The sequence below is a fragment of the Mercenaria mercenaria genome, chromosome 6, assembly GCF_021730395.1.
Source record: "Mercenaria mercenaria strain notata chromosome 6, MADL_Memer_1, whole genome shotgun sequence".
NCBI lineage: Eukaryota > Metazoa > Mollusca > Bivalvia > Venerida > Veneridae > Mercenaria > Mercenaria mercenaria.
In genome coordinates, this window is record NC_069366.1 from 55,241,505 (window position 1) to 55,313,593 (window position 72,089).

The following is a 72,089-nucleotide window of genomic DNA, read 5'->3' on the forward strand; positions in this document are numbered from 1 at the left end:
TTCGGTCTCAGCTGAGATTGAGTTTGAAAGTTTAGTACCAATTTTACGAAAACTTCAAGGTTAAATTCCAACTGAGACTGACCATCAATACTGAATAGCAACTTGAAAATAGTTATTTATTTGAAATTTAGTTTTAAACATGCTATTTAGATACAAATGACAAATAAAGTTTCGATATTAGACTCAGTTGCATTCTCGCATACCAGAGGTCTACAATGGTTCATGGTTCCTCGGATGTTCGTCTCGGGATTTTGACATACTTTTGAGGGATGAGAATGACTCAGCTGAGCCAGAAAATGTTTTGTGAAAATGGGGCCAGAATATTGACAACGCTGGCTACATATTTATAATTGCAAGACTTATAACAGCTGTATCCAGCCTTTCCTTCCTGGTGACCATTTTGAGATGTATCTTGTTGATTGATTTTTGAAATGCTAAATCTGATGTAACTTTTAAAAATAACGATAACAACAACAACAACAATAGCAACAACTGCAAACAATAAACAACAACTTTTGATCAGTTTGGATAGTGTAATAACGTTCACGATATGGAGCTTGGTTGGTGAAGGTGCTCTGTTGTATATGATTATAACGCTTTATTGTTTGTAGTACGTAGTTTTCCATAGAAGGAATATTTGATATTTTATACTTGCGGCAAGGGAAAGTTTCAAGATACAATGCATTTCATCCATTGGTGTAAAAAGTATGTCCGTTGTCGACAGTGAAGAAATATAATATTTCAGATATTTAAATTAATACGTGAGATTTAAATCTTCCTTGTTCCAGTTTTACAGCTGAGTCACTGTATATATAATTAAATGCTGATGCCAAGGTCGCTCTTAATGAAGCATCCGCATCACTGCGTACCTTCTCATCAACACCTATCTCGCTGTGGCTTGCATCACCGCATGCTTCCTTAATGACCCTCTTACTCTTACAAGCTGTCTCGCTATCATCATCAATGAATACCGTCTCAGCTGTCCCTTCACTCCTTGTGTTGGTGAACGTACAAATGCATGTTTTTGTGCAGCGTTAGCCATTTTTGTTTTGCCTTTATATTTAGTGTTCTGCACTATTGAAGTTATCCTTTGCCTGCTATACTACGGGTTACCAGTTTGTTTTTTCGTGGTTGTTATTGTAATAGGGGCATCAAAGGCTCTTGGATACTTAAAATATCAAAGCAGGTTTCTTTCTTGGATGTTCAGTTTTAAGATATTTATTGTAGCCGGAGTAACCGTCGTATTTACAATGTTTTCTTTGTTGGCTTACATCATAGGCTTGTTGTTCATCAAAAGATTTGGATTAGTCGCTCAGGTTATAACACTGTGCTTCATTGCGGTTATAATCTATCCTTCTGTATCATTCGGATACCTGTTCTTTTTCGTAATCGTCCTTTACTACTTTATCAAACAAATCAGAAATTTTAGCGACGTTTATACAGAGCTGTTAACTACAGCAGTTGATAAATCAAAAGCCATGGCACAGGAACCTTACCATGTCACTTTGCTTGAATGCTACTTAACTATTTCAAATGTAAATTGTGAAAGTCTTAAAGGAATTCGGATTATCGGAAACATTATCAATAACACGGAACAATGTTTTACGGTTCAAGAACCTTTGACGATCAGGAAGAAAGATGACGTCTATGGTATTCCTAGAGGGTTGTTTGATTTTCTAGTGAAAAAACACTGCCCTATACATCAGCAGTTCTTGACATTAGTATTCAAGGTGTCTATTATGGTTGCGTTTATTTTTCTAACTTTGGGCATTTCTTCAAATTACGTGACTGGTCCAACAACTGAAATATCAGAAGTAATGCACGTGATCTTTATTGTTGTAGTCGGTGTTATCCCACAACTTATTGGAGTTGCATTTGCTAATTCAAATTCAGTTTTGGTGAGAGAAGTAGTATAGTAATTGTTTGTGCGGAAACAATCTGACCTCACTTAACCTTTTGACCACTTCTAAAAAAACCCAAAGTCAAGCAATTAAAAACCAAAAAATAAACAAGTTTTCATAGTACTATATGAGAACCTGTAGTAAAATATGATTAAACACTTCCACCAAATATTTGTCAAAATCCTACCACGAAAACATGGTCAGTTTAACCTCACTTAACCTCTTATCCCTATTATTGGAAAACAAAAGATTAAATTTTAACGACACCGGTGTCGTTTTCTTTAACAAGTTTATCAATCAATATCGTTTGTGAAGCGACGAGTTTAAACAAATATTGGCTCAATGTAAAGCGACACCGGTGTCATTTTATTGGTATTTACTTTCATTCATAAAGTTAACCGATATGTTTACTTTGTTGTACAATCCCGTTTAAACTTCCCTGTTTTGTTTGATTTTAAATTTGATACGTTTGCACTTTACGTTTTACAGCTGATTTAATATAAGTGTTCTATTAAATTTAAATATATATATAATATAAATGAGTTTACAGAATAAAATATATTGTTTGAAAGAAAGAAGATTTACTGATAATATAAATCCCCATTATGTTACAACAAAAAACGGGAGAAAAATGATAATGGCTACCTGTTCGTCTTGTGGAAGAATGAAATCAAAGTTTGTTAAAAGTACAGGGGGTAATTTAGATATTCACAAAGCAATGTTACCTTTATTACCTAAAAAGGGGTTAACACTCCCAGGATATAATTATTGTGGGCCGGGAAACCCTATAGATAATGGGCCCCCCGTCAATGAACTAGATGCGACATGTAAGACCCATGACCTTTGCTATGACAACGACATTGATAAAGCCAAATGTGACAAACAGATGCTTTCCGACTTAAATAAAACTAAATCAAAAACATTTGGGGAAAAGATTGCAAAACATTTAGTTGTGAAACCTATAATTAAAACGAAATACAAACTTGGGCTGGGACAAAAGTCAAAAAACGGGAAAAGGGGGTAGAGTATACCCCCGGAATCACATGGAGCGATGAATTAGCAGAAGAATTACACAAATCAATTAAAAGAACATTTAGGAAACGAAGAGTGATAGTTAATGATATTGATGATACTTGGTCAGCTGATTTAGTTGACATGCAAGCTTTTTCAAAATATGTGTCGCGCCATGAGATTTTTGGCCCAAATGCGGCGTTACGTCATTCGAGAAAAACCCGATTAAAGTTACGTCACAAAAATGTGTGGAGTTCAACACGCCTTCGCTTCAATTAATGCATTTTATCGATTAACACTATATTATTGGGACAATAAACGAATGAAGAGACAAACGTCATTTATCAAGCATGTATTGTAACATTTCCGTGTTTTGCCATTTCGTTTCATTATCAAATAACTGACAATTTATCGCCCTTTTGTATCAACACGCCATTTGTAAACATGAAAGGTCGTGAGAAAGGAAACTTTTAAATTGTAATTTGACGATTAATCTAAAAGGGATAATGAATGGTATTGCGCGATTTACAGGTAAGTAGTAATATTAACACAATATGTAGAGTTTTATAATATTAATTAAATCCATATCGACCGTTTTGTCCGTGATTTTTTTTTCTTCAGAAATATCCCAGAATTGTCAATTAATTGGGCTTTAATTTTACTTTTAGCTAAAAATATTCCGCTCAGAGATTTTATATGCTGTTACGGACCTCTGATGGTAATGTGAAATAATCAGAAAATAAAAAAAAGCGTCGGCCAGAACACCCGCAGTTTTACAAAAAAGAAAATTATCCCCCCCTCCCGGAAACATTTTACCCCCCTTCTCCAACTTCCACCAAATACTTTTCGTCTCTTTCCCTCTCATTGTCATATGAAATACACCCGTCCCCAACTTGGGAACTGCTTCCACACTACATGAAGTAAATAACCCCCCTTCCCCCTTCCCCCTCCCCTCCCACTTTTTTATCAGTAAATTACCCCCCCCCCCCGCCTCTGATATGCTCCAAATAAGGGGGTGGGGGCAATGGGGAGCGTGGCTTTTTCCACAACTGTTTTCACTCTTATTTCTGATCATTGTATCAGTATGAAAGACCAGTATGCAAGAAGTCAGAGCCTTATCCATATTTATGTAGTGACTTACAAGAAGAATTGTATCATATCTTTTGTCAGTTTAAATAAATTATTTCTTATTCATGTCAAACTCACTTTAATTATCAAAGTACAAAGAATGGTGGTATGTTTTTATTTGTATAAAACAGATGCTCAATAGCTTTTCATGTAAAGTTGCATTAAGTTCCTTTGACCATGATTGTTGGATTCCTCACCAGCTACATAATGTTCTTTACAAGTTACAAACAACTTGTACAAATTAAATAAATATATTATAAACTTTAAAGACATTTTGTTAAGAAAGTCATGCTTCTGGTTGAAACATATACACTCTTAATGTTAATCTTTGTGTTCTGTGTATGTGACATCCTAGACCATCTTTATCTCACATTTCAGCTTTTTTTTTAAAATATTTTTAATTTTACAGATCAACTATTGATCAACTACAGAGGAGCATCTGGCATATTGGCATGATGTTGCTAGGACCTTAAACAAAAAAAAAAGGAATTCTCAAGGCATGTCTACATACCACATGTTGGAAGAGTTTGTAGGTTTGTAATTTTCTTCATTGTTGAAGTTTTTCTATTGTGTAAAAGATAAATATATCTTAAAAATATAATTATACAAAATATAAATTCCTCTTAAAATAAGTACAAGTAAGTTAAGTACATCTAAAATATCATACACATAAATGACCTGATTGTATTAATAACATTTTGAAAGAAATCATTACTAATAGATTTATTCAACAAACATATAGCATATTAAGAGAGTGGAGAACTATGCATAATGATTGAATATTATCATACATGTATTTTCCCAAGAAACTGTTGTAGTATTTGAGTATTCATTTAGTTATACTAAATGAATTAATTCTTGTATGTTTAGTATGTCAGAAGCTTAAGCTAGCTTTTGTATTCTTGAAAATAATAAGATTGATTGGTGGATGGATACTTATTAATGATTTTATGTAGACTACACAAAAATACACTTTTATCTTTAAAAATGCTTCACAGTATTCTATTCTGTAACTTTCTACTTAAAGTTACTAATACTAATGTATTTTTGTTTTTCAGAATGGCTGAAGGATAAAAGAATTTCCAGAAAAATAAAATTGAAATGAAACCCAAGGACCTAACATATTTGCTGAGCATCCAGTTGAAAGTATGTCAATGGAATAAAGTGCAACTGTCACAGAAGTGCACAAAATAAGGCCATGTTTTCTGCAATAGTTCATCAAGCTGATTCAAACTACAAATGGGAGTCAAGAAAAAAGTAAAACTAACTGAACTGTCGCAGTTCAACTGTGAGAAATGTTTGGTAAAAGTATGGGGTGTTGCCAGAACAGCAGTGAAGTGGTTAGAGTAAAACTATCTTAATTGTTTAAGCAAGACAGAATATTTTTTTTTAACTTCTCCATGCATAGAATATCTTGAGTGCTCTTTTTTATTTAAATGATCATACATTTTCAAGAAATTTGACAATAAATGTTATTGTTATTTTTATAAGAAAATAGTGCACTATTGCCATGGTATTAAACATTAATCTGACAATAGATTACTGTATAACATCTTTCATGTTTATATGTTTTATTTGTCAAAAAGCAAATGAAAGGTCATATTCTTTTCTAAGTAATAACTGCATCAACAACTCATTATGTTATCATATCAATCTGCCTTGAACTAGCAAGAGATGTAACTGTGTTGTGTGTATCAGAAAATTATGTATATCCCAAACAGTGTCACATCAGTTTACATGAAATGAGGTTTTCTTACTTTTGAATATATAATTGACAGGTTTCGATGTAAATAGTATTTTGAAAAACACTTAAACATATTCAATTATTTCAAGAACTTGATAGAAATGGTATTTTTGCTAAGAAAATACATCATTGTTGCCATGGTAACGAGTAACTGGTCAGTATTTGAGCAAAATCAGTATATAATATTTCTAATCATTATAACTTTTTGCATGATTTTCTGTCTAACAATAACAAAAATATGCCAATGAGTTAAGTGTTCTAACAACAAAGTTAATGTCCTAGTTTTGTCCTGTTATCTAACTCATATACAGTAAATCTATTTTTCTACAGAAGAAAGCCATAAGATTTTTGAAAAAAAAAACTGTTATCTTTAAACACTGTACACTAGAAAATGTTGACGGTATATTAACTACACTTTCTAGATGTTAATTTTGGCTGGATTTATCAAGGAACTGTCAAAATTGGATTTAACAACTCTGTTGCCATGGAAACATTTTTAGGGGAAAATAATTTGTGCTGATATGAAAGAAAGAAACAGAAAAAAAATCTAATAAACTGCATGTTGTGTTTGATATTTTGTTATGTATTTTCTTTTCATATTATTTTAAGAAGGAGTTTGCATTAAGATATTCTGCCTCTATTTTGATTCAGTTGGACGAAAATATGGTGTCCGAAAAGCGGTTATTTCTCCATAACAATGGTTGATTTTTATTGTGAAATTGCAAATTTTTACTTTGAACATAACAATCTGTCAGATTAACTGAAAACCCCATTTGCGACCAAAATCGCATTTGGGCCAAAAATCTCATGTCCTGACACATAATAAAGGAGTAAAGTACTTCTTAACCGTTATTGATATATTTAGTAAATATGCTTGGGTTATTCCATTAAAGAATAAAACTGGAGAATCTGTTACTGAAGCATTTGAAAAAATAGTTTCAGAAGGTAGAACACCAACAAATTTATGGGCAGATGAAGGAAAAGAATTTTATAATAAAAAGTTTGAATCATTTTTGAATAAAAATAAGATTAATATATACCATACATTTAATGAAGGAAAGGCTGTAGTAATAGAAAAATTTAATAGAAGTTTAAAAAGAATAATGTGGAAATATTTTACAGCAAATAATACTTATACTTATTTAGATAAGTTGCAGGGTATGGTTGATAAATATAACAAAACAAAACATTCTAGTATAAAAATGACACCAACCGAAGCTAGTAAAAACATAAATAAAGGTACTGTTTACTTTAATTTATATGGTAATTTAAAGATACCAAAAAGTAAAACAAAATTTAAAATTGGTGATCGAGTTCGCTTAAGCAAACTTAAAAAGACATTTTGAAAAAGGATATACACCAAACTGGACAGGGGAAAAATATTTATAATTTATAAAATTAATAATACAAATCCCAGAACATACACTATTAAAGATTTAAATGATGAAATAATTCAAGGTTCATTTTATGAACAAGAACTTTTACCTACTACACAAGAAGTTTTTAGAATAGAAAAAAGTTATTAGACGAGACTATAAGAAAAAACAAGCTTTAGTAAAATGGAAAGGTTATAGTGAAAAATTTAATAGTTGGGTCCCATTTAGTGAATTGGAAGAAATTTAATTTAAAAAATATATTATATAAATGAGTCATAAAAATCTAATTTCTAATAATGGAATAGAAACAATAGATCAGTTAATCATTCACTTAACTAAACTAGCTGCTGCTTACAGAAAAAGTTATAAATTTTGTGGGAGAGTAAGAACCGGATTATATATTACAGCAGGTATCTTTGGTTGTTCAGCTGCATTAGCACTTGTTCCAGCTATTCCTATATTTGTAGCAGTTGCTGGCGCTGTTCCATCAGTAATTACCATATTTACTAACAGACTAAAACTTGACGACAAGAAATTTATTTTAAAAGCAACATCATCACAAAATAAAACAACTAATAACAAAAGCACGGATTGGAAAAGTAAATAAAGAAGAAGAGAAACAAGTTATTCAGGATATTTTTACAATACTATTAGAAATGCAGAAAGAAAAAAAATATTCAATGCCTTTTGAAACGTATATGAAGGAATTTAAACTTAACGGATATAAAAGTAAAAAAGAAGAAGAGCTGTATTAAATTTTACGTGTGTTTTTAGAGATTTTTTTTCTATAAGTATATTATATATAGATGGTTAATAGAAAGGTAGATAGAATGATTATGCCAAAATTATCTAGCACTTTAGGAGAAATAATGAATTCAGACAAAAATTCATATAAGAAAGTTCTTAAAAGAAGAAATGTTATTAAATCAAAACTTGATCAAATAGTTAGCGATAAATATAAAAATCATGTCATTGATAAATTACAAAATGTTATAGATCCTTATCTTTTAAAAAATAATTTATTTGAATGGAACTGTGGTTGTCTATAACTGAAGAAGAAAATGCTGAAGATTATGTGATTGTCCCAGACCAAATAATATTCGAAACAATCCTAAAAAAGTTATTGCAACCAATTATGATACTAATGAAGAAAAAACATATAAAAGCACTTATGCAGCATCCAAAGACCTTAATATTAATTCAGGGTTAATAACAATGTGCTGCAAAGGAAAAACCAAGTTAAAGTGGAATATCAAAAACCAGCGGAAAAAGATATAAATTTAAATATTTTTAGTTCTTCTTAAACTTTATTTATTTTATTATTTTTAATCCTTTTTCCTTAGTGATTTTTTTTCTAAATATAATATATAGATGGAAATTGAGAGATCTACAAAACAATATTATAAGAAATTTGAAATTAAAATTACATATAGACAAGATCCAAAATCAATTATATTTAACTATAAACGACTCTTATGAAATACTTAAATATGAACTTAAAACTTTAAAAGGTATAAAAATAAACGTTGTTTTAAAAATAACTTTTGCAAAAATGGATAAAACTGATACAATTATAAATCAGCTTATTTTCAATCAAAGGCTTTAGAAATTATTAACACAAACGAAATAAAAAAAACTTTACATCAAGCTTTTGATGAAATAATAAATAGAATTGGTAATTGGATTTCTGAAGGAAGTGGCTGGAGAATAGAGTCAGTTGATGCTCATTATATAAATAGATATAAGTATAGTCCATTGGCTGCTTCAAGTTATTTAGAATTACCAAAACCATTACAAAATTCAATGAAAGGATTAATAAATATAAAGAATGATGATAACGAATGTTTTAGATGGTGTCATTTAGCTTACAAATTTCCTGTTAAAGAAAACCCTCATAGAGTTTCAAAATATAAAAAACATATAAACGATCTTGATTATACTGGAATTAAATTTCCTGTTACATTAAATCAAATACCTAAAATTGAATTTTTTAAATGAAATATCATTTAATATATTTGGTTATGAAGAAAATAGTATTTATCCATTGTACATATCAAAATATCAATACGAAGAACACTGTGACATGTTGCTAATTACTATAATAAAATAACTGATGATGACTGTAAGCCCTCAAGGACTGTAGTCCAACATTATGTTTGGATAAAAGACTTTAATAGATTAATGAATAACAAAACAAAAAATACAAACAAGAAACATTTTTGTAGATCTTGCCTGCAACACTTTACCCAAGAAAGAATATTAAATGAACACATACCAAACTGTTTAGCTATTAATGGTACCCAAGGTGTAAAAATGCCAAAAGAGGGAAGTAAAGTACAATTTAAAAATTATCATAAAGGTTTAGCAGTACCTTTTGTAATTTATGCTGATTTTGAATCAATAACTAAAAAAGTTTTAACTGCTTTACCATCACCTGAATCTTCATTTACTGAACCATATCAAAATCATATAGATTGTGGTTTCGGCTATAAAGTTATTTATTGTTATGACGATAAATATACTAAACCAACCCAGATTTATAGAGGCCCTAATGCAGTTTATAAATTTATTGAAAAAATGCTTGAGGAAGAGGAATATTGTAAAGAAATATTTAAAGAGCACTTTAACAAAGAACTAAGAATGTCTAAAAAAGATGAAAGTGAATTTAAAAAACAAAAGTTTTGTCATATCTGTGAAAAAGAATATATAGAAGATTCAATCAAAGTAAGAGACCATTGTCATATAACAGGAAAATTCAGAGGAAGTGCTCACTCAGAATGTAATATTAATTTTAAACTAACACACAAAATTCCTGTTATTTTTCATAATTTAAGAGGTTATGACGGTCATTTTATTATGCAACAAATAGGAAAATTTAAAAAAGAAATTAATGTTATTCCTAACAATATGGAAAGATATATGGCATTTATGATTTCCGACTTGGTCTTTATTGATTCATTTCAATTTATGTCTCAATCATTGGATAACCTAGTAAAAAGTATTCCAGAATTTAAATACTTATCTCAAGAATTTGATAAAAATATAGAATTATTAAAAACAAAAGGTGTTTATCCATATGATTACATGGATTTATTTAAAAAATTCAAAGAAACAGAATTACCTTCTAAAGAAGAGTTTTATTCAATTTTAAATGAAACACACATATCTGACAACGAATATGAACATGCTAAAAATGTTTGGAATAAATTTAAAATTAAAACAATGGGAGAATATCATGATCTATATTTAAAAACTGACGTATTACTTTTAGCTGATGTATTCGAAAATTTTAGAAAACTATGTTTAGAGTACTACAAATTAGATCCTTGTCATTATTTTAGTAGTCCTGGTTTAGCTTGGGATGCAATGTTAAAAATGACTGGAATTAAGTTAGATTTAATAACTGATATTGATATGTATCTTTTTATTGAAAAGGGACTGAGAGGAGGAATAAGTTATATTTCAAACAGATACAATAAAGCAAACAATAAATATATGAAGGATTATGATCCTAAACTTGACAGCATAATCATATGTACCTCGACGCCAATAACCTTTACGGTTGGGGCCCTGTGTCAACCTTTACCCTCTGGAAACTTTAAATTTATATCTGAAAAACAATTCAAGAAATTAATTGCAAAAAGGTAAAACTAACTTTATAGTTGAATGTGATCTTGAATATCCAAAAGAATTACATACTGTACATAATGATTATCCTTTAGCTCCTGAAAAAATTAAAATACCAGACGAATGGCTTTCCAGTTATAGTAAAAATATTAAAACAGAATTTGAAATAGGAAAAAGTAATGTAAAAAAATTAGTTCCAACTTTAATGAAAAAACAAAATTATGTAGTTCATTTTAAAAATCTTGAACTATATACACAATTTGGGTTAAAAGTAACAAAAATACATAAAATATTAACTTTTGATGAAAGTCCTTGGTTAAAAAAGTATATTGATTTTAATACTCAAAAAAGATCTAAAGCAAAAAATTCATTTGAAAATGACTTTTTTAAGTTAATGAACAATTCAGTATTCGGTAAGACGATGGAGAATTTACGCAAGAGGGTTAATATTAAATTAACACATGATGAAAATATTTTATTAAAATACATAGCCAAACCTTCATTTGTTAGTTCAACGATGTTTAACAAGAATTTGTTTGGTATTCATAGAATAAAAAAAAGTTTGTTATTAAACAGACCTTGTTATGTTGGAATGTGCATTCTAGATTTATCAAAATATTTAATGTATGATTTTCATTATAATTACATTAAGGAAAAGTACGAGGGTAATTGTAAATTACTATTCACTGACACTGATTCATTATGTTATGAAATAAAAACCAAAGATGCATATGAGGATTTTTATAAGGACAAAGATTTATTTGATAATAGTGATTACGATAGTAATTCAAAATTTTATTTTGATAATAATAAAAAAGTAATTGGAAAATTTAAAGATGAAGCTGCTGGCATTCCCATTGTTGAATTTGTTGGATTAAGAAGTAAAATGTATTCTTATTTATTAGAAAATGAAGTTAATGTTAAAAAATGTAAAGGAATTAAAAAACTTGTTGTTAAGAAAACAATAGTTCATAAAAATTACAAAGATACTTTGTTTAATTCAACCCAAAGTAATCACACCTTTAAAGTTATTCGTTCTGATAAACACAATCTTTCCAGTTATGTTATAAATAAAACATCTTTATCATGTTATGACGATAAAAGATATATTCTTGATAATGGTATTGATACATTAGCTTATTCTTAAATTATAGAACCATAAATTGTTAATTGAATATTCATAACGTTTAAAGAATTAATATAAATAACATCATTTATTTTAAATTCATTAGCATAATTAATAGAAATAGATTCATTTTTTCTGTTATTTTTTACATTATAACTTGAAGAATTACATTTTCTTTATTTTTTAGTTGTAATTTAGCTTCTCCTTTATCTAATTTAATTGCATCAACAAAAATAATTAAGATGCAATTAAAATTAATTCTTACATTATTACCATTTTGAACTAAACCAGGACTAGCATTTACAGTTTTCCATTGAAATAATCCACTATCGGTATCTTGGGTATAACATGTTAAAAACAATGGAGGTTTTCTTATTAATTGTCTTTCTATTTTATTTACTTTTTCATTTATATTATTGAATATTCCCATTATATTAATTATTCCAGTTAAATAAAAACACAGTAATTAATAAAAACTAAAGATTAACTCAAAAGTTTGTTTCTATCATGGAATGCATGTTCATCCGATACAGATCCATCCGGTATAGGTTCATCCGATATGTAGAATCTGATGTAACTATTCTTCATAAGCGAAAATGTTACTTCTGTAGATGTTGAATCGTCATAAGGATGAATGTCAAACATTGTTCCTTGTGTTAGATGAACTTTGATTTTTTTCTTATACATAGATATTAACTGATCAGTGTCAAAGTCCTCAGCTGCCTCAGCTGCTATATTTACAATATTGATAAATGTACCAAGAATTAGATCATCAACATCATTCCACCACCTAAATATAAAATGTGATATTGGGCTTTTAGTCGGTTTATACGCTTCACCTATAGGGCTCGAACCCGTTAATAAAATCTTAATATCTATTATATAAGTTCCGGTTTTTTCGACTATAAACACACCCCTCAAAAGCAAATTTAGTACAGCTATTTTATATTCTTGGTTTATGTGTATAAAATCTCTATAATCTACGATAATTCCAGGTCTTAATTGAAATGTATTTAAATAGTTCAGGCCGCCCATAACTTCATATGTTGAATATATCCAGACATCCTGACGGTTAAAATACTTTTTCATTTTTACGTAATCATAAAAAATGTTATTATAGTATTCAAAGAGAAACACTTCATGTTTTACTTTTTCTAGTTTTTCTTCTATTTTTCTGTCTTTCTTTTTAAGTTTAAGAATTATTTCAGCTAAATCATCAATTCGTTTTGTTGTAGCAACTTCAGAGGCAGACAAATTGTCAGCAACAACCTTTGTTTTAGCTAATTGTGTTTCTTGTTTTAAGAAAGCATCTTTTACTTCTATAATTTTTTTTCCAATTATTAGAAATTTTTTCATCATTAGTAGAAATTTCTTCGACATTATTGGTTATTGCTTTAGTATTAGCAGTAATTACTTGGGTATTAGCAGTGATTGATTCTCCTTGTTTAGCTGATATTTCAACTACAGAGTCCAAATCATTTATTATTTTTTTAATTTTATCATTAATTATGTTAATTGCTTCAGTATTAGTAGTGATTGATTCTCCTTGTTTAACTGATTTTTCAACTACAAAGTCCAGTTCATTTTTATGTTCTTCAACTTTAGCATTAAGCTGCGTCGTATCTTCTTGTAATTTTTTTGTAATATTACTTAAGTCTGCATACTTTAAATTATGACGGTTGTCAACAGTACTAATCCAAACTCGAAGTTGTTTTTTAAAGTCATCTATTTTAGAATTGAGCTCTTTTTTAAGGTTATCTAATGCTGTGTCATGGTCATCACCTCTTTGTGAAGCTGCCTTTTCCAATTCAGCTTTATATTCTGCAAGTTTATTTGAAATTAATTCTAATAAATCTTTATGTGTTTTTTTCAGTTTCAGTATTTAGTTTATTTATTTCTGTTCTGATTTCTAACTGATACATATTTTGTAACTTTTTCTCAGCTTCATTAATCTTGTCTTTTAGTTCTTCATGTTTAATCATAGTATCATTTATTTCCTGAACTTGAGTGTATAACTTTTCAAAATTGGCTTTAAATACTTTTTTTATGTTGTCATCTGTCAAATCAGATTTCTCTTCAAGTTCTTTAATAGAATCAACCATAGCTTTCATTTCTTCTCCAAGTTTACCTTGTAATTCAACTATTAATAATGAATTCTTTTTAAAATCTTTTGTTAATTCTTCAATATTCTTTACTTGTGCTTCTAGTGTTTGTTTTATACTTTTGACATCTTCAAGATTATAGTCATCTATTACACTTTGAATTTTTTTATACATAAACCGTCTTGGAACTGCATCAGCGGGTTTATCTGGATTTCCTAGGTTGATTATTTCATTACTTCCCATATCTAATGCTCTGTTCATTGTGTTATCAAGTTCCTTATTTCTGTGAAGATATGATTCCATGTCCTTTTTAAGCTTCTTGTATTGTTTTTAGTAGCATAATCACTTAAATCAATATCAAATTTAACTTTACTTATACTGTCAGGTTCACTTATTTGTTCTATATTATTAAAAACTCCCATTATATATTACCAGTAAAGTTTTTTCTAAAAAACTTCCTTGGTTTGTCAATATATAAGAAATCAAATTTTTGATTTGTTGCATTAGCAAATGAATCACGATCTATATTTTGTTCATTACAAATCATATTATTTTCTCGGTTACCTGGACTTTCAAATAAAATATAATGTGAACAGTTAATTCGAATATCTTTTGGTGTTTTATAGTAAGACTGACTTAAATAAATAACACAACAGTTTTTGTGACGTCCTTGAATAAAGTATTTTGTTATTTCATTTTGAACTTTTTTATCTTCACATACAAAATCATCAAATATTACTACTTTTTGTTTTTCTGATTCAAGATTCTCACAAGGTTCAATTTGGTTGGGATCAGCTGAATATTCAAGTATTTCATTTGGATCTACTTTAATTTTTTTTGCAATCTGGCTTAAGCAATTTATTAAATCTTAATATTTAGATTGTTCTAGGTTTTTAGCATACAAGTATAATTTATCATAATATATAAGAGGTTTTCGAAGTATATGCATTAATGTATTTGTTTTTCCAGATCCAGAAGATCCACATATTAACATTCTAAAACATGAATCCGGCATAAAAGGATAATGTTGTGTAAAGTTATTGGATTTATCACATTTTGTATCATAATTTGGAATTTCCATTTATATAATATTACATTATTTTACATTATCTTACATTATCTTACATTATCTTACATTATTATATAAATGCAATCAAAACTTAATGAAATGATAATAAGAAAAAAATTAGTCGGGCAAAAGATGAGAGCTCTTAGAGAAGAAATAATGAGAGAAACAATTAAGAAAGCTACAAATCGGGATATGTACACTGAAATTTATAAGCCAATTACTGAAGGAATAGAAAGTCAAAAAGAACAATTATCAAGTCAGTTAAAAGCATTACCTGGAATTAAGGAGCAATTAGCGTTACTTCCAAAAAGTATATCAGAAGATCTGACACAAGGTATTACTGAATTAACTAAAGGAATGCAAGAAGAATCTAAAAAACAACAAGCTTTAAAACCGGCTCCCTATACACCAATAGATTGGGGAGATGAACCTGTCGGATGGGTTCCTCAAGATGAACTTAAAAGATTAGAAGATTATGGAAGAGAAAAGATGGGAATAACTGAAACATCTGATGAATCAGAAAAAGAATTTGTGGTAAATTTAGATGCAAATATCGATAAAGATGTATTATCAGAATGGGAATTACCTGTATTATCAGAGTTAGTAATAAACAAAGATAAAGATGATTGGATAATAACAAGAAAAGAGGTTACCGAAAGTTTAAAGAAATGTACTCGTAAAATAAATAAACATAGTAAAACAAATCCAGATGAAATAATTGAATTTACAGATGCAGAACCTATGGCTGCAGGTGAGTATGTTTCGGAGTTAGAATTAGACAGAGAAAATCTTAAAAGATATGGTGAACGCTTATCAAAAATGATTAATGACTCAGAGGTATTTGGAAAAGGAATAAGATATCATAACCAATATAAAGTTTCACCAAATGGACAATATGGTAATTTAATTATTAACTTAAATAAACTTTATGGTCAAAACAAATTAATTGCTAAGGATAGAATAACTGGAAAAGAAGTAATTAACACTAAAGTAGATAATGATTTAATTGATTTGATTAATAAAAGATATAACAATAATAAAAAGCATTCAATTCATTCAAGAAAAATATTTAAAGAATTAACAGAAAAGTCAGGATTACCTATCAATAAAAGATCTATGAAATTTAAAAAAGTAATTAGGGGACAAGGTTATGACGTTTGTCCATGTAATCCAAAAGAATTGGTTAATGACTTGGAGTTAATTTGTGGTTCAATTGATGCTGGAAATAATAATGAAGAACTAAAAAATGAAGGTATTAACATAATTGATGAACTATTAAAAATGAATTCACTCTTACCAGAACAACATGAAATATTATATAAAAATTATTTTTCTTGAATATATAAATGGAACAAAAAATAGTATTAAGTTCTGAAACAGTTAAAGATAATAACAAAAATACTCCGAGTGATTTTACAATCAGATTTAGTCGTTCTTTAATTTTAGATCAAAATAAAACTTATGTTGTTGGTTTGGATAGTATTAACACTATGACCTATTCTTGGCATAATATTAGTGATGAATATGACAATAAAATAATTCGTTATCATAATGGTAAGGATTGGAAAAATATTATATTTACAAATGGTTCTTACAGTTACACAGATATTAATAATTATATTAGGGAAACATTAATAAGTAATGATGATTTTGAATTTAATAAATCAGAAATTGCTCCAATAAGTTTGGAATTTGATTTAAGTAGTTTTAAGATTTTGATTTCAATTACAGATAATTTTATGTTGGATTTAAGAATGTCAGATTTTCATACATTGCTTGGATTTGAGAAAAAAGCATTGAGAAATACTGAATGGGGAACTACAACACCAAATATAACTAACTCTGTGGATACAATTTACATTCATTGTGATCTTATTGATAATTCACTTGTTGGTGGTAATTTCAGTGATATTATCTATGCTTTAAGTACTGCAGATTTAACAAGAGCTTATCCATTTACAAAAGAACCACAGAGAGTTGGATATTCTGAAATTAATAAATATATTATAAATTCAATTAGAATATATATTACAGATGTATTTGGTAGAATAATTAATTTTAATGAGGTTGAAACAAGTTTTACACTAATTTTAAAAGAAATATAAAATTATAAATTTTAGTTTTATATAATGTACAAAAAAGTTTATGACAAAAATAAAGGAATATTTATTTATGTTGATGCTCACACGGGAAAAGAAATCATACACGGTACAGGTATCTTTGACACTTTAACAAAATTGCTTTCAAGTTCAGCCGCATCTTCAATTAGCACAGCTGGAAAAAAAGCTTTGGAAACAGCAGGAAAAGCAGCACTAGAAAGTGGAACAAAAAAGGTTGGAACGGAAGTTGGAAATTTAGCTGCTGATAAAATTGTTGAAAAATTTAAAAAGAAACCTGCTCCGGCAGTTGGTAATTTAATTGCTAAGGAATTACAAGAAAAGAATAACAGTAAAAATAATAATGATAATGAGGAGGATATTAATATAAGATTAAATAGATTATTGTCAGGATCTGGGACTTTAGCTCGACAAAAACGTATTAACAGATTAATTTATAAAAAATAAAATAATATATAATATATACATGTTTAGAACAAAACAATATTGCGAAAGATACGAACTAACTCCTATTCCATTAGATACAGCTTTAATATCTGTCTTGGGAAATAATGTTAAGCAACAAAAAAACGGATATCACTTTACAATTAATGATAGAAGCTCATATTTTGATTGGTTTAATGGTTATTTTGAAGTAAGTTTTAAAGTAAATAAGCTTGCTAATGGTAATAATTATGCTGATGGAGACCAAATTGCTCTAATTAATAATGCAGCTTTATTAATTGATCAGTTAGTGGTTAAACAAAATGGAAAAATTGTTTATGATTGTAACAATTTATATAAGGTAATAAATGTAAAGAATCTGGTTGAATTGTCTGAAGATTATGCAGAATCAACTGGAACAAATGAATTTATTTATTTAGATGAAACTAATGTTGCTGAAAGTAGGAAAGATCAAGATAAATATAATAAAGGTTTTGGTCTTAGAAAGGTATTAATCCAAGGTGGTAAAGAGGTAAATACTAAGATTCCGTTAATAATTATTCATTTTTTCAGGGTTTAGAAACTAATATTTTACCTCCAAGTCAAATTCAAATAACACTGCAGCTGACAGATGATGATGAATTAATTTTTAGAGCTAATGCTTCTGATGCTGGTAGAGTAATTGTAACAAAATTAATTCTATGGGTTCCACGTTTAATTTTCAATGAATTTGGGTTTGATCTAATTACTACTGAAAGATTTAAAAAAGCAAGATGGTCATACCTTCGGGAAATGATAACACAATCAACTGATACACAACAAAATAATATAACTTTTAGAATAACGGCTGGTGTAACAAAACCACAACATGTATTTGTTTATTTACAACGACCTGATAAAAGTAATTCACAAGAACATAATCCACATTTATTAGATACATTTAAAATTAATGCAGCAAATTATAATTGTACATTGGAATCTTGTCGTCTTGAAGTTGGTAATGGTGTTTTTTATCCAGAAACAGAATACACAAGTATATCAAGAATATATGACGATGTAATTAATTATTATTATAAACAAAATAATAAGACTACTGGAAGTCTCTTAAATAGATTTAATTTTCAAAGTTTGTTTGGATTTATTCATTTTAACTTGGAATATAAAAAGGAAGTAACTACAGAAGATCCTAAACACATTACATTAACAGCTAAATTAAATATTCCACCAGCAGCTAATATTCGTGTTTACGCAATTGTATTGTATGAGGAAACAGTTGAAATAAATACTATTGGAAATGAACTTGTTATTGTTTAAATAAAATAAATTTTAAATATATAATGTCATCAAATTATATTGAATATAAAGTTAACCTTACAGATGGACAAAAGAAAAATTTAGCACAAGCTTATAATAATAAAATTCCACATACTTTTAGATTAAAACATGAACAATTACGTGGAAACTTTCCTTTACTTTTAACAAAAACACAAATTAATCAAATTAAAAAAGCTGTTGCAAATAATAAGGGATTAGAAATTACAATTTCAAAAAAACAAATGTCCAGTCAAGGTCAAAATGGTGGATTTTTAGGAGCTTTGGCTGGTTTGTTAGGAAAAACAATTCTTCCAATGGCAGCAAAAATAGCTCCAAAAATATTAGCCCCTCTAGGCATCGGCGCTTTGTCTGGGCTGGCCAGTACTGGGGTTAGTAAAATACTTGGAAATGGTATGATTTCGGTAGCTAATGATAAGAGAAATATGATATCACCATATCTTACACCTAATCAAAGAAAGCAACTAGTAGGATCTGGAGTGATTAAATTACCACAAAAACAGAAACAAAATGGCGGCTTTTTAGGTATGTTGGCTGCTAGTCTAGGAATACCTTTAATTACATCTTTGTTAAGTGGTAAGGGACATGGTCAGGGTATACAGATTGATTCACAACGGAGACCTTACAGACGAATTCCTATAGTAAAAAAAAATAAAATTTATAAACAAACCAATATCTAACTTTGAAATTGAACAATGGGTAAAACAATTAAAAATTAAAAACATTAGGGGTGTGTTTAGTAGAAATCATTTACCAAAAACGAAAGAAAAGGTTGAATGTGGAATTATAAATTTAGACGACTCTGTTGGTCCTGGAACACATTGGGTTTGTTACTTTAATAATATGTATTTTGACCCATTTGGACTTCCTCCACCAAAAGAAGTAATTAAGTATATACCAAATGTAAAATACAACAATGTTCAATATCAAGACAAAACAAGTACACTCTGTGGATATTATTGTTTATTTTTCATTAAAATGTTACAAGATAAAGTACCGTTGTATGATTTATTGTATAAAATACTAAAAATTAATAATGTAAAACAAAATGAACAAACTGTTATAAATTATTTTAACCAATAAGGACATGTAAATTTTTCTTCCGGGTTTTAAACTTTGTGCACTTATAAAATAGAACCAAAAGGTTAAGTGAGGTTAAACTGACCATGTTTTCGTGGTAGGATTTTGACAAATATTTGGTGGAAGTGTTTAATCATATTTTACTACAGGTTTTCATATAGTACTATGAAAACTTGTTTATTTTTTGGTTTTTAATTGCTTGACTTTGGGTTTTTTTAGAAGTGGTCAAAAGGTTAAGTGAGGTCAGATTGTTTCCGCACAAACAATTACTATACTACTGAGAGAAATCGAAGAGAGAAAAATTGAACACTCTATAATAGAGTACTGGTCTACAAAATGAATTGTTTAACATGATGGAACACATTAGGAGACTGCTTCCTTGGAACGTTGCTATTCCTTTGCTTCGTTTATTTGTTTTGCATTTATTGTCTATTGTTTTTCTTTGTATGATTTTGAGCAAAACTTCGGAAACTTTTGTTATTTGCACCTTCCTACCTATCTACTTAGCTACCTACATACATACATTGTGGTAGGATTTGCTTTAAAGCGGACATGAACTTGGAACGTGTCTAGGTTCTGGATCTTTTGTGCTTGTTTATTTTCTTTCATTATAATTATTGCGTGTTACGGGTCCTAATTGGAGACTTTCTTGTATCAGTTTGAATTCTGAAATATACTGGCACTCGTTTTGTTCTGTAATTTGAAAAAAAATATAATGTAAAGTTCTTAATTATTTTTAAGAAGTCAATTTAATTGTAAACCGGTTTTATCAGTTATTTACTTCTTAGAATTATTGGATCTAGATACACAATATTTTATAAAGCATCTGTTAATGCGGAAGCAGAACCTATATCAAGTTGTGGAGATTCTCGGATTACTTTTTCGCTTTTCACTGTAATGCTTAATCTTTATGGCAAATATATCATAAGAAATAGTAATACAAAGTCTGTTTTTTTAACGTTTAAACGTGGAAGTGTTTCGAGTTAACAATAACCTTCCGGTTTAGAAAGAAAGTACCTTTATTCATGCAGATCTGAAAAAAATAGTAGGATTCACTGTGGTATTTTCATTTACAATAATTCTGATAATTTCTATTGTCTTGAAAACACAGGCAATACGTTTTACTGAAATGAAACTACTGACCATTTATTACTTGCTTTTCTGTGAATTACTGAAATATTAAAGTGAAATATATCTGGAATTTCCACTGGAAGAAAATATCAAATATACTTTTCATTGGTTAGAAACTATAAAATGGGAAATTTTAGTGTAAACATGAAATTTAAGATCCAAATATTATTCACTCATGGTCATCATATCTTACTTTTTCACTCGTAACTATGACACTTATGAAAATATAGCATTTGGTGTTCACTCGTGAAAGACTTTTTAATCTTACACTAAAACAAACACTTTTACTGCAGTGGAAAATAAATACAATAAATCTCAATATTTTATCACAAAGTGTTTGATAGATCTTAACATTCACGCTATATTATAATATTATGTAATACAATTGAACTACACAAACATGTACATTAGCAATTAGGTAACAATTTAAAACAAGAAGACCATGACGGCCCTTTGTTGTTGACCAGGGTTTCACAAATAAGAAACACTTTGGTAAAACATTCCTATCAAATTACTTTGAATGTTGGACTACAGACTTTAGGAAAAACTAGACCCACCTGACAGCATCATTATTTCTGGCTTTAACAATTTTAATAGAGGGTCACCAAAAAACATTTCTTTGAAATCATTTGTAAAATCTGAACAGATCTTTAGATGTCGTTTGAATATTTGCTATTTTTAGCACTATGTATATTTTCTTTTATACAAATTAGGGTGTCAGGAACAATATTGATAGATGGTGGTTTGAGGAATATTTCCGTGAAACTATTATAAAATCAAACCAACGATTTAGAACGAATTATTATTTGGAATTCTTTATTTTTGGTGGCAATGTTTCTGACGAATCAGAAAAAATGAACAATCTCTGTAAACAGTCAACCAAGAAACCTTTGCGAATCGTTATCTTAATATCGAGAAGACAGTGTCTTACAAGAGATTTTGAACGTTTTCACTTTTAAGTATACATATTGGGATAAGTGACCACGCCCGGCAATGTATATATTTGACATATAGTGATTTCTAAAGGGTCACTCACGGAACATTTCTTGTGAGAAAAAATCAGAATCTGACCAACAGTTTCTGGCAAGAGTTCCCATTAAATACACACCGTCAAAATAAGTTTAGTTGTGAAAAAAATACATACATATTTTTAATATCTTATATAATACAATGTGTGTGATAATTTTGAAGATAAAATCAATTCTATTAATAACCATGGCTTCAAATATAATAATGCTACTTTGTCAGTGGTTGGTAAAAATAATAAAAGAGGTAGCAATTACCAGGTATGATTCCCCAATTTGGCATTACCTGGATCGTGTTCACGACTTAAGCAACATCAAAACAATTAGACTAGCATTTCATTAATCAAGGCATACTAGGTCTATTTATCTATTTATGTACTTTCAGGAATCTTCGGTGAGTATTACCGCAAATAAGGTTATATTTGTATGTTAATATCTCACAAATATAACGAAACACTGTACTTTATAGATATCTTTTCCGCGCATGTAACGTAATAAAACGTATTAGCGTCTGCCGTTTCATGCCTCGTAGAATCAACATTTATTACACGAAATTTATTTTGAAATTATTTCTGAAATGTCTAGGTCTGCAGCTCACAAATACGGAAATAAACTTACATTCAAGAATCAAGGCATAAACTGACACTGACACTTTTAGACAACATCAAAAAATACCCTTTGAACGATTTGACGCAGTTCCAAAAATCTCCATATACCCTTGCTCCTTTACGGACTCCTGTGGGATTTGTGTTTATTCCGAGTTCAAATATCTTTTCGTAGATGAAAAGTTGACATGTTTTGCTAAATCCCATGTATTTTCAAATCATTAGAAAATAATAATTTAAGTTTAGCGTGTTTATTTTCAACTTCATTTTCTTAACTTCCGGAAGAAAACTGAAAGTCGTCTGACGTCACTTTCTGTGTTGTAAAAACACTTGTATTCTTGGCAAGATTGTATAAAATGCCCATAGTCCAAAGGATATACAAATACTAAATCTCGTACCCTTAAAAGTACATAAATAAGCTATAACAGAAAATTTCGCTACATACATCCAAGCCAACTTTCTACATTTATACTGTGTTTATCCATAACATTCAATTTGCATGCATACCGTACATCAATGTGTTTTCATTTTCTTGTGTCATATTTAAAAATTATTTCTATAAGAAAAGTGCAAATTTAATGCAGGTTGTTGTAAGGTTTACGGTGCTAAGTTTTGCGTATCAGTGGTTTTTCGTTGTCTTTGTTCTATGAAATCTGAGATATTACGTTAACCTCTTTTTGATAGTAATCTTTTTATTTTTTTATACCCGCACTATCAAACCTATAAAAAGATACTCGGCGGCATTAGTCGATGCACCCTTTGAGCTACGAAACGTGCATGCGCTCTGCATTTTTAAATACGATCGAGTATTTATAAAGCAAAACAAAATGTAGTTTTTAATTTCTTAAATCGTTAAGGGGTAAGAAATGACCAAAATGGGCACGACTTGACCGGGAGATTTTTGACTAGAAGACTCGTTTACATGAGATCACTCCGGAGTATACTGTCTAACAATACAGCTCCATGCACATGTACACCCCTTAAGAAAATATTATCTATTGCATTCGAAAACCTGTAAAATTGTCCATCCACCAAGCAAAATGTACAGTTTTAACCAACTGTTAAATGACCTTCATCCCAGATATTTACAGGAAGTAAAGGTGAAATCAATACCGGTCTGAAACCGGAAAAAGATACACGACCGCTATTGTCAATGCACACTCTAGGCTAAGAAACGTGCATGTACTCTGCACTTTTACATTTGATCGGATATTTATAAAGCAAAACAAAATGTAGTTTTCAAAGTAAAATTTTCATGTTTTTATGCGGAACAAATTTTACAGAACATATGTTTAACATCAAAATTATATTAATCATAATCCAGGAAACTTTAACAAAATTTAGACTAAAAAGAATTGGCCTTTATACGAAATGACCAAAACAGAGACGAGTTGACTGGGGGACGAGTTGACTAGGGGATGAGTTGACTGTAAATCGTTTACGGGAGATCACTCTATATCAGAGTGACAGAGTCGAACTCTGCCGCAGAGCATTCAGCTATATGACGCTTTTAAATGGAATTTGAACCAGCAACCCGTGATAAATGAGTCAGATTTTCAAACAACTGTTCACCAATGGGCCTACTTAATTGCGATCTATCTTCAAGGACACTGAAAAGAAGAAATTACACTTACAGTCATATTTGCATGTAAATGTAAAAACGAAATCTTGTTAAACATCTTAAAATCTAGCCGACAGGTTAAGTAGGTTTAATACGTTTTAAAGTTTTACCCATGCCTTTTTTACGAAAAATGTATGATGTTGACATATATAGTAAAGATATATTTGCACAGATATTTACAACCTGTTTTAAAGTATAAACCCGGAAGAATATATAAATATCCGTGTATTTAAAGATTTACCTTCAGAATGTGTCACACAAATTGGATTTTGATTTTTCTGTCTTGGAATGAATATTTTCATTTAGGTAAGTGTTTAAATTGCTATTCACAGCATTATCAGTGTCAACCGTTTATATTAACGCATGCAAAACCAAGGAAGTAATTAAACAAGTAATAGGACATTTTCCTTGAATATTGCAATAAATATCCCAATTTGTAAAGCTACTGTAACCCACTTTACTCAGAAGGTTTACTTCATTTTAGTAAGAATTCTGCTTTAGGGAATTATGCCAAAAAGTAAAAAAACGTATACATTGTATTTCATTTTAAAATTAGTTTGAAGATATATAAATTCTGTGGCGGCACGGTTTCTTTAAGTTGATTATACTGTACATAAATTGAAAATTTTAGCAAGCAAACTTTCATAAAGCATTATACTCTACCTGAAAGTTTTTGTACAGGATTTGCGTCAGTAGAAATTGTCGTACCTCCTGCTGGAAACTGTGGTGATGATACTGTTCTTACATGTGTCGTCGAAGATGCATCGAGCAAGTTTACGGGATGGTTTGGTCTAGGGAGAGATTTAATGAACAATGGGGCAGCAGTCCATCCGGAGGATTCTAAAAAATATACTCAAGCAGTTAATGGATCATCCTTTTCTTTGATCATAAAAGATACTGACATACATGACCAGGGAAAATACAAATGCAGAGTTGGATTTTCAGAGAGTCAACTTAAAATGTTAATTATAGAATGTAAGTTAATTCGTTTGAACAGTTTACAACAGTTTTTAATATATTTCATTTTATTTCGTTATTCGAAATTTATAACATTCCTTAAACCACACCACTCATCACGTTATCATGTTATCCTTTTATCAAAGCATTTTATGCATATTTCGTTAAATATGGGAATTATAATTTGTGTTCCTAAATGGATGTGAAATAGCAATTTGTAAAACATGTAAATACTATGCAAAATAAAAACACTTTTGAAACATATATATATATATATATATTAAACAAAGAGACAAGGAAAAACACAAGCCATGTGTTTTTTTGTATTTTTCCAGTCCGCCGCTATAACGTAAGCCATCGTGACATCATAATTGTGACGTACAGCAATGATTTGTTGCATAATAACACACTATTATTTTAGTTTTCTTTGTTAATAGAAAAATATGTCTGGTCGTTTTGTGTGCCTTCGCTGATATGATCTGTATAGCATCATATGTAATGTAGTGTCTACGAATGGAATTGTTAACGCACCGATTTTGCATGCTCATCCATCAGAAGTTCAACATGGTAGCAGGGACGAATAAGGAAATATGGTAAACATCCGCTTTGCGAAATTACATTTCCCTATTTCATCACTGAATTTAGCATTGTTTCCTTTAAAATTCAGGTAAAGCTAAATACGTGAATCTCATACTGACCAGGGACAGACACCTTATCGTGATCTTGAAAAGTGTATATCCCAGACCACAAATAAAGTTAAACATTTTCGAAGAAGTAAGTAATTGACAAACTTTTAAGAAACAGTTATGATATTTATCGGGACAAGATAAACTTTATAGACAACGTAGAGAAGAGACGTTTTAAGTGATTGAGTGATGAATCATTGCACAGTTATTTGGTTAACTCCTTGAATAGATAGACCATGCAGCTAATTTTTGTGCCTCTTACTTGAGCCACGCCTACGATCTTAAATTTGACTTTAACAATAATAATCTAAATGACATAAAGCAGAACTATGTTTAGATATGTTCATATACGACGAAGAGATTATACGACTGCGGAATAACTTTTATAAGGGCGTAGTCCGAGTGAATTATAGTTCCGATTCGGAGTGTTTAGATATATCTAAACATTGTTCTGCTATATATTATTCCGATTCTAATAAGTATTTTATGTTCAAAGATGGATTAGATATGGAAGCATTATTTCCTGCCATATATATGCTCTAAATATAGTTGGTCTAGGTGACCGTGTTTTAATAATATTAAACACCTTGAAAGCGGAATAGTTAAAAGAGTGTATTGACATCTTTTGATTGCGTTCATAATAATCGATTCAGAGTATGGGAATTAAGTGTAACAACCGTTTTATATCATTTCGATTTTTTGGACGGTTGTCGGAGTCCGATTTCAATGTGGATCAACTTCATACATACAGTAGTCTGAATAGAATCTTCATCAAACTATAAAAATAGGGGTTCCAAATTATAAGGCGTGAAATGTTTGAAAAACACTTGTTGCTACGCTGTCCATTCACATATACTGCATCCACAACTTATTAGAAATCACTGACCAGTGTTTTAGATCTACATTTAGGGAAAAAATGTTGCTGTACAAACGAGAACTTATATTCCACCCCTGCTCTAAAGAGAAGTATAAACCTTTAAAAAGCCCTAGACCTAGACTGTTAGCAGTTTGGAAAATTAAACATAGGGTTTCGAGAATTTCTATGTTCAGTGTTTGTCTCTGTGTAAATCTCTGATTAATATCTTTTTAAAAAGGTCTTATTTTGAATTTCTTTTCAGACAGAATTTTATTTTCTTCACAGGAGTATCTAGCTCTAGTTAGCAAAATTGGTCAGGCGTTATTTCTACTGTTTGGTGGTCGCATCTGATAACTTTAGCGAGATCCGTATCCGTACATAAACTCTCTAAAGCTGAAATCGTATTGTTCTTGCACTGTATTTCTAAAAAAGATCGATGATGGATCTATCATGTTCACCAGATTAATCAACGATAGCCTGCAACATATTTTCTAGTTTTATTATGTTCTTTTGGATTACTTTTAGATTTCAACAATATTTCGGCTATTTTCACAGAAAGGCGGTTTACTGAAACATCATACATGGGAAAGACCAGTGCTAATCTCCAATCCTCCGTCTATCAGAGATGTTAATGTATAGTTTAAAATCAGTGGCCTTAAAAATGCAAAATGTAGGTTTTACTCGTTGTCCGGCCCTTTTATGAAAAATATATGTTACGCTGTAGATATGCGCGGATCCAGTCTATTTTGTCAGAGGGGTCCTACTGCCCCCCCTTATTATGAGCAGGAAGGTCTAATACGTATCTGTCGTTACAGCTATAGTGAACTTAGAATAATGACCTAATTTCATATGTCAATCGAATTAAGTTCATCGAAGTTAACCTGGGTTCACGGGCATAAACTATGCTTTACGCCCTTTATCTTATGTTTTCGTTCGAAAATATACGTTAGTAATCGGAAAACCAGGTTTTATGTTCGAAAAACCTAGTTAACCGATTGTTAATCCTAGTTTTTCGACCGTGAACCTGGTTCACCTTATTATTGGACAATTGGCGTGTCATGTACGTATTTCTCACTGGCGTTTCGGTGATTTTACCCATGCTGGCAAAACCCATCTGGTACCCCCATGCCAGATGACTCTTGTGCTGTTAATGACAACTAGTGGTTCATGCACTGATAATATATCCCCGGGAGCCCATGAGCCGTCCCTTTAATGATTTCCAGCAAAAATGCATTTAAAATCTATAACGCTTTAGGAAAATTTTACTCTTACCTTAATAAATGTTCCTATTCCTTTCAATCCATGCAATATTTTCAGAATAGTTTTCCAAGTTATAAAAAGAAACTAACAGAAAAACAGCACATGTCAGTTAGATATCGGCCATTTTGGAATGCCCTTGTGCCGTCACACCAAGTTATTTGTCACATCACGTGACTTTCATTGAGGAAATGTAAACAAAGCAGACGTAAATTTTATCCTGAAAAATAAGCTTTTATTACAAAGAATCTTCGATGAATCTTTGGAGGATGGGAGTAAAAAGTAAGTTTTAGTTGATTCAAAATGAAATTATGCTCATAATTCATGTTTTCTCTGCATAATTCATCATCTTCTTCCAAGAAAAAACATTAAAATGGAAGTAAAAAGTTTTTCCACAGTTTGCACAAGTGCGGTGATAGATTTCGCGAGATATAAGTCAAAACTAAACATGGTAACGGGTCAAGGAAAGGGACGGCTCAAGGGCTTCCAACGATATTGTTTATGTAAAAATACGAAAAAAGCAGGTAGGTACCTTAATAGTTTTTGCATGGGCCGGTTGCCTTAGAGCAAAAATAAACTTCTGTTCTGTTCTGTTCTCTCCGTTCCTTATAGTATATTTCCCGATTCAAAATACGTTAGTTTACCATAAGAACATAACGTTACGCTACAAACGATAAAACTTAAGTGAAACTTTGTTATTGTGCGTAACGCAAAACATCATGACGTCACTTCTGCTTACGGACGTTAATTTCCCGCGCTCTACTATAAGAAAGACTGCTACAAAGAAAATATTTCTACCTGTTTTTTGTAAAATACGGTATGCAAGAAAAATAATCTGCCAGAATAAAATGCTAACATGTAGAAGAAAAAATAATCAGTCATGTGTTTACGAATTGGATAGAAATATCCGTCCCGAGGGCACCTGCGCATTGGGCGGTAATGAGGCTTAGCCTTGCGAGATTGCATAAAAATCTGCTCGGTGTCCTAAGGATATACAATTAAATGTATTAGCTTTCCGTTTTGAGAGAAAAAAAATCAAACAACACCAAAAAAATCATAAAAAGAAAGAGTTGTTTCAACTAAAAATTGAATTGCATGTAAAACATGTATATTACTCTACTAAACAGGTGTCAAGTGATTAAAGTTTCTCTCAATTGAAAGGAAACAAAGTTAGGAAAACAATTAATTAAAAAACAAAGATGCTTTAAGAATGTTAGCCCAGATATGTAGTGCATAAAACTATTTTTTGTAAATGATTTTATACTGAAAATCCTATTTTATTTTAGAACACTTTAAACTAGTCTAACATTGTTTTATTACTAAATTAAAGTTTATAGAATGTACAATGTCCTTTCTTTTCTCTTATAACCACGTTTGAAACGAGTTTGCTATAGAAGTGGTTAATTTAGCCTATATAAAGAATAACTATACAAGCCTCCTAGTGAAAGCTTTATTACAGAGAACAACTTTACAGTCTTTCCCTTAACCTTCTTTGTGGCAATGGTGTCTGTATATAGTGATGAAGTCTGTATCTGTCACTTTTGCTCCACTAGGAACAACAGAAACCTAGGCCACCTACTGTTATTTATCTAATTGTTAAAGTGAGTTCTAGTGTGATTTTTGAGCATTTACATGTATAACGCAAATGTTCATTTTTGCTCGGTTTGGTTTGCCACTTTCCAGGACAACCGTCCTTTAGTGCTTTCAGCGCTTTGATTACATAAAGTAGTGGATCAAATATGTTAGCATTCATTCTCGATGCCTGCATAACGCAAACTATTATGTCGACGTGATATTAATATTGCCGTGTTTTAAACAAAAAAATCAGCATTACAATCCTCAGCAGCAGAAAAAATAAAATAACGTTTTCATATTTTAAGGATGGTACAAAAACAGTGTTAAAGGGATCATTTAGAAAGCAATGTTCCTCTTTACAAGACTGGCTATTGACTTGCGAGTGGACGTCCAGTAATGCAGTGCAAGATGGAAACTATAGCTACAGTGCTACCGTGACAACTGTAACAACGTCAATATACAATGGATATTTCAAAATAAGTAATGGACTTAAAATTACATTTTGTATCTGACTTTCTCTGTGCATTTTCTTGAATAACCAGCGCTTTGGAGCATAAAAAATCAAATAATTTTAGAGTAATTTTAATTCTTGTCACGCTATTACAATGAACAAATAAGCATGCTAAAAATAAGGCGTTCTTGGTTAGAACCTGAATGGTTCAATTCCTGCACACCTGAACTGTGAACCATGATAATTTAAAAGATATATATTTTACATTAGATGGCGGATTAGTACATTGACCTCATTGGTAACTGTGCCATCAACAGAAGTAATGACAACAATTTTAAAGATACTTTTAAGAATTAAGAATTAAGCTTCCCTTCAGGAGACAATTATGTTATTACCATGTAATAAGTTATTAGTTTGGTAATTACATCTCCTTAAGAATGTACGAAATTAACAAAATGTGTAACAATTCAATTTAATACCTAGGTATTCCAAACACAATTAGATTAGACCCAAGTACAGAATCATACCACGTAGAAGAGTATAGCGAGATTAATAATGTAACATGTACAGTATATTGTAATCCTGAGTGTCAGTATGTTTGGAGAGATGGTCATGGCAACAACATAAGTACTTCCAGTGTGCTCGCTTTGGGAAAGGTTGACAGATCATTACAAGGAGAGTACGTATGCAATGCATGGAACTGGTTTGGAAAAGTCAACGACACAGTATTTGTGACAGTTCTGTGTAAGTCTTAACTACTTAACATACACGTACAAAGTTATGGAAAAGTTCAAAGAGATATAAATACATCCATATAAGCTTTTATATATCAGTATGTGTCATCTTTGATAAATTTATTTGTATTAAAGTGTTTTTTTTTCATAATCAGAAAGTGTGAACATCAGTAAAATTACTTCATTTAAAATCAGTCTAAAATATTTTACAGATGGCCCGGAGTCCATCGTGTTTACTCCAAGTAGTACAACGTACGTCAAAAATGAGGGTGAAATGATTGAAAACATTCAATGTTCTGTAGTATGTAATCCAAATTGTACAGTAGAATGGTTTCAAGCTGAAAGAATCGAAGAAACTGTTGTAAGCAACAGTGGCTATTTGGGATTTGGGAGCGTAAAAAGACAAGATGCTGGAGTGTACAAATGTGTTGCAACGAATACCGACATTCAAGGAGATCCTTCCATTCAAAAATCCCTGGAATTAGAAGTCAGATGTAAGATTTTTACTATAGTTTTACCATACCATTTTCAGGTCAACTTATGCGAGATTATGATGTGAAATTTAAGCAGTGCTTTCTGGGCGTCTACTTATACAATTTTTCTTCAAATTTGATTCCTGACAAAAATCCCTAAACATCATCCTTATTATCTTCTCACTACATTTTGACCATTTAAATGAACAACTCTGTTGTTATGCACGTTTAACTGGTTTCTTTCTCACTTATCCTGGTCGTATCATTAAAGCGCAATTACCTATCTAAAATCTATACTTCAATTCTGTTTCAGCGTCAATACGTAAATAGCTTGTTTATACGGTGGTATATAGTTTCTTTGATGTGTTAATGCCTCATACATAATATTTTTAATTTTGTCTTCAAAACGTTCAAAAGACTTTTAAAATTATTCGTTCCGATTGGAAAATTTCACCAGTGTGACAAACAGTTGAAATTTAAATATATAGAGATATACTCGGCAAAACAAGTTCTGCAACAAAACATGTTTTATGCTGTAACTTATGTATTACTTAACGTACAAGTATAATTCATATATCAAATAAAAGTACAAGTCAATCTTAACAAAATACTGAAAACAGAATGAAAATTGAATTACCGGTTTCGGCATATTTCATGTTCAAAATCACATAGGGTACCTGATCAAAAGTTGCAAAATTGCTGCGTGAATTTCAGTAGTGCGTGTATCCGCCATTTTGCGCATTGCATTCAAGCAGACGACAACACAAGCCGGCGGATTTTCCGTTGTGGAATGAGAGCCAACTCCTATTGCAGAATGTTGGGTAGGTCGGCAAGTCTTGTCTATCTTGTAATTCTTTTATTTACAGCATTGCTTTGACCAATACCGTTTATCTCGCATAATGTTTCATTAAAGCGCTAGGAAAGGGTAGACTTATGAAGAAAATAACAACGACTTAGCTTGTTTCCTCAAATAAGATTGACGGATTAGTTTATTGTCTTCTTCAAACGATAAATGTCAAACAATGTAAACAACTACCGCCCACTACAATTTCAGTGCAAACACGATTTACCGTTTTACACAAAATGGTGGATACACGCACTATTGAAATTCACTCAGCAATTTTGCAACATTTGATCCGGTACCCTATGTGACTTTGAACATGAAATTTGCCGAAACCGGTAAATCAATTTTCATTCTGTTTTCAGTATTTTGTTAAGACTGACTTGTACTTTTATTTGATTTAAGTAATAAATAAGTTACAGCATAAAACATGTTTTGTTGCAGAACTTTTTTGTCATATATATATATATATAAAATTACTTCGCTGATAAATATGGTGGCCGGTTGCGACCATTTTAAACCCGCGAGAATTTTATCGTCTGTGTATAAAATGTCGCGGACAACTTACATACTAGGAAGTAGAAATCTCGAAAGCACCGAGAGCAAGGCAAACTGTAAAAATTGCAGACTCGGTTTGATTGAGTCTGTTCATGAGCAATAGTGGAAAAAGCAACACTTCCCACGCACCCAAGCAGTATTCAATCTTCAAATCTAAATGAGTTAAAATCAATGATCCCGAAGGACCAAAAAATATAACAACACTGAGATGTCGAAATCGTACAAAATGTCGCGAGGAACATATAAACCGCGATATTTTACATTAGTTGTTGGAAACAGCATGGAGCAGTTTGGCCGGTAGCGTCTATGGTTTGATTCATTGTATCCCTCGTCAGTCTATAAAATGCCTAAGAACAGAAAAATATCAGCGGCAAATAGTCGAAGGCAAAATTAAGACACGATGTTTTGTTAAAGTTTTTAACCGCGATGATTTATGAGAGACGCATAAAAACTCGAGGCTAAAATGTTTCAACTCGACTTTTTGTAAAGTACGTATCAAAAACAATATCGCGGATTAAAATGGCCGCAATCGAAAACCTAAAATGAGAAAGTAAGAATATGGTTGCGTGGCTTATTCTACTATGTAGACAGAAACTGCCGCGGTTTTGTCTGTAATTCGCGACTTGTGACAGGAAAACTCGAGAGTTTCTCTTGGTCGGGATATTTTATATAATTTAAACACAAAATATCGTGGATTTGACAGTTGACCGTGACATTTTATATTACGATAAAATTGCTCACGGCTTTAAAATGGACGCTATCAGCCACCATAGATATAGACATTTAGATATTTTAGAACACTTACATGTAGTAGAGAAACTAATGTAACAGTTCTTTTTACAAAAAACTTAATTCCAGACCAGTTAACTTTTGAAAATGAACATAACTCGTTCATTGATCATAACCCCAAGAATTTGCCAGATACATAATAAATGTATTTTAATAATATCCTCAACTTATATTAGGGACAAGTTAATTTCTAAAAATGTTACAACATACCTTTGCTGTAGAATTTTCATGTGACCTACTCCTGCTGAATTAAATTTATATGATCATTCTGTATTTTAAAAGAAAAGAGCAAACTTTGTCCATTTTTATATTTTCATCTCATTTTCGCAGTATAAAAATACGGTCAGAGATACAATATAAATAGCCACGACCGTAAAACCAATACAACGAACATTTGTAGTATTTTGGCAAACTTCATTTACCGTTTCCATGATTTCTTTTGTCTCAGTCTGAGTACATGTACGTAGATGTTTATTAAATACATATATTACCTTAATATATTTTCTTATTCAGATGGACCCGATACTGTGAAACTAAGCAGCGGATCCGACGTTACATTAATACTTGGAGAAATCTCTCAAGATATTACATGCTCGTCGGAATGCAATCCACCATGCTTCTTCACTTGGTCACATGTTAACAGTACCATTTTGAGCAATGACTCCATTTTGTCTTTGGGTAAGGTCGAATTTACTGTCCAGGGAGAGTACAGATGCACTGTTTCTAACGATGCAACCGGGAAAACTATATACACCACTCTCACTGTTGTTGTGGAAAGTAAGTTATTGCTGCATATATATTTTCTACACAGACTGTGTTATAAAGTATGTGTTATAACATAGCGTATGTAAGATGTACTGAGTAATCGTATTTTTTTAAAGAAAATACTTTGGAGTTAAGATATTTCAGAACAGCACTTTCAGTAGATAAAGAACTGAACACGGATTAGAAGTAAAATTTTCTTTACTCCGGTTCATACATAGAACAACGATACAATTATACGTGTATGCTTAATGCGACATATTTGAAGACAATCAATAAGACAATATTAATTTTTATTATCTACCGATTCCGTGCATTTCAGCGCAAGAGCTCATTCATACTTGTAAGCAACATATAACTCTTATGTTTTTGCCATTGCCAGATCCTGAACAAACACAAGAAGGAACTACTTCTGGTGCTATAATTGGTGGTGTTGTAGGAATGGTAGTTTTATTAGGACTTATTGCAACACTTGCATTCTTGTGTTACAAGAGGAAACAACATGGTATGTTGTTATAAAGTAACGTGAAGCATTATGTTAACGTGTCCTTTTTATAATTTAGTTTATGTACAGGTAGATCATTTCAGAGATAATATCTGGGTATTTATTATGTGTTTCCTGTATATTATATATAAATATTTATTCTTGTCTTTCAAACACTTCTGTTTCTATCTTCTTCGTCTTGTTATTACTCGTAGATAAGAGAAAATCCACATCAATTATAAACTGAATTTACTTCTGTTAGTTTCATAAGCAATTCTACGATTTGTATTTCAAATGTAAACAATACACAATTACATTTTACAAATTACCATGTTTCAGAAACTTTGAAAACCAAGGACACAGGGAAAAACACAAGTCAATGGTATGGTTACATGAATGAATCAAAATCATTTATCTAAAACAGATTCGGTTTATGTAAAAATTCAAACTAACGTGCTCTTGTTAGTTTCTTTTTTCTTGTTTTGAATGTATATATCATTTATGGCTATAATTTTAGATCTAAAATTTTATCATTATAAGCATTAGTCAACAGTGATTACACATCGATAATTTCATATAAACAGCTTAACCTCATTAGACTTTGAAATTCCTAGAAATATTAATAGAAAGTCTGTCATGAATTTCAGCGATGTTAGTCAACAAGAAAACAGAACGACTGATACTGCATATGTAGACCTTAAAGAACGTGGAGAAAGTAAGAAAGAAGACGTTTATGATGAACTTACTGTGTCGGTGACAGGTAATCAAAGCTTTTTTTGTGGTAATATGAATCACATTGATAAAGTAGTTTTCTATAAAATGTTTGATAAGAAAAATGAAAAATCAACATTAAACAAGAGCACCACAATGTGGACCAATAAACGCCCAAAGGTTTGACCTTTGACCCATAAGTGTGACCTTGACATTGAAGCGAGTCATTCGAAACATGCACTTTGCACGTCGTCTCAATGTGGTAAACATTTGTGCCACGTTTCTTTGAAATCGTTCAAGCAGTTCAAGAGTTACAGAGCGGACACGAAAAAAAGTCATATGACTTTGACCCTTAAATATGACTTTGACCTTAAAGCGAGACATTCAAAACATGCGTCTTGATGTGTTGAACATTTGTGTCAAATTTCTCTGAGATCCTTTAAGGGGTTCAAGAGTTTCAGAGCGAACACGAAATTACTAACTTTCCTACATATTGGTATTTCAGTGGCTAATCTTTTGTTCTCCCTATTGTTCTATTAGTCACGTAAAAGAAAAATAGCCACATAAAAGCTTTACTGAATAAACGAAATCAAAGAAAAAGTACAATTACATATTGTTCCTATAGCCACCTAAGTATGCACATGTGGGCTCGGACAGACGTACGGACGTCATAACATAATACGTCCCTTTGGACGTATAATAAAGCTGAGGTTGTAGACATTTTAATTTCATGTAAAATGATAACGTGATATTTTATTATTTTGTAGACATAGTTTTGGTTTCTAATTATATTTTAATCAATTTACTGATAGGAACCACCGAAACCACTAATAATTTTTGATTCATTTTATAATACCTATAATCCTTCTTGTGTTTCTTGTATTTCAGATGTGAGTGCGAGTTACGAAAATGCTTCCGTACATGGATATTGATAATTGACAACTGCATCTTTTGACCAGGAAAGTGGCAATTGCATACAAATCAATAATGTAATACAAACATACTACAAAGCAAGTGGTGACTTTGAAAGTCGTGTACAAACTTTATACAAATGTATACTACATATATTTGGTTCTTTTGTCTAATCTGGAATTTCTACATCTAATTAAGTGAATTCATCTGGAACAAATACTTATTTCCATACTCGTAACCTCGCGGCGATAGATAAATCAGTTTTTTCCCCATTTCTGAAGTGTAGGCACGTTGTAAACCAAAATAAAGAAGTAATTTGTCAAGAGAAAAAAAAACGTTTACAATATATGATTATAGATCGACTCTTTAAAAACTTTCATTTAGTAGAGCTTTTGTTTTCACCCCTTCGTCGACGTTGGTATCGATTAACAAAAGTTTTGCATGAAAGCAGTTTTCTTTACAACTCCTCAGCCAAATCATTTCAGACATCACATATATATTTATTTTGCATAGCAAGAAACATGACTCTAACTTTGATTGTGTCAAAACTATTAAGTTTGCAATATGCTTTCATACTTCTCTTATGTCTTCGACAAAATGTAATGACCTCACAGTTATGCCCCTTTAAACAATTTAGTTAAAGTTTTGCCAGTTCTCAAAAACTACTTTGTCTCATGCTTTCAAGCTTCACACATATCAATTGCATCTAGAAATAACTTCAAGTGCCACGTTTCGTAAAAATACTAGTAGCTTTTATTTCGTGAAAATATGCCCCTTTTACATTATAAATTTAGTAAAAGTTTCTCGGGAACAACTTAACAAAAATATTTCAATTTCTCCATTCATCAAGGCTTCAAAATTGCTTTTAGTTTAATAACTATGCTAACACTATGGTAAAATTATGACCTTTCGTAAATTTTGCTAAAGCTTCTAAATTGAAACTAGTATTAATCGAGAGAGCTGCAAACCAGTAGAACGTACTGCCATTTATAGGTTACATTCTACCAATTCAATTCCTTATTTATTTCATATTAATAACAAAACATTCAGACCTCATTTTCAGCACTTTAGAGCATTTCAATAATATGAAAACAATATATGGTCATTTAGTATAACATGTCTTCTTATCAAAAATAGAAAAATATTGACATGTTATGTTGTATATAAGAAAAATAATCTGTTCTGAGAAACATCACCCTCTAAAAATGCCCCCATGAAAACAGCCGTTTAGCAGTTACGCGTAGGTAGACATTTTTCGCAAAGAATAAAACTTATTCCAAGAAATTTACAATGAAAATGGTCTAGATCTATTCTCAATAATATAAGCAATAAACATAAGCCAAAAATTTAACTGTCACCTCCTCATGTCACTCATTATACCAGATTTCATCCATAGCATGGAACTACATTGTGGACTACTTCACATGTAACACTGAGTAGTCACTTCCGGTTTGGTGTAATCCGTCCATAAGACAGCTTTTATTGTATAGATATTTGATGGTAACTTGACACTTCAGTACATAACAAAACAAAATATGGAAGGATGTTTTACATTTACCCAAATCGAGACTAAATTATACCTAATAAATGAGACTTAGATGATCTTTATTTAATTTTCGAATAAGATTTTTCTTTGTACATTTTCATGCACCGACGATCATCTAATTACTATCCTACAAATATAGCTTCTTACTACTATATACGGTGTTATCCACCACTGATTACGCAAATACTCAAGTGACCAAGTATCTAATGGACTACCATAATCAAAAAGGATATTCAACTATTGTTACGGAAATAAGAGGGTTTTGGATGATGGTGTCATTTTAATAACTGTGTGTTAGAAATTCGCCTTAGCATGTAATAGGGGCATATGAAGTGTTGTACTTTCCACTGCCTTTGAGGAACGCATCCGTTAAGCGATATCTGCTACTATTTTGTATTCAGTGCTTCAAAAGAATATTCTAGGTTTTATTAGTTGTCAGCTGTTTTGTTAATAGCTTGCATGATATTATTTCACTTCATTCTTTATATCATATAAAGTACTACATCTACGGACATCATTTTCAGCACTTTAGAAGCTTTTATCTTGTTTTTAGAGACATTTACTAGATAATCTGTTCATTTTTAACATGTTGTTCGTCTAACATAAGCTACGTCCTCTTCTTTTCTACTTTTTGTGTGGTTTCGGTCACATCCCTACAATTTAGGCCAAAGTGAAAGAAGGTCCAATTTATCCTAGCCATTATTACAGGCCCGGGTGGGTACCACAGCGAGAAGGATGACTTCCTCACATGAAATAATTCCCAATCATTGCAATATTTCGAATTAATAGTAGTGAGTAGCAAGTGATTTGAATTAAGATACTTAAACCATTTAATCGTAATGTCCAAACTTATTATAGTTTCTAAACAGTATTAGAAACAATATAGTTAAGCACACTAATTCTATTATCTTATTATTTTGTAAAATTTACAGAAATACCAAAAGAATATGTGATTAAAAAGACCCTTTCGTGAATTGTTGTTAATCAAAAACAATGCATAGTGGTTAACTAGATAATCGTATAACTCTTGGAAACTTAAGGTAATGGACCTGTAATGACAGTCGGTAATTCCCGTGTTTTTACGTATTCGGGTAACGCAATGCGTTATTTTTGGATATAAAGAATCTCAACGCACACTTTAAGAATCTTTCACTGGTTGCGAGTAAAGATGGGAATATCCGACACGAGGGTAACTGTTTAGGCGGTAACGAGGCTCTTTACGCCTAAACAGTTACCCTAGTGCCAGATATTCCTATCTTTTTCCGCTGCCAGTCATTTATTCTTTTTTCTTGCATGCCTTATTCTTCAATTTGGAGAAGATTTAAAGAAACACGAAGGGTTTTCTTTTAGGCGCTTTTTTTGTTATAGTAGCGTATAAATTACGCATTCATTCATAAATTATAGCACATGAGTCATCTTACACCTCTGGGTGTAAGATGAGTTTTACTGGCTCCGGAAAAGCACGGAAAATCCTGTCCGGCATGCAAGAAATAACTCTGTAAAACACCCCGGAAAATGTCGAAATCACTTACAAAAATTCTTAATTTACCGTTTGTAATGACGGGTCTACTACCTTAATTTGTACCCTGCTAAATTCATAATGAACTTATCCAACTTTCAGTTTGGACAGTACTATTAACTGTAATAAGGGGCGCATCCTAAAAGATACTGACTGAATGCCGAACAGTGCGAATCTTGACCAGACTGTACATGTGTGTAGTGTGATCATGATCTACACTGGTCGCAAAGGCCGAATCAGTCGTATCCTGCATGATAAGGGTTAAATAATTAACACGAATTATTGTCGGAATGCTTTTACTATACAACATGTAAATGGAATGCACTGACACATATCTTAACAATACTATCAAAAATTAAGTGCAAAGGAAAATACATTGGATTATACACGCTACAGAAAGAAGCATGTAAAAGAATGTAGTAAAAATTAAACAACAAAAGCTCTTGTATTTGCTTTAATAATGTAACAATGAAAAATGACACGGAAGATAATGGCTGACCCGAAACACTTCCGACTCTACAAAGTTTGAAACTAATTGAATATGTATCATCGGAGAATGATTTGTTTTGTAACACTAAAGATAATGATATTATACATTGATTCAGAAAACGAAACTAACTTCTACACGATCCCGGAAGATAATGACACACATAAAACAGTTTAAAACATTATCAGAACTTTATTTTTTTTTATTTGAGATTACCAACACATTGAATCTAAAATAGCAAAGGAAATTACTTTAGAAAAACGTTTAAAATGTGATGAGCAAGAATATCTTAGTTCTCGAGGTATATGTGTTCGTTCCTGAAATTCTATATTTTAAAAAGGCGATTTGTGTTTGCTTACTTAAAACTTAATCACCAGAACGTTAAACTGATATAAACTTGCAAATTGCAAAGCGAAACAGATGACAGCGAATAACAATTCAAAAAAGCAAAACAAGTGCAATATATAATTCAATTTGTAAGATGTAATCTAAACAGACATTTGCGCAAACTGAGCAAGACTCGCATAAAACAAAATGTAACACAGACCTTCAAGGTAAACTACTTCAAATCTAAGGGATACAAAATGACTAATAAGACACACACACATACATTCATATCTTAAGTAATTTCATTACTTTGGACAAGATCACACCTCGACCGAAGAGCGATGTTAGATATTACGATGCGAAAGTGTGACTGTAAACCCTGAACAAATGCAAAAATAAAAAGAGTCACCAAGCTTGTTTTTTTTTTATGAAAAATTGTTTTGAACACACCCACTTTTGTTGAAACTGCTAGCGAATTTTCGCCATTTACATAATTTTCTGCTTTTTTTTCTCTAAATACCAACAAAAGCATGAATCAAGACAGCACAATAAGGTTTATATATTTATTTCATATCATAGTCATATTTGTAATACTATATCATTACAATGATGGGTACAATTGAAACAAAATCTTATTTCATATTCAATTTTGTGAACATTTTAAATGAAAAATAGTCATAGTAAAGAATATTTTGTAAATTTTGAAAAAAAAATGTTTCATAGATTTTTTTTCTGTTTTCCTTGTGTATAGATAATTGTATTGTGAACATAAAACGGCCAAAAAAGTAAGGCCGCCAGGCTAAATTGTATGTTGAGACTGCTTATAAATACAACACATGTTTAGACAAAAAATGCCTGAACTTGACCAAATTGATTATAATTATATGCTAGAAGTTAAAAAATCTTAATCCTTTCTATAATTGAAAACTAAATGATTTGAAAGGAGATATTGTCTTATCAATACAAAGTTAATCGTTTAACATTATAAAATTATAACTTCCTCTTTAAGTCGAAGGGATAATTATGTGATAATTCGATATGCAAAATGCGAATTTGCGATGTTGATATTGCGTTTACCGTGACGGTGGTGTAATCATGTTTTCGCATCATATTACCACATTTACGCACCTAAAAATCTATACGGCGAAGGGGCGAAACAAGTTTTTTGCTGGGTTTAACGTCGCATAATTGAGAGCATATAACTTTACATGGTTGGATTATTCATACATTTAGTTTTATAATTATCAATGAAATAGCGTAAAAATGTCAACAATAAAGATATTATTATGTAAATGTGTCACTAAATCCTTTACGACAAATTAAAGAAACTGAATTTACAGTTTGTATTGTATTGTATTCATATCAGATAGAAAAAAACACAATTATAGACCATCTTGGTCCAATTTCGTTTTCTCCTCTCTTATTTCGGCATTTTTCGACCGTAAATATACTTCATACAATGGTGTCGGTGACAACCGGAAAATGCCGAAATTACATACGGAAAAAAACGATGTCGAACGGAATTTATCGATTGTCATAACGGGTCCACAATATCATTAGGTTGAGAGTATCATACAATAAAATCATAAATAGTAATTAAGTAATTAAGCCATATAAAGAAGATAAATATGCTGTAAACTAGAATTTTTTTTTTCAATAATAGACAAAAAAACATGACCGGTTTGCCTTGATTACGCTCGCCGTGAAGTGAATTCTGTACATGGTTCGGCCATGATTATAATTCGACAAATTTGCAAATTAGTATAGAGGTACTTTTAACAAACAGACGCAAGTGTAACAGTATAAAAAAAATCAAATGCGGAAGAGATGATTTTTTTCATATGTTCGCTAAAGAAAAGTTCAATCTTCTAAATTTAAACAAGATCAAGACATTCGTCTGAATAATTATGTAACAATAACCGAAAGAGATAATGACCCAAATGTCTTCCTGGTTTAACAGAAATATACATAGTAATGAAATAATATAGCAATACAGTGAACTTCATGAAAAGCGAAAGAAATCAAAGTAGGAAATATGTCTTAAATGTACGAAGTATAAGGTACCAGAAGGGTATTTTTATATCTTTGCTTCTATGCGATTTAAAATCGTTTAGACGAGAGACAATTAAGTTGACTTCATGCTAATTTTGTAAGCAAATTTTGTTTCTATAAAGGTGTTCAAATCGCAAAAATAAAAGCGGCACCCAGGAGTCGTAGAAAAGGATAAACATACTTCATACTCCTTGATAAGTTCGGCTTCAACTGAAATCATAGGTCTAAAAGTTTGTACTTGTGACTTCTTTTGATATATTTCAAAACATCATTAAGTCAACCAAAGTGTAAGAAATCCACTGATTATAATTGTTCTGATTTACATTTCAGAAAGGCACAACAGATGAAACAATTATATACAAGAAATACGTCATAAAAACACACCACACCACAATAAACACCCGGTCACATACTGCACGAGCAGAAAGACAAGCTGAAAAACGTCGCTCTGCGAGTTTGCAACTGAAAAGATTTGCGATAACCTTTTTCAGCAAATTCATTATGAAAAATCCCATTACTTTGCCAAAAAGATTAGAATCGAGAACTTTACTTAAAGCAGATCATCTTGTAGACCAGTATTCTCTGATTGATTGTTCAAATTTTCTCTCTTCTATTTCTCTTACCAAAACTGAATTTGAATTAGCAAATGCAACTCCAATAAGTTGCGGGATAACACCGACTACAACAATAAAGATCACGTGCATTACTTCTGATATTTCAGTTGTTGGACCACTCACGTAATTCGAAGAAATGCTCCAAGTTAAAAGAATAAATGCAATCATAATAGACACCTTGAAGACCAATTTCAAGTCTTGCTTGTGCACTGGACAATGTTTTTTTACCAAGAAATCAAACAATTCCCTCTGAATACCAAAGACGTTAATTTTCTTTCTGATTTTCAAAGGTCTTATGCTCTCCTGAACCATAAATTCTTCAGTGTTATTAAGAATCCTTCCATTAATCCGAATTCCTCTCAGATTCTCACAATTGACATTTAAGTAGCCTTCGAGCAAACTGATGTTGTACGATTCATGTGCAATAGCATTTGATATATCCACTGCTGTAGATAAAAGGTCTGTGTAGACATCGCTAAAACTTCTGATCTGTTTGATGAAGTAGTAAAGGACATTGACGAAAAAGAACAAATAGCCAAATGATACAGATGGATAGATTATAACCGCGATAAAACACAATGTTATAACCTGAGTGATGAGTCCAAAGCTTATGAAAAACAATAAGGTATAAATATAAACCAATAAAGAAAATAGTATAAACACGCAACATACTCCAAGTGCAATAAATGTCTTGAAGCTGAACACCCACGATAGAAACCTGCCTTGATCTAGTAAGTATCGAAGAGCCTTTGAGGCTCCCTTTACCACAACAACCACGAGAAAAACAAATGGCAATCCGTAATATAGGAAGCAAGCGATAATTTCGATAATACAAAATGTCAAATAGAGTGGCGTCATTAAAAAAGTAAGTATACAGAAAAAGGAACCGCTACAGTCACTATAACAAAATATTCGCAGTGTTTGAATTCGCCAAACACGTATCCAGAATTTTGCTGTGAAAAGTAAATAAAAATTACACTTCATTATGTTAGATCCTTTAGTGTATCCTGGCTCAAGTTGGTCAGATTCTATGACAATCTTTGACATTTTTACAATTTCTTTATATCCAAAACACAATGGAGATGGTATATAAAGGTTGGTACTTGGTAACCCATCTTCAACTATTTGTTTAAGGCAACGTGGAAGTACCAACAACAAAACTCCAAAGGCAAAATACATAATTGAAACTACCAACGGACCTCCAAGGCCGGGAACAAAGGTTTTATGTTTGTTTCTAGTGTCCGCTAATATTGAAAGGAACCCCATAGGTGTTCCAGCTTCAACTAAATCATCAACTTTTATTTTATCGTCTTCATTCCACACACCCAATCCTTTAGTGTACCATGCAATCTGAATGTAAATCATCAATGGTGCAAGAATTACACAGAGAAAACGACGTAGTCTTGAGGTAAGAATAGGATACGTATCATGAAGTCCAAATACGTCAAAGCTGAACAGGTCAAAAAATGTTAAAGGAGACTTAATTCCGTCAGCATAAATCCAGTTTTCTTCATTTTCGATCAGCTGAAAACCATGAAAGGAAGGTTCAAAACTTTGTTCCAAGTCATTTTCAACGATCCTGTCACGTTTGGCAGCCCATGCGAAAGCCTTAAACATTGGTATTGGACAAAAAGTTAGCAATAAAATACCAAAAATAAAAGGCACAAGAGATGTTTGAGTCCATGTATGAATTCCAGGAATTTTTCCCTCAGGACATGAATGTGTTTGATTTTATTGTAGTAATTATAGATTACTGTACAACATTTATAACGTATAAATGAACATGGATACATAAGATACTGAGCAGCGTAATGCCGGAGTGTACCACTTCGTTTGTCATCTATAACTAGGTAACAAAAGTAGCTTTCAGGATATCTTATATAGCCGTCCTCTGTGAAATTTACCAAAGATTTCAGCGCATTTGTTATCTGGAAAGATGTACGATTGGTTCCGTACATAACGCTACAACCGGAAGTCACACTGAGGTTAGTTTATACTAATTTGTTTTAGCTCGATTGTGATGAAAGCTTCAAGCTTATTGGAACCACTCTCGAGTCCGCTTCCTGGAAAAACCAGTACTGGTGTCATATGAGAAGTCATGGTCGTGACCCCAATGGGGCTCGAACCCACGACCCCTGGATTGAGCGGCCGACACCTTATCCACTAGACCACCGCTCCCCTTTACTCACACTGAGGTTAACGTATGGAATATGAATAGTTTTGGCGTCAAGAAGTCCAAACGTGAGTAAACCATAGTCTAAATTCCACGATAAGAAAGGATAAGGTCCAGAGGATGTGTTGTATGTCCAGTACCATCTTCCAGCTTGAAAAACATCTTTCGTTGAGTTAAAGATAGTGTTTCCAAATTGGAGAATACGAAACTGAATAAAATGAGGTTTATTTGCAAGAAGCTGGTTCTGGAAATACTGAATACTTGATTTCGCAACCGATATTTTACAATAATTCACTTTGCCTTTTGTTAAATATTGTGTACGTTTAATTGGTTCTTTTTCTGAAAAAGTATATGACAGAACGTTTGCATTATTGTCTGTATTTCGTGTGGCATTAGAATTGTTCAATTTAAATCTTGTTGCACCGGTTGTATTTTCGAAGAAATGAGTATTTGCTCCTTTGTCGCTAATTGTGTAACTACCATCCCCATTTGTTCGCTCTCGGCTATATTTAATACCCTCATCATTGGATGATGCATTTCTTGTAAATTGTTGCTTTTGTGTCTCTATTCGTTTGGAAAAGCTTCCAAAATAGTCATTCCTGCGTTTTATATCTTTTCCAGATTGAGTTGCTACATCAGCAGCGAGTGTTAAAATCAGCAAAATCAAGACATGCATTTTTGAACTTTCTGAAAAGAAATAATACAACTTTCAGGATGAAGTGTAACTAAAGAATTCATTTTAAGTTATAAAAAGTAATTAATGTTATTATTTATATCAAATGTTTGCAATTATATTCAACATTTTCACATTGCTGTGATCAGTAACGAGAAACAAATGTAGTAAGTACTATACAAGCCTCTAAAACTTTGTATAGAAATAAAGCATGGTAATAGTTTAATAACCACCGCTTCCAGTTCTACAATATGTAATTTGGATTGTCATGACTGTCACATCTTGTTTCACATTTAACATTTTAATAGATAATCTTTTGAAAGCCGACCATCAGCATTTATGTTCTTACTTCTTTTGTACATTTAACTTTGTTGTTTATATTTGTCTTATACTGAGTAGCAAAGTTAAAAAGATAAACGTAAATTAGAATTTCAAATCGCGTCTAGAAGACAGGATTCCTGTTTGCACCAAAGTTTGAAAATATATAACGAAAGTTTCCTACCTCCACTTGATCAAGAAGTATCCAAAATCGTCGTATAAATGAAAATGTTAAACTTCACTTTTATCATTACATATATAAGTTTGAAAGCCGATCTGCTTATGAAGTCTATATATAGAGAAGGTTGAATAAAATCACCGAACATATGATACAACTTTAAAAAGGAAAAGAACAGTTTTTTTTGCTTATATGTGTTTGTATGTTTTGGGTTTAACGCCGTTTTTCAACAGTATTTCAGCCATGTAACGGCGGGCAGTTAACCTAACAAGTATTCCTGGATTCTGTACCAGTACAAACCTGTTCTCCGCAAGTAACTGCAAACTTCCCCACATGAATCGGCGGAGGACGAATGTTTTTAGACACAATGTCTTTCATCAAATTTTCACGGAGAACGTACGTCGTGCCCGGGAATCAAACTCACGACTCCGCGATCCGTAGACCAACGGTCTCCTTACTAAGCTAAGCCGGCGGGCTGCCTTAATTTAGTGATAAAATGGTAAACCTGTGTTTTATGAATTGATTCAATCGAACAGAATTTGCAAATGGTTTTGTTCGGATACTTTCTATGCTTTACAGATTTTATTATTTATTTAAGCAAACAATCTTACACTGCATTTACCACTTTTAGCGTATACGTTTATTTGAAAAAACAAACACCAAAAAAACGCTTTGCAAATCTTTTTAGCCAATAATTTATAAAGAATATCTGTTGTTGTTGTTGTCGAAGACGGATGCTTTGTAGGGTAGTGAGTGCTTGAGAAGTATATATTGTTGATGATCAACATAAAATAAGTGGAATTCCTCCACGATTAGTTAGTGGATGTATTAAGAAAAGTGATTTGTGTGCAGGTACCCATCTGTCGAATGCGGTGATTAAAATGAGAAATGGGCGATCGAAATGGAATAGTATTCTCATACTTGTAAACAATGTCTCTGTATTTTACATAGGGTAGGTTATGACATATACACAATACCACTGAAGCACTCGTTAAAGCTAGAGGAGGATATAAACCTCAAGTAAATACACATCATCATGTAGAAGTACATGATTTCAAGAGAATGCGCAATGAAGCATTCATTAAAGCTACAGGTGAATATAATCCTCATGTGCACAAACATCATCATATATACAGGAACATGGATTCAAGAGAAGGTACAATGAAGTTCTCATTATTTCTAGAGATCAATATAATCCTTATTTATCTGCTGCAACAAACACAATAGCAATCAGAATAACTTGAGTTATTTCTAATATAAAGTTATTTCTGATACAAAGAACTATAAAAACAACAATCACAGGTCCGCGTTCGTTGTGAAAAGAACACATGTCACTATTCAGTTCGACATTCGAAAAAGGTCGAAGAATTAGGTATTTAGTTGATAAGTATACAAAGATTTATTGTTTACGCTGAATTTTACGAATATATCACCCGCCCCCATCCCCACCCCCACCCTTTGATGAAGTTAGTCATTAAATCCGTGAAATATTCATTTAACTATTCATCCAGTGTGCCGACATCGACATCTTAAACTGTAATCAAATCTATAAGCAGACCATTTAGGATCATTGCAGGCAATTTGCAAAACTAAAGTACACACAGTTTTATGGGGCCATTTCAGAATATAAAAAAGGTAAATGAAATATGCAGTACCACTCAGATATGCCGCCATTAGCTGCAGCGAATTTATATTACAAATCGACATTGGATTGAAGGACCAGCATATTGACAACGCTGGCTACGTGTTTATAATTGCAATGTTTATATAACAACTGTATCCAGCCTTTCCTTCTTTGTGACCGTTTTGAGATTGGATCTTGTTGATTGATTTTTGAAATGCTAAATCTGATGTAACTTTTACAAATAACAACAACAAAAGCAAGAACTACAAAATATAAACAGCATCTTTTGATCAGTTTGGATAGTGTAATAACGTTCATGGAGGTTAGTTGGTGAAGATGCTTTGTTGTATAGGATTATAACGCTTTATTTTTGTAACTTACGTAATTTTATATAGTATGAACATTTGATATTTTATAATTCTGGAAACGGAAAGGTTCAAGATTCAAAGGTACGTGTAAAAAAGTAGTCCCTTGTCGACAATGAAGAAATATAATATTTCAGTCATTTAAATTAATACTTTTGATGCAAGAGCGCATGAGATTTAATACTTCCTCGTTTCCAGTTTTACTGCTGAGTCACTGTATATATAATTGAATGTTGAGGACAAAGTCTCTATTTATGAAGCCTCCGCATCTTTTCAAGTCCTGAATTCGTTTGCTAGTCCAAATCCATGACTAAAAATTACATTCCCTGGTGTTTCACATTACCGTTGCCGAAAAAGGACACGTTTCAATTTTAATTATACTTCATTCTGTGAATGATTGTCGATATAATTTATCAAGCATATAAAGAATACGAGAGTTTGAACTCACGCCCTCAATAGAACTACCGTAACATATTTAAGCGTACATGTAAAAATAATAAAAGCTACTCTTCATTTTAAATGAATTCGATGAAGTTATATAAAGTCAAGAAATTTGGAAAACGCCTCATATAATCATTGAACGTGTTTGTTCCAGAAAGAGTTTCTTAAAGTGTATAATTATCATGCAGTGATCACTCAAGTATCGATGACTTGAGTACCAGGACTAACTGGAGAAATTCACCTAGTTCCATGCCATTTACCTGTTACTTTCTATGTCTGAATCGCTCGAAACCTTAAATAACTCCAGTGTTTCGTTCAGCCCCTTGCGAATGTGAGCGACTGGGTTTTTGAAGTATATTTGCATAATAGATACGGATATATATTCTATTTTTCTGAGGTTCTTGAAGCAAGACTTGCGCCCGTGATACTCATATTTGGATAACTTTTATTCGGATAACAGGTTTATTATAATAGTAGCTTGATCTGAGATGCTGTATTCGGCTCAAGTTGATTATGCCCGGTCGGATCACACGAGGCGCCCAAGCGCCAAGTGTGATATGTCATTGTAAAATCCACGAGAGCCGAATACAAAATCCCAGATCTAGTTACTGTTATAATGACCCTTTTATTTCATACCTCCACTTTTTTGTTTGTTGTTTTGTTATCGAACGAAATATTTGCCGATGTAAAAATAGGCCTGAAGTAGTTTTATGTGCGCTATTTAATGAACTATGTGAGATAATGCATATTTAATGAATACAATACAAAAAGTACAATACGGATTTTTTCAGCCTGATATTATTTACTTGTGAAATATAAGCCGTATTTTTGACAGACCTTTTATAGGTATATAATAAATAAAGATCTTTGATCCTCGGTAAGAAATAAAGAATATCCGTTAAATCGTGACACATTTAAGTAAATTGACAAGGTTTTAAACTTTCAATTATCAAAAGTTTCAACTGACCGGTGTTCTGCAAAATGCATTGACGAAAACGCACTTGTTCAATATGCATTACCCATTTACCGAACTGCGCGTTTAATATGAGAAATGCACTATTGAATGAGTTAGTACAGTTTCCCGTTCATGACCATGGTGATTATAGTAAACCTAGGGGGTAGTGTATAACATATACAGTGGCATTTTCTTTCTGGTCTGGTGCCAGTGATCTGGGCCATTCTTATATTTCTAATATATTCCAGGTAAGAAGTCCAATCATACAGATCTGCAAGGGACTTTGTAAAAAAACCTAAACATCTACTTAGTATAAGTGCTTCACAAACACACGCTATTAGAAAATGAATGAGTGTGATGAGTGTGATGAGTTACGTCGCCTTTCGCTTTGTGTTAGTATTACACAAAACATATAGGTATCTTATACTGTGCGATTTTTTAGCAAGAAAACTCGAATTTGAATTACGAAAGTACCGCTTTAAAAGAATCACAAGCGGAATAATCCAAACTGGAATGTCAACATACGTTTTGTTTTAAATTTAACTTATGAATTGACGAAAACTATCAAATCTGAACATGATCCAGACATGTTTATTTTCAACTTTTGGTCGTTTTCCGAGGAAAGAAATGATTAATGCTACAACATTTCTACGATTACACTGTGTCATTAAATTGACCAGCATTGACCAAAGATTCATAAGGAACTCCATAAATTGTGAGTGGAAAAGTTGCTTCAAGATGTTATGTTGTCATATCCACTATTAGATATTTATGGATAATCCATCTATTACTTTTGACGTTTGGGTCTTGTATGACTAATTTTACCATTGTTAAGTTTGTTGAGATTAACAGTTTGTATTAACACATGTATGAATGATTAATTGAATTACTATCAAATAAATATTCAGGTATCTTCTTTGACCTAGATGGTGTTAACTCATAATAATGTAAGGCGTACACAAATGTATACCATCTTAATTTGTTATCTGTATATGTAAAACTATGTTTTGAAAGATAAAAAGATAATTTTATTCCAGTTCGTATAATAACTAAACAAGGATAAGACACTATGTCGACTAAAACCATTACAGATTTAGTATTTTGCTGCGTTTATCATTCATACATGTACGTATAGACACTGTTACTGATTTTATATAAAAGCAACTCAATATTTTTTCTCGGAGCAACTTCACGTTTCCTTTTCTAAGCAGTGTCCATATTTAAACCACAGGAATATTCAGTTAAATCTACACTTTATTGAACAGCGATTTTAGAGTAACTATCACATCAGAGATATTCTTGACCTGGATAGGAAGTAAAAATCATTGGCATATATACATATCAAAACGAGTACCTGAATTCAATTAAATATAATAACCAATCTCGTCCCAGAAATCACAAAACTCTTTTCTATATTCAGTTACTAGTTCGTTCTGTGGCGTTTGAAAGTGCATGATAGTATTTTGTTTGGAATTGTAGTTCGGCCATTCTAAATTAATAGTATGAGGCCCTGCATTTGGATTTGAAGTGTATGCAAAGTTCGACCAGTATGATATTAATTCCGTGGATAGCTGTTCCTCATCTGGACTAAGGTGATAACCTGCTAAGTGCGGAGTATGAAATAAAAACGGTAACTCTGAGCCATGACAGACATGGCCCTCGCAAAAGGTGAAATTACTCCAGGCTCCTTTACAGGAAAAAGCATGATTAAAAATGTATAAATACAATGACGAGTGTGAATGTCTGTAATGATTGTGTCACATTTCTAGCTGTGCACGTGAATATCAAATCTGTTGCTAATTCTTGTAACGTATCACGACAATCAGTGGATTTATTTGGAGGGTATTTGTCCAATATTTGGAGAGATTTTTTTGGATCGGCGAGTAATACAATTCCAAGATAAGTCTGTAATCTCAATGGCTTCTTCCATGCTTCATACACGAATATTCTTGTTTCTTCACTTAATGTCCCCATTAGGATTGGAATGTTTTGAAATTGTCCCTTGTGTGCGGAATCAATCGGCTCCATTTTGACTTCATCTCCATCAATCCAAGGACCAATCGGCTCAAATAGTTCCAACAGAAATGGTGAAGTAATAACAGACCTGACCTCATGCTCCGCTAGTGCTATATCTGCTGCTGACCTAGTTCGCAGACATGTGATATCAGCACCTGGATTAAACAATGAAAAGTTTGCAAAGAAACAATTATTATATTATTATAATGCCTTTACCTAACTAACTTCATTTTGAAATTTTTTCTAACGGTAATCAACATTTCTTTATTTGTATGTGTTTATATTTTTTGTTTTGATTAACATCACATCAACACAATTATAAGTCATACGGCGACTTTCTAGCTTTTGATGGTGGATGAAGACACTATGTGCCCCTCAAAGCATTATTTCATCGGGTACCTAAATAGAAGCACCGACCTTCCTCATGCGGCTTACTCACATGAACATCATCAACATCTTGAGCGGGGCTCGAACTCATATCGGTGAGGGGCAAGTCATTCGACCTTAACCACTCGGCCACTGAAGCCCCTATTTTTTTGCTATCTTACCAGCATTCTGGTACAGCTTCCTTTTGCTTCACTTGACGTTTTCTAATATAAAATAGAATCAAGTTTTGTTGAAACTGCTTTATTGAGAAATCTGAACAAACTTGTACCACATATTCAAGTATACTCAGAGTTCCAAAAGCAACGCTACACAAGATAATAGACTCAACAGAGATAAGATGTATTACCTGTACAGTTAACAAATTCTGCAATGAAGTCTCCTAACAACAGCACTTCCTCTTTCGTTTTATAACGGATATCAAAAGGTGCACTTTCAACTATAGCATTGCGGAATAAGCCATTGGCTTTGCCGTTGCTAAGGTGTATAGCTGTTGACTGGGCCCCTGCCGACTGGCCAAACAGCGTAACCTGGAAAAGTACAGTCAGTGAACGCAATAGATAATCTTATATCAAAATAATTATTCATTTTCAAGTGTGATGATAGACAAGGATTGGAATTACAATTATTAATGTAAATTAAAGGTGATAGCAAATACAAATTTACTATATAAATATAATATTTTCACTTGCGAGTGTTATTACTAAGTAAACGTGGCACTGGCTGTAGTACTTTAAATATATTTTATATATGTATAAAATGTTCTATGTACTTGTTTCTTATTCTGTTCTGCATATATGTTTTAACCATGACTCATGGATCAACGAAGGGGTTTATGTTAATCGTATCATAAATAGGAGCCATGAGAACCATTCCTTTATGTCACATGGTTAGATGAACCAATCGCTAACTGAGTAGTCAGTCTTTATTTAGTTGCGGAAACTGTTAGATGTGATTCAATTTCGTTTAGACCTCCACCTCCCCAACTACCTCTTTTTATAATTTTCTTGAACATTTGGATTCGTAAAGACAATCAGTCCAAAATTGTTTTTTTTAAAGAATCTCCTTGTTTAAAGATTATTTTTGTTATTATTATCATTTCTTCCTCAATATTGTCATTGTGTTTTACTTATATCAGTTTATTACAATTATTGTTTTCCTTAGTATTTTCATTGTTTACCTTAATATTATCTTTGTTAACCATACTTTTTCATTGTTTTCTTTCATTTAATCATTGTTTTCTTCATTATTATTAGTGTATGTGTGGGTGTTCGGATGTAGCGTTTTTCAACAAATTATTTAGTCGTATAAATGGCTGTGTCTATAATGCTGCAACACTTGAATATCAAGCCGTAGACAAATGAAATGATAACCCATCCAGTCAAATTATACTGCCACCCGGCTGACCAGTCCTAGTATTATCCTCGTAAAGCTGAAACGTAAAACCCCTCCCCGAACCCCTACCTCCACCCTCGCCCCCGAAGAAAAATCATCATCCATAATTTTCTTTTGGGGGTGGGGAAGATCAAAACAAATCATGTTGCTTATTTAAGTAGAACTCAAGTAAATTAATGACTGCTCTGGATGTTTTACGCTTGAACATAAAAAATAAATTATTAAGTTCTCCTTAAACGTGAATAAAAGTATGGCGTAGTGTGGGATACCCCAAAAATGATGAGTGGATTTTTTTAACCTGAATTCCAATCATTGACACATTCAGGTTTTAACATGGCTTCTTACAATTTAAACCAAAACTTTAACAGAATATAATAGTTATACAACTGTGCTATTTTTATAATGGTGATTTACCTGTAAAACATTAACTTTTGTACCTTTGTAGGGTCTCCGCCAAATGTCTTAATATTTTCTTGAACCCACTGTAACGCCATACGTTGATCCTTTATTCCATAGTTTCCCTTAGCATCTTCAGCCTTGTCCCCGGTTACAAGGAAGCCAAATGCGCCTATACATGAACAATTATACCATTAATGTCTGAATACAAATCACTTGAATTATCTCTTTTGACACAAGTCTTGAAATTCATTTCAAAACTCTGTTTAATTTATACCTTTAATTCATAATATGTTTTTTTTTGAGACAAGGTATTTCATTAAGTACTGTCGTTGTTTTCTATAAAATTCATACGTAATCTAAAAGACCTTAGACCGTTGACAATGGGTCACTTGAAACTCATCAACACGGTCTTAAGCTTTGTCAATCAATTACGGTCAGAAACCATGCAAACATTTGATTGACAGTTGTGAATATATTTAGTTGTCCGTCAGACAGATTTCATGCTTACTCTAAGATATCACAGTTTAAGCCCCACCCCAAGACCCTGACTCTTCCAGTTGTCAATTTTCTTTGGTTAAATTTCGTGCGTGTTTGTATCTTTTTAATCCACAGGTGGTTCACCTGGGCCTACTGACTGGTAGAAATACAAATGAAAGGTTCCATATTATAGCTTATTTTGCATGCAATCAACGCAAGGTTAATCCAAGATGACCAACTTACTTAAGGATTGATTTTGTATCAGTTCTGGTGTCCGTCGGAGTATAATTACAGCAGAAATCTCACCAGGAGACGTTAGATCTTTGAACAAAAACGAAACATACCGAGTCTGTAGTCCACATTAACCAGAATCACTTGTCCTTTACTGACAAAGTCTTCCCCTCTGAAAAGAAGAGATCCTCCACTTAGATGCACGAAGTTCCCTCCATGTATAAAAACCATCACTGGCAGACGACTTTCTGCTGAAGCGTTAACTGGCGTCCATATGTTCAAGTAAAGACAATCCTCAGAGACCTTGAAACAATATGAAATGCAGTCATACATGTGCAGTCACAACTGCGCAAGCGGCCATGTGTTAAGAAGTAACTTGTCTTAAGCAACCACATTTTTAGTTTATCATTTCGCATATTCCATGAAGGACAAGATTGCACTCACATGTGACTTTTCTTGGACAGGAACATGGTTGTTACTACTTTTGGCATCGACTCTGGTAGTATATTCTTGGACAGATTTTTAAAAGGTATGACGCAGATGAAATAAAATATAAGCCATATATAAGGACATACCATTTGTATGTACAAATGTATGCATCTTATAGTTTTAAATCGACGCGGAGTATAGTAACAATCGTTTGTAATCATTAGTGATGAAGATCTGTCAAAATTTTCTTTCTCTTTCCTTCAGATTTTTGTCAGCACCTTGGTAAGAGATTGTAGTGAGTAACAATACAATGATTTTCATGTCATTATTTGAGGTTGAAATCGTTTCATTGTCCAAATTGAAATCACGTAAGAATTTCTCTTGGTTATATTGTTATTAATAAAGGAACCAAACCGTGATTCTAGGAAAAAATGGTTCTTTTCTGATTAGAAAAGAAATGAATTCGGTTTAATCACTACGTTATTTTAAAAAAAAACGCTCTAGTACCTTTTTATTGTTTGTCATTGAACGAAAATTCATATTGTTACACGACTTTGATAAAGATAACACTATAATTATAGGAAAGTGTATCAAAAGTAAAGTTCTAGTAGAGAAATGAAAAAATGACATATCATGTTAAAGCTATTCGCACGACTACCTCTCTCTAAAACAAGTTCAACCTTTTATTTTTTAAAGCATTTTGACAGATGCTCATCATAATAGCATACAAAAATAATTTTACATTTTGGAGAACTACATAATTTAAATTTATGTTGATGTTTTTTTAAATATCATGGACAGTGATATTACAGAAATAGTAATGTGCCTAGAAACCCCTTCCCCCCCCCACCCCTCCACACACACACACACACACACACACACACACGCACGCACGCACACACGCACATACACACCACAAACACAAAAGACATGATTACATAAAATATAGACAATGTAAAACAGATATACACCAATGACAGTTAAAACACTGCATTGCACCGCCTTGAAATGGTTTGTGACAAAACTCCATTTGGGAGCTAGTACCTAAAATTTCAGGTTATAAAAAACGATTAAAATGTGCGCGGGTTGCTGATACATAACATTTAAGATCGAGAATGATAATAAGGCTTGGTTTTATCATTTTGAGGCATGCTATTTAAGATTTTCAGAAACTTTCTGTTTAATTTTCATCTAGCCACTCTTTTAGATAGTCTTATCTATCAAACCATTGATAAATATTTAATCCTCCATTATAACTGGAACTTATCTCAGTGCAAAATAGTTGTCAGATACATGCATATTGTATTACATCAGAAAACATTTTAAGTCTAATAAAAAAAAAATCAAGTTCACTATTTAAGCTGAAATTTAGAAATAATGTATATCACATATCATATATATAAAAACAAGAAAAAAAATAAGTTTTTAACCATACAGTTACTTCAGGGTTATTATTTGTGTAATTGATTGTCTCTATTGCTACATCTACAAGAAGCCTACTCATGGGCATTGGTTACCCTTTAGCCTCCTAGCGGCAAGTGATTCTGCCATTGCGACCAGTGCAGACTATGATCAGCCAGCACGGTTCGCTTTTCAGTCAGTAAGTATTTCCATTGAATACTCATTCTAATAATAAATGGTACTGAATGATGGATCAGACCATTATAGAAATTAAGCAGGATAAAGGTTAAATAAAGTATCTATATTGTGAGATGTTGTAAAATATGAAAGAAATCTCAACATGTTTAGTGTAAGTAGGCATGAGGGATTTCTGATATAAATTTTGCCGTCACAATGCATTTAAGGGAACAGAAGGGAAGTAACATTCTGCTACAACTCTTAAAGATGTTCTTTTGTAAAGTTTTGAGATTAAAGAATTCAATTGTTGAAAAAAAAACTACCTGTTTTGGACAAAGTATAGGTGGATTCATAGAAGCACATGCCAGTTGATAACATCCAGCTTTTACTGCTGTAGCATCAAGAATACCAGACCACGGACTCGGGTGTTCGGGAGGTCGCCACCTTAAAAAAGTAATGACAACAAAAACGTTTTACAAGGAGAGAAGCACTGACTATAACATTTGTCCGTATTTGAAGCTCACAAAGACGCTACGAAACCTTACTGCAGCAAAGACGAATCCGTAAAGTGTGGTTGGTATGCCGATACACAACAAATACACTATTAGAAATCATGTAAAAATATAACATTAATTACCTCATTTCCCCGACCGGTGGTGCAGCGTAGGGTACACCAAGAAATGCGCGACTCTTTGACGTTTGTACACCCTGTATTTTTCCATATTTTGTTTGCACAACAACATCATCGTTCGTGAAAAATGCAGCAAGTGAAATTATCAAGGAGTATAAATAACGAAACATATCTTATACTGAAATGTTACAACGATCTACAAAAGAAGACAAAATTCGGTGAATAGATTTAAATTAACTGATAAATGGTATACGGCGCACTAATATGAACTATCTAAATGATTATAGCTATTAAGATAAAATATTTGATAAATTATAGATACCAATTTCATTTGATATTTGTTTGGATACATAATTCATTTCTTTGTCTTTCTTCATTTTCCTCTGGTTTCAGTATGCATTCAACTATTGAAGAGTTTAAAATTAAGAGAGGTGCCTGACGTCATTATATGTTTATTCCTGTGTTACGGTAACTTCAAGTTGTCAGACGAATTTAAGACTTATGTTGCTGTCAATGATTAAAAAAAATAATGTGGGTCTAGACGGATTTGATTTGTAGAATATCGGATCGGAAACATTAGTATCTCATATCGGAAACAATAATTTCTCGGATCCGATTTTTTTCATAAACTTGAGAGTCATTCACCCTACATTTCAACATAGCTTTGTATATTTTCAAAACGTGATACTAAAGTTACTGAACGAATAATAGATATTGCTGGGAGGTTTGAGAAATATTTATGTTGATAAAAAGCTAACAGAATTTTCAAATTTCATGTAGAGTAGCAGCCAAACAGCACTCTGGAGTTGAGCCGCCTTTGGAGATATTCTTTAACATAAAATAGAACATGCAACAGTCTTTGAACTTTATTCACTTATCATGTAAATAGCACTAGTAGTAAGGGGTGATAAGTATGTAAATGAAATGATGCATTTTGTGAGGTTTTCATGAAGAACTACATTAATATATGATGCTTGATTTGTTTTGTAAGCTGTTCAGATGTGTAGAACTGTAAAGAAAGTTCGTTGAAGTTCTGTTGTAGATGCTGAAAACAAGAAAGATCGCTGACGAATTTATTCTTTTCCATTCATTTCCTTTGCAAAGAAGATTGAGTCAAAAAGATTACATTGATATCAAAAATGGAACAAAGATTGTATTTACCCAAAAGGAAAAGGAAAGGACGGACTCTCACTTGTCTGAAATGGCAGCAAGAGGCATTGGTTTACGCGCTGAATAATTTCTGAACCCTGTTCAAAACAAAGTGGAAAAAGAGGAACGTGGAACACCATGTTAAGGTTGTAGACCCGGGTATAAATGGAACACAGTGTTTTATGAAAAAGATCTCCCATACGGTTCAAAAGTGGAAAAAATCTCTGTTGGAGAATTCACGATTTAAAGTAAGTAACTCTGTCGTCTGCTGATGAATGGTTTGATAAAACAGGATGTTCGTTTCTGATTTAGAACTGATGGATAAGCCATGACTCATCCACAATACAGATGAAACAGGTTTATATATGAGATCTAAATCTTGGGATGTAATTTGACATGCTAAATTTGTGTATTATGGTCAATTTGTGAAGGGAAATGTAAGCAAAGGGTGACCGTAATGTACTGCGCAAATGTTGCCGTAATTTCACCATTCTTTGCAAAGCCAGTAGCTTATGATCTTTTTTTTCTAGGGAATGTGGAGCATCTGATGTATGCAGAATATGCTGACAATGGTTAGATGGACATAATCACTTTCATGAAATTCATAAAACATTTGTATAAATTTGGTGAGAAAGAAGAACCAATTGTTTTTAATTAGTAGTTGATAGTGTTGGTTGCCATGTCAATTTCGACTGTTTTACTTTGGCAAAGTAACATGGAACTGAGATATAACAACTTAATGCAACCTCTGAATGTTGGGGTTTATGGATCATTGAAGGGTGCCTGGTACAAGTATTTAAGATTCAATAATAGTCAGCACTCAAGCAATCCAGTAAATAAGGAAAGCTTTGCATATGTACATAGCTTTTATGATTTTTTTAGCTCCTAACAGTTAAAGTTAAGATATCAAGTGGGCAGTTCCAGAGTCCCAGTGCAGATCCTGTAAAATATGTTAGCGTTTTGTGTCCAGAAAGCCCTGATGTTAGGTCAAAAGAACACTATTAGTTAGTAGTAGTGAAGCAAGATATATCACATCAGCTACATCAAGTTTTGACATACTGGCTCAAGCTGTGAAATTGACAAGTTCATGCACTAGTAATAACACAATCCAGAATAGCAAATGAATCTATGACATCCTTTATAGAGGAAGCCCTCAAGTTACTAGTTGTAACTGAGAAGAGAAAAAAAAACCCAGATCGATTCATTAAGGACAGCATTATTGAAGAGTTTCCTAACGAAATTAAATATTTATTCCAAAACAGAAAAATCAAGATGCAACTTAGTTGACATTTAGTTTGATGGTCTAACTGTAAATATACGGATATATCTTCTCCCGGGTTTATACTTATACATACACATGTACATTTTTACTATAATTATATGTCAACACATTTTTCTTAAAACTTTAAACCGTCTTAAACCTACTTGGGCTGTCGGCTAGTTATCAAGATGTTCCATAAGATTTCGTTCTTACATTTACACGCAAATATGACTCTAAGTGTAAATTCTTTTTTCCAATGCTCTTGAAGATAGATGATAGTCAGATAGGCACCTGAAACTGTTTAAACTGAAACTGTTTCATTTGATTAAACGCCTATTTTTACGCAAAACATATTCAATGGCGTTTTACAAATACATAAAAATACGACAAAAATTAAGATTTTTAATGACATATAACATAAATGAGCATAAATACCATTGTGAATAAACTATTTAGTAAGCATTAAAAAAAAAAAAAAAAAAAAAAAAAAAAAAAAGATCAGACATCAGATAAGATTAATAAAATATTAGAATATTAAGATACAGTAAGACAGCTGTTTGTTATTAAGTAAGAATAAGTGGGTTATTGCGACATGTCCAGAAGTTATTACAAACAACTGTATTTTGTATTTGTTATAATATAGTTCATTTTCGAATGTATTTACACAATAAAATCATCCAGTTCACGTTACTTCAGTTTCTTAAAAATTACAGTCACAGTCTCTAAAAGAGTGGTGAATAGGTTGAAATCTTAAGCATTTATCACAGGTTGCTGGTTCAAACTCCATTGAAAGTGGTATTTAACTGAGAACTCCCTACAATACCTTACTTCGGTGCTTTTACTGACTGGAAGTTTACGAAGATGATTGTACGCAGTTTACATATGCTGTAAGACACTTTTCTACAATGGACGGAATTATTTGCTTTAACTAATCATTGACAATTTATTTCACGCACTCTTAACAGAGCACAGCAGAATCTTAATTTAGATATGTCCCTATCTGAAACGATGCATCGATGTTAACCTGTACTGGAAATGTTTATAAATAGATTGGTTGATATCTGCATTGATACAATACCAAAAACAGTAGAATAAAATGTATAGAACACTGAACATTTCTTGATTGTGCGGGTACAGTATCTTTAAAAAAAGACAGAAGGTTATAATAAAATAAGTTAACGTAACATCCAAGGTTATACAGAACAAAGTCGACAAAAACAAAGATATGCACAAACCAGCAACGTAAACCTAAGTTGAACCTGCATTAATCCAGGTTTTACTGATAGAAATACCTTTTAAACATGTCACCAAGAAATGAAAGCACATTGGTGTACGGTATGCATGCAAATTTAATGTTATGAATAAGACAGTATAAATGTAGAAAGTTGGCTTGGTTGTAATATAGGCAAATTGTCTTGTTTATGTACTTTTTAAGATACGAGATTTAGTATTTATATATGTATAAAAGTACAGTGTTTTGCTATATTTGTGAAACATTAACATACAGATATAACCTTATTCCCGGCAATACTCGCCGAAGAACCTTAAAAGTACAAATCGTGTAGACCGCATTCTTCGAGGATGTTCCAATGTAATTTCATCCTTATTTTCAGTATCATAGTTTTGCTTAAACTGATCAGTCGACATAGTATGAATGCGTGTGTAATTGTTTTGATTTTACCCAAATCGTAAACACGATCTAGGTAATTTTAGTTACACTGCTTGTTAGTGACAGCATATGGGATATACGCTGTCGAGGAAATCCATATCAGGCGTGAGCGATGCTCGAGCCTGATATGGATTTTCGAGATTGTGTATATCCCGTATCCTGTTACCAACAAGCTGTGTAACGATTTTATCTTGTCGACTACACTTTACTTACATGCTACAATCAACACATTTTGTAAATTAACAAAGCTACTTACAGTGCAGACTGGAATCCTACAATCATTTGTTTGGTCATCATGTTTTGTTTATAGTTGATTTACACCAGCCATAAAATGCACAATGACCTGTGTTTTGGTTAAATCACAAAACACAAAAGCTCATTTACACAGGTTATGAACTGGTTTAGATTAGAAGCACTAAAAAAATTCTTGTTCCATCCCTTCGAAAGTCACCAGATTTCACGATGTCACAAATGTCTTGATACTTCGGTTTTCATCCCGTTTCCTGTTAAATCATTTATCTTGCACGTAGATTAAATGATCCTACAACAAACTGCTGAGTAACAAAATGTCAATTCCTTTATTTTACGATGATTTAACTTAAAACAAGATTTCAACGTCCGTGTATCCCATACAGAGTTATTCCGCTTTTACGGCTAACTTTTGTCAAACTTCATGAGCCTCAACTTAAGTATAATGAAATCGGCAAGAAAACACTAAATTTACTCTCGGAAACGATACTATCCCTGGAGCTAATAAATAATCTGACTTGATTCAATTACGCCAGCAGTGTGGCAGCCATTTTGTTTTAATCAAAATTCATATCTGAAGGTTAGAGACCACCAATTGTTTTCCCATAGACTTACATTGTAACATTATGGCATGTACGGCCTTCCATACATCGAAACATGTATATCTAATTACAAGTTTTTCAAGAACTATCTTAGTTCTACCAAAATATCGGACGAAAAACATATGAATAGTGATACTTTATTTAAGTAATTTTCGTGTGAATGAGATGACCCCCTGTTTACATCATTGGCATGGCGGGAGAAATTCGTCTATAAAACTTTTTTTCAATACACATAAAATATAGCAAATTTGGTCAAAATGTATAATAAAATACTGTAAATGCAGCGAAAAAATATCAATTTTGAAAAAATAATCACTTCCTGGATTTGTTTACATGACTGACCAATCAGAACGCACAGACGTGACCTTCTTCCCAGGTATACTCTTACCTCATTTCCGGTAAGTTCCCTGTACTTTTTTGAATTGGTGGTCTCTGACCTATACATGAATGTTTCGTATCACATTTTCCAATTTTACAGTGACATTGTGAAACATGATCCAATACCAAATGTCTAACAAAGTTTCATCAAGAAATGTTCCGTTTTAAGAAAGATATAGACAGTTTACCGAGGTCACCCCCTGTCGATTTATATGCCCAGACTCAGTCCCTGTCGTCATCAGATTGCAATTTTTCGGGAAAATTTAAGTTATCTTGCATTGGATTTGACTTGGAAGCTGAAATATGATTCATTCAGTAAATATTGAAATAAAGTCTATTAATTTTGATCATTCTCTAACATTTCAGAGATAAAAATGATCCTTTTTCCAAAATCTCAGATAACAATGGGCACACCTGTTAAAAAAGAGGCCAAAATTTAAAAAGAAAAAAAATCAAATATCACGCTTATTTTAGCTCGGAAACGTCTTTCTACATCATTTACAACAGATTTGTGGCCATTAACATTACCTGTGATGGCTTCCGACGAAAGTCATGTTTTAGCTCTATTATAGGTTAGAGACCACCAATTGTTTTCCCATAGACTTACATTGTAACATTATGGCGTGTACGGCCTTCCATACATCGAAACATGTATATCTAATTACAAGTTTTTCAAGAGCTATCTTAGTTCTACCAAAATATCGGACGAAAAACATATGAATAGTGATACTTTATTTAAGTAATTTTCGTGTGAATGAAATTACCCCCTGTTTACATCATTGGCATGGCGGGAGAAATTCGTTTGATAAAACTTTTTTTCAATACACATAAAATATAGCAAATTTTGTCAAAATGTATAACAAAATACTGTAAATGCAGCGAAAAAATATCAATTTTGAAAAAATAATCACTTCCTGGATTTGTTTACATGACTGACCAATCAGAACGCACAGACGTTACCTTATTCCCAGGTATACACTTACCTCATTCCCAGTAAGTTCCCTGTACTTTTTTGAATTGGTGGTCTCTGAAGAGTAATAACAGATTCGTAGAAAAGATGCTTATATACTTGCAAAGAAAATTTTCAGTTTTCATATACAATATAATTTTCTCAAATGTGAAGTACGTTTCAAAGACATTTTGTTTACTCCCACGTTATCTAATGACGAAGTCAATATATATTATATCTGACAGTTGACACAAGGACACAGGTTTCTCTTAAATCAAATATTGGTTATTTGTTTTATTTATTAGTTTTGTTTCTATCTTTAGTTTGAAGGTAACATACGTATGGTATAACCATAATCTAGCAAGTTTATAAAGATATTTCTATGAAGCATAATCCTCTCATTTTCTGATGTATTGTTATTATCTAGCTACTTACATTGTCTTAACAAACACGCACGTCTCGTCATGCATAAGGTTTTGTTTGTGTTTTATTAGTGTAGTACAGACCATGGAGGTTTAAAATGATTTCAAAGTCATGTTTAATGAGTAAAATTATACGTAATTTTAAAGTTTTTCAGTATTTTTCATCCCCATTTACTGGATAGAACCGGGTTATGATAGTAACTGTGGGGTAAAAGGTGATATAAAAGTCATCTATAATGAATAAAATTATATGTCTAAAATTGGGATTATAGAGAGTTACGTTAGTGTTGCGCTTTTAGAACATTTGACAGACCCGGGATGTGATTATATCAGTGACGTATATTGGGATATAAAAGTCATCTATAATGAATAAAATGAAATACTGTATGTAAGCTGTGAGAGAACTTTTATGTTCCTTGTGCTGATATATGTAAACAGAGATAAGTTAGATGCATAGAAACAAAGTACACAGTAGCTTTCAGATAAAAAAAATATAAAATGGTTCTGTTAAGCTTAGTGTGTTAACAACCGAAAAAAAATGTTTTAAGCAAGGCGTCAGCGTCTATGCAGAAGAAATTTGCTTTCAAAAGTTACAAGACTGAATAACTAATCACCTCCGATCTAGACAAGTATTTATTAAGACCTAGAGTGAGTCGATTGCTTCTTTCCTTTAAAAGATTATTTCTATTTGTGCTATTATTATAAACTGTTACAATATGTAGTATCATTTTTCCTTGTAGAGTTCTGGAGTGCGTGATTTTGTTACCACTCACAAAAGAGATTAAACCAAACTGAGTCGCAAATTATGTTATTTGGTGACGTTCCATTTGTCCAACGACATATTTATATTAAGCTATAAATTTTATGGTTTTATTTGTATTAAGATAATCGCTTAACCCCTTATCTTAACTTATGCTATATTTGTAATCTGGGCATTATTCATCCGGTATTAAGAGTTTCAATACCGAAAATAAGAATTTTATTGGTCGAAATAGATTTGAGGAGTATTTGGATGATAAATGATAGCTCCGTTTGAAGTATTTTCACTTAAACAATTGATCGGGATACTATTTCATTAATTAGAGGTAAGTTATTTAGTGTTATTTTTTTCTAACATGATTGATCTATTTGACCTAACTCGCACTCTGTGTAACTATGCTTTACCAATTTAAAAATAACTGCACAAAGACTATTTGCTAACAAGACGTACACTGTTGAAACAGACGTACACCGTCCGCTTCAAAGTCTTTTTTGCAAAAACAGAATCAAAATGTAAAGAGAATATTAGATTACTGTCTTTCTTATCTAAATTTATGAGGTGAAGTCGAAAAAAATATAAAGGTCGAGGCTTTTTCTATAGAGGAACCTAATAAGTTTAGATTTATAAGACCGTAACACGATGTCCTATTTATCCTATCGTCTGTTTTAAATTGATTTTTACTCAAAATTACCTACAACTATGCAGTCCTAGGTGTCTGATTCAACAACAGTTTAAAAAAAATTAGTACGCCACTAATATGTGTGGACAATTTACACAGCCGCTTTGGTAATTTGATTTAAATGGCTCTCAAAAATCCCTAACGTTATAAAATAAAAGAGGAAAAACTAAGGCTTAACTTACGTTTTACACCCGACTTCTGTATACTGCTTAACATGATGAAATAACATGAATTTGATGCTAAGTGAAGTTTTATCCAAAGTTCAGTTGCTAGTCGGATACCCATTCTCTACAAGCAACCGTTAGACCTGGGTTAAATTGATCGCACTTGAAAGAAAATATAGGTATCCGTTTTCTAGACGAGTGAATCAATAACATCCATTTCCTAATGCAATATTCCGTTATTTAAGTGCAGAAATCAAGATATCCTTCACAAACGCTCTGGCTGACTCCGCTCCCGTTTCCTTGAGCGATTCCGTTATAAAACTGCTTGTGGTATTGCCGGTCCCATGAACCTAATAGTTCGTTTATGAAAATTACTGAGGCTCTATCGTTGCATAAATATGTCTTCAGTAGTAGGACAAAACAAAATGGCGTGGTTTTGAGAAAAAGTGAAACAAGATGTCCGGTAAAAGTTTATTCAGTCACTGACCTAATAAAGCAAAATTTATTATACCCCTAGATACTGCCCTTTATTTTGCATGAAGGTAAGAGAGAAACGTTTAGTGAGAAACATCATACCTAGCATTGATGACATTATTATCTCGTTTCCATTTAAAAGATCTCAACAATGCCAACATGTTGAATATGAAATAACAAACGTTTAGCTTTTAACATTAGCACAACATCTTTAGCTACGAAATACCTGTGTCAGTGACACTAACATACTGAATGTTGTATTATTTCTTTTCAGAGAAAAACCGAAATGTATATCTGGTTTATGCTAACATTAACACTCGGTGTAGATGTTGCAGCACAATCGGGAAAAGATATAAAAACCACAAATGCCTACTTAACAAGCATATTCAAACGAATAGAGATGCAAAAGCAGAAAACTTCAAGAAATGCAACATTCAATAAGGAAGGTATTGACGACAGTCAAGATGAAACAAAAGAGAATCGCTTTTCAATAGAAACCAAGAGGATTAACGTTGCTGATAGATTTGAAACTCGCGATTCTAGTAACAAACACAATACAGATAACACCACAAACGTGTCACCTTACAGTCCTTCAGAAAAAGAGGAGGAAATGGAACGTGTAAAGTATTTGACTTCAGACGAAGTAATTGAGTGTAAAATATCGGTAGCAGAGCAAAGTATTCAGTATTTTCAGAGCCAACTTCTGAAAAATGAGCCGCATTTTGTTCAGTTTCGTATTCGCCTCACTGGAGACACAAAGCATATATCCTCAAAAGATGTGTTTCAAGGTGGACGATGGTATTGGACCTACAACACATCCGCTGGACCTTTTCCTTTCTTATCGTGGAATTTAGACTATGGTTTACTCACGTTTGGACTTCTGGATGCAAAAACTATTCACATTCCATACGTTTATCTCAATGTGACTTCCGGTTGTAGCATTAAATACGGATCAAATCTTACATCTTTCCAAATAACAAAGGCACTTGTCTCTTTAGTCAATTTTAAAGAATTAAAGCACGATTATATCAAATATCGTGAAAGCTACTTCTGTTACCTCGTTACCAACAAACATTTACTAGGAACGCTTAAGTACTACGCAGCTCAGTATCTTATATATCCATGTTCATTCGTAAGTTATAAATGTTGCACAGTGAATTTTAATTACACGAGTCAGAAACTTTACCATTCCTGTCCAGAGGGAAAAATTCCAGGCGTTCGCACATGGACTCAAACTTCTCATGTGCCTTTTATTTTGGAAATTTTATTATTTGCTTTTTGCCCGATAACCATGTTTAAGTTTTTTGCCTGGACTGCAAAACGCGACAAAATCGTTGGGAATGACTTGGAAGAAAATCCTCAAACTTCCGTCGAGGGTTTCGAATTAATTGAAGAGGAAGAAAACTGGATTTATGCTGATGGAATTAAGTCACCTTTAACATTTTATGACCTGTTCAGCTTTGACGTTTTAGGACTTTATAATGAATATCCTATTCTTACGTCAAGACTACGTCGGCTGCTTTGTCTTATGTTTGCACCATTGTTGATTTACATTCAGATTGCATGGTATAGTAGAGGATTGGGTGTGTGGGATGACGGTGATAAGATAACTGTGAAAGATTTAGTTGAAGTTGGAACGCCGATGGGGTTCCTTTCGATATTGGCGGATCCAGAAAACAAACATAAAACCTTTGTCCCTGGTCTTGGAGGTCCGTTGGCTATTTCAGTTATGTATTTTACCTTTGGCATCTTATTTATGGTACTTCCACGTTGCTTGAAACAAATAGTTGAAGATGGTTTGCCAAACTCAAACCTTTATATTCCATCTCCTTTGTTCTTTGGGTATAACGAAATTGTGAAAATGTCACAAATAAAAGTAGAACCGGAACACCTTGAACCTGGGTACACAAAAGGATCAACTCTGATGAAATGCAGCTTTTATTTACTTTTTACAACAAAATTCTGGATCAGAGTATGGCGAATTCAGACACGACGAGTTCCTTGTTTTGGTGAACGTACAAATACATGTTTTTGTGCAGCGTTAGCCATTTTTGTTTTGCCTTTATATATAGTGTTCTGCATTATTGAAGTTATCCTGTGCCTTCTATACTACGGATTACCAGTTTGTTTTTTCGTGGTTGTTATGGTAAAGGGGGCAACAAGGGCTCTTGGATACTTAAAATATCAAAGCAGGTTTCTTTCTTGGGTGTTCAGTTTTAAGATATTTATTGTAGTCGGAGTAACCGTCGTATTTACAATGTTTTCTTTGTTGGCTTACATCGTCGGCTTGTTGTTCATCAAAAGCTTTGGAATAGTCGCTCAGGTTATAACATTGTGCTTCATTGCGGTTATAATCTATCCTTCCGTATCATTCGGATACCTGTTCTTTTTCGTAATCGTTCTTTACTACTTCATCAAACAAATCAGAAATTTTAGCGACGTTTATACAGAGCTGTTAACTACAGCAGTTGATAAATCAAAAGCTATGGCACAGGAACCTTACCATGTCACTTTGCTGGAAGGCTACTTATCTATTTCAAATGTCAATTGTGAGAGTCTTAAAGTAATTCAGATTAACGGAAACATTATCAATAACACGGAAGAAAATATCATGGCTCAAGACATCAAAGGACCGTTGACGATCAGGGAGAAAGATGACGTCTATGGTATTCCTAGAGGATTGTTTGATTTTCTAGTGAAAAAACATCGCCCTATACACCAGCAGTTCTTGACATTAGTATTCAAGGTGTCTATTATGGTTGCGTTTATTTTTCTTACTTTGAGCATTTCTTCAAATTACGTGACTGGTCCAACAACTGAAATATCAGAAGTAATGCACGTGATCTTTATTGTTGTAGTCGGTGTTATCCCACAACTTATTGGAGTCGCATTTGCTAATTCAAATTCAGTTTTGGTGAGAGAAATCGAAGAGAGAAAAATTGAACACTCTATAATGGAGTACTGGTCTACAAAATAAATTCTTTAACAAACTGGACTCGCTTTAGGAGACTGCTTCCTTGGAACGTTGTTATTCCTTTGCTTCGTTTGTTTGTTTTGTATTTGTTGTCTATTGTATGATTGCATGTAAAACTCTGGAAACTTTTGTTATTTGCACCTTCCTACCTATCTACCTACATATACAGATATATATATACATACATTGTGGTAGGGTTTGCTTTAAAGGGGACATATATTTGGAACGTGTCTATGTTCTGGGTCTCTTGTCCTTGTTTTGTTTTATTTCATTATAATTATTGCGTTTTACAGGTCCTAATTGGAGTCTTTCTTGTATCAGTTTGAATTCTGAAATGTGCTGGCGCTTGGTGTGTTCTGTAATTTAGAAGTTATAATGAAGTACTTAATTATCTTAAGAAGTTGACTAAATTGTAAACCAGTTTACTGGACCCAGATATACGATATTTTATAAAGCATCTGTTACTGCGGAAACAGAACCTATATCAAGTTGTGGAGGTTCTCGGATAACATTTCTTTCGCTTTTTACTGTATTGCCTAATCTTTATGGCAAATATATCATAAGGAATAATAATGCTTATTAGGTTATTTTTAAACGTTTAAACGTGAAAGTGTTTCGAGTTAACAATAATCTTCCGGTTCTTAAAAGCTTACAATAGCACAACTTTATCAAGGTGAGCTATTTTTATCACTCACTGTATATCAGCCCGTCCGTTGTCAGTCGTCTGAATTATTCTCTAGCATTTTCTTCAAACAAGTTCTCATCTGAAGCTATCAGTTGGAAATTGATGAAGCTTGACCTTGATATTCTTTGGGTGGTGCCCTTCCAAACTTTGGTTGTACATAGCGGCCACCAAAGTTAAAAATAGAAAAATCTTCGAACGACATCTCCCCTTTAAAAATAGTTTGATGGAAATGATCTGTTGGTAATCATCTAACAAAATGTTTAAAAGGTGGCGTGGTCACTTTTCTACATGTATGTATATAGTGAAAATTTTAATAAGAAATTAAACTAAACTACTGGCTTGACTTTAACATTTTCACAATATGATACTTTTGTAACCTTCTACAAGATTATTAAAATTACTCAAACTCTTCAAACAATAGCCGCCAGTCTCGATATATATATATATATATATATATATATATATATATATATATCTGTATGCATGTTATGGGAACTCTTGCTAGAAACTGTTAGTTTTGATTTTTTTCACAAGAAATATTCCGTGAGTGACCATTTACAAATAACTCTATGTCAAAATATACATTGCCGGTGGAGGGCGTGGTCACTTTTCCCAATATGTATACCTTAAAGTGGAAACGTTCAAAATCTCATGTAAGACACTGTCTTCCCGATATTAAGATAACTAAACACAACGGTTTCTTGGATGACTATTTACAGAGATTGTTCAATTTATTCTGATTCGTCAGAAACGTGGCCGCCAAAGTTAAAGAAATCCACATTGCCTTAAATCGTTGGTTTGATTTTATATTAGTTTCATGGAAATATCCCTCAAGTCACCATCTACCAATGTTGTTCCTGACATCCTGATTTGTTAAAAAGACACAACATTTTCGCCAGTGCTAAAATAGCAAATATTCAAACGTCATCTTCTAAAGATCTGTTTGATTTTACAAATGATTTCAAAGAAACGTTCTTTGGGTGACCCTCTATCAAAACTGTTAAAGGCCAGGTGGGTCTAGTTTTTTCTAAATTTTGTGGCCAACATTCAAAGTAATTTGATAGGAATATTTTACCAAAGTGTTTATTATTATACCAGTCTGAGTTGTGAAAATCTGGTATGCAACAATTAATGGTCTTCTTGTTTTAAATTATTGCCTAATTGCTAATATACGTGTTTATGAAGTACATTTTTATTACATTTTATAATTATAACATAGCGTAAATGTTAAGATCTATCAACCACTTTCTAATAAAATTTTGAGATAATGCGTTTTAATTGTATTTATTTTTCATTGCTGTAAAAGTGTTTGTTTCAGTGTAAGATTGAAATATCTTTCACGAGTAAACACTAGATGCAATATTTTCATGAGTGGCACAGTTAAGATATACATAAGATATGGCGCAACAGCAATATTTAAGTGCTGTTAAAAGGTTCCCCGTACTTGGATTTAGTGTTGTTATGTTTTCTGGTCCTTTGTGAACATGGAGTCCATTCAACATATGTGTAATAGAGTTCCGCTTAAGCTGGTGCTAGGGGGCGTGAGAGGTGTTGCACATTTCATACCCTCTCATGAACAAACGCATTCAAAACGAGACTGCTTTTATACTTCTTGGTTGCATTCTTCTTCCAAAGGATCTTTTTACACAGATTTTATTCATGAGTGAATAATATTTCGTTCTTAAATGTAAAACAAAAAATCTTTTTATTTTCATGTTATATCTAACCAATGAAAAGTATATTTGATATTTTTACAGTCAAAATTCCAGATCTATTTCACTCTAAGACTAATATTTTGATAATTCACAGAAAAAAAGTAATAAATAGTCAGTAATTTGATAACAGTGAAGCATATTGCCTATGTTTTCAAGACAATAGAAATTATCAGAATTACTATAAATCTAAATATTATAGTGAATCCTACTACTTTTGAGATCTGCATGAATATAGATCCTTTCTTTATATGTACCATTTTCTCAGGTATTCGAAATTCAGTTGAAAGCATTTAATTTAATAACAAGCCGTTGTTCAGTTTAGAATATTCCACATGATCTGAGTCAGTTAAGGTCTTCTTTTTCTATGTACATCAATTATAGAATAAAACTGTTTTAACTCAAAGACCGTGCCATATGTATGTCCATAAAAAAACGAAAGTCAAAGTATAATGTTGCATTTCCACTACCGTCCATGAACAGGCTCAATCAAACCGAACCTGCAACATTTTCGTTTTTGTCGTGTTGAGCGACCTGTGAAGTTTCCACTTTTTCTATATTAGTTTAATGTGCATAAAACTGTGCCTTTTATAAAGAAAGTTGTAGGTAGTATTTTGCCCTATACATTCCAAACTTGAATGATATCAAAATGTGTCATTTTAATAATAATGTTTAATGTATTAAGT

At 32.1% G+C, this 72,089-nt stretch overlaps 2 protein-coding genes and 1 long non-coding RNA gene across 3 annotated transcripts; 2 read left to right on the top strand and 1 right to left on the bottom strand.

The window, feature by feature from the left end:
- The first annotated feature begins 3,346 nt into the window (after positions 1 to 3,346).
- On the top strand, positions 3,347 to 6,734 carry LOC128558136 (uncharacterized). The gene is made up of 3 exons (XR_008371538.1): positions 3,347 to 3,443; positions 4,450 to 4,573; positions 5,099 to 6,734. It is a non-coding gene; the product is annotated as an uncharacterized LOC128558136 (long non-coding RNA).
- A 17,814-nt stretch (positions 6,735 to 24,548) lies between these two features.
- On the top strand, positions 24,549 to 38,089 carry LOC123548834 (carcinoembryonic antigen-related cell adhesion molecule 20-like). Its single transcript, XM_053546826.1, has 11 exons — positions 24,549 to 24,570; positions 25,100 to 25,393; positions 26,043 to 26,149; positions 30,055 to 30,229; positions 30,684 to 30,944; positions 31,147 to 31,428; positions 34,109 to 34,372; positions 34,740 to 34,862; positions 35,181 to 35,223; positions 35,489 to 35,601; positions 36,441 to 38,089. Exons 1-11 carry the CDS (start codon positions 24,549 to 24,551, stop codon positions 36,482 to 36,484), a joined length of 1,728 nt encoding a protein of 575 aa, XP_053402801.1. The 3' UTR covers positions 36,485 to 38,089.
- A 13,002-nt stretch (positions 38,090 to 51,091) lies between these two features.
- LOC123550112 (cAMP-regulated D2 protein-like) lies at positions 51,092 to 57,521 on the bottom strand. Its single transcript, XM_045338548.2, has 6 exons — positions 57,283 to 57,521; positions 56,969 to 57,089; positions 54,752 to 54,941; positions 53,969 to 54,099; positions 52,486 to 52,666; positions 51,092 to 51,907 (listed from the first exon to the last, which is right to left on the bottom strand). Exons 1-6 carry the CDS (start codon positions 57,444 to 57,446, stop codon positions 51,444 to 51,446), a joined length of 1,251 nt encoding a protein of 416 aa, XP_045194483.2. The 5' UTR covers positions 57,447 to 57,521; the 3' UTR covers positions 51,092 to 51,443.
- Between the last annotated feature and the right edge of the window lie 14,568 nt (positions 57,522 to 72,089).

Excerpts from the sequence above, each read along its gene's own strand:
- LOC123548834 (XM_053546826.1), top strand. The coding sequence starts at position 24,549 with ATGTATGATGTTGACATATATA. Across the intron at positions 26,150-30,054 it reads AGTTAAACATTTTCGAAGAA|GATGGTACAAAAACAGTGTT; the intron begins GTAAGTAATTGA and ends TCATATTTTAAG. Across the intron at positions 30,230-30,683 it reads CAATGGATATTTCAAAATAA|GTATTCCAAACACAATTAGA; the intron begins GTAATGGACTTA and ends TTTAATACCTAG.
- LOC123550112 (XM_045338548.2), bottom strand. The coding sequence starts at position 57,446 with ATGTTTCGTTATTTATACTCCTTGATAATTTCACTTGCTGCATTTTTC. Across the intron at positions 57,090-57,282 it reads CCACCGGTCGGGGAAATGAG|GTGGCGACCTCCCGAACACC; the intron begins GTAATTAATGTT and ends TACTTTTTTAAG. Across the intron at positions 52,667-53,968 it reads TTGGCGGAGACCCTACAAAG|GTTACGCTGTTTGGCCAGTC; the intron begins GTACAAAAGTTA and ends GTACTTTTCCAG.